Here is a 72,089-nt window from a genome sequence, read left to right on the forward strand (position 1 = left end):
CAGACTTCTTTTCCCGGGCTGCTTTCAGGATTTTCTCTTTGTTATTGAGACTTGTAAATTTTACTATTAGGTGACGGGGTGTGGGCCTATTCTTATTGATTTTGAGGGGCGTTCTCTGAACCTCCTGAATTTTGATGCTCGTTCCCTTTGCCATATTGGGGAAATTCTCCCCAATAATTCTCTCCAGTATACCTTCTGCTCCCCTCTCTCTTTCTTCTTCTTCTGGAATCCCAATTATTCTAATGTTGTTTCATCTTATGGTGTCACTTATCTCTCGGATTCTCCCCTCGTGGTCCAGTAGCTGTTTGTCCCTCTTTTGCTCAGCTTCTTTATTCTCTGTCATTTGGTCTTCTATATCACTAATTCTTTCTTCTGCCTCATTTATCCTAGCAGTGAGAGCCTCCATTTTTTATTGCACCTCATTAATAGCTTTTTTGTTTTCAACTTGGTTAGATTTTAGTTCTTTTATTTCTCCAGAAAGGGCTTTTATATGTCTCGAGAGGGTTTCTCTAATATCTTCCATGCCTTTTTCGAGCCAGGCTAGAACCTTGAGAATTGTCATTCTGAACTCTAGATCTGACATATTACCGATGTCTGTATTGATTAGGTCCCTAGCCTTCGGTACTGCTTCTTGTTCTTTTTTTTGTGTTGAATTTTTACGTCTTTTCATTTTGTCCAGATAAGAGTAAATGAAGGGGCAAGTAAAATACTAAAAGGGTGGCAACAACCCCAGGAAAATATGCTTTAACGAAATTAGAAGAGATCCAAAATCGTGAGTGGGGAGAATGGGGATAAAAAGAGGTTCAAAAAGGAAGAAAGAAAAAAAAAAAAAAAGAAAAGAAAAAAAAAAGAAAAAATTTTTAAAAAAAGAAAACACTTTTCAGAAAGCAGAATATATTTTTAAAAAATCATTTATAAGATGAAAATTTTCAACCTTGGACTATCAAAGAAATAACAGAGAACTCACAATAATAACTCAAGTTTACTTTATATCAATAAATATATTTAAGTGGCAAAAATTTCCTTGTGAAATAAGACATGTAAAATGTATCAAACGTAGATAATGAAACACTAAGCTAAACAGCATAAAATAGAATATTATTTGAATTTCTACCATATAAACACAGTAATTTTCAATATTTGATATGCATTTTTCAAACTCTGTTATGGATAAAGATATATTAATTCATTGCACAAATATATTTTAAATGTATTGAATGCCAGTGGGTAGATGTTGGTGATATAATTTTGAATAATTAAATCATTTATATATCATATTCTGGATACTATTTAAGTCTTTCACATGTACTAACTTATTTAATGTTTACTGTAAGTGCCAGAGGTGGATTTTTATATCATTATTTGCAAATTATAAATGAAGGCTATAGCAAACTCGGTGGTGTTTTATAACAGGCCCAAGATTACCCAGCTGGAGAATTAATTTAGACAGTATGGATAGATTCAGTATTCTACACAGCATCTACAATAAAAAGTAGACCAGTAAAAAGACAATTATAATTGAGTGTTATAAATGTTTTGAGGTGGTAATTACAATATGGGCATTGATTAATATGGAATAGCATTAATGTGTGTGTTTTCCTTAAAGAAATCCAGACAAAGTAACACATAAGCCTCAAGAATGTCTCAAGGAAGAATAATTCAGAAAGTGGTTATCTCTAGAGATGAGGGAAAATATAGAGCTTTTGAAGAGCTATTGTGGTATAAACTCTGAATGAGAAAGCAATATGAAAATGAGAGCAGCATAATATATACATACAGCATATATATGGATGTTTCTTGAACATACCCATTATAATTTACTTATTCATTTTATCTTGTTTTTTTTTTTTTAAGATTTTATCTATTTCAGAGAGCAAGAACACAAACAATGGGGAGGGGCAGACAGGGGCATGGAAAGCAGACTCCCCGCTGAGCAGGGAGCCTAATGCCGGACTCCATCTTGGGACACCAGGATCATGACCTGAATGGAAGGCAGATGCTTAACTGACTGAGCCACCCAGACACACATTTTATATATCCTAGGTATGTTTTATCATTTAAGTTTTTCTGCAAGCTGAGTATTATCCTATTATATGTAAAATAAATAGTCTCTACCCTTCTCAATGAATATCTCTTTCTTTTTTCTCCTTATTCAAAGCCTTTGAAAAATCTGCTATTTAAATAAAAATTTGGAGGAAGAAAACCAATTGAAACTACACTATGAGAAAAAAACTGCCTTTCATTATAGATATTTATTTATCATACAATAAATTGTAAGCTCCTGGGCCCCAGATTTGATTTGGTACCTTTGAACACCTCTTAATAATGCATATTCTGCTCAACATAAATATATTTCTCCTTGAATTGAATCATGAAGAGTGTGTATTTTGGTTACAGTATATTGTGATTATAAATGAATACTTATCAGCAAAACATCACCTTATATGCTATGGAGTCTATGTCAGATTCTCATATTATCAGAAAAATCCAAAATTGTTTTCTAATTTTTAATTTAATATTTTTTTAGTGGATTTCAGCAAAGTCTCCTTTAACTTCTATAAGTAACTCATGTTACAGAAGGAAACAAAGAAGACCTCAATTATTGACCATTATTTCTACTATACGAAATGGAAGTTTCATTGCCTTAATCTTACGTAGACAAATGATCCTATCAGTCTGATAATTCACAAGAAATCCAAAATTCCAAACTAATGTATGGAATTAGAACTATATATTTATGTTTTTAGGTCTTGGCAGGATATTTCTTTGTAAGTTAGACATTTTTTCCTGAAAATTTATTGAAAATTTCCACAGTAACAAATATTAACTGTACCATAAACATGAAGTGAAGTAACTCGAGGTCAGAGATTAATTATGATTTTATGAGTTTTCCTCATACAAGTTGGGATATTAACTTTTTCATAGCATGTACTCAAAAATTATCATATAAAATGTATAACTCTTCCATGCTTTTAATAATAAGAAGAGAAAATATATAAGCACAACTACCACTTACTAAAACCCTAGTATTCAGCTTGTGTTATAGGGTATTACAGGCATTTGATCTCTTCTTCATTTATTTTCTACAAGAACTCTGAGTTATAGGTGGTATTAACTTTATAGATAATTATGTTGAGACTTTGAGGATTCTAGTGTCAGGCACAATGCTAATTAAGTTATGATAGGCCATAGTTGTTGACATTTTTTTTTCATTTTGCCTAATAATTTCACAGAGAAGACAGTGTTTACTGTCTCATGAATTATGAAAGATCCTGAGAAATAGCACTCATTTTTTGCCCTAGAGGATTCACCAAATTTAACACATATTATTGAATATAGTCAACATTTTACAACTTGAGTGGCTTATGTAGGATCAGAGGAATAATACAAAGTATCTCTGAGAGATTTTTTTCTTAATTTCTAAAATTTTATACTTCCTTTTGTCACATTATCATTTTTGTGTGTTTAAATACCAATTGTCTGTAAATCATATCCTGTGATCTCACCTTTAAAAGGAGAATGAATTTTCCATCCTTCAAGTTTACTGTGGGAGTCTTTTCACATCTATTTATAGCACTTAGTTGGCCATGTTCTAATTATTTACATATTTCTATACTTCATTCTATATTATAAATGTCTTGAGGACAATACTATAATTTTGTAGATGAAGTCCAAATTAGTACTTTGCACATGACAGATACAGTGGTGATATTAGGGTGGGGACTTCTTACCCCTTGGTTTAGGGTTCCATATGGAGGACTGTCTTTAAGAAAACCATGCCTGATTTTAGATTATACCTTCTTACTACTCTCCAAGGAAAGAGAATGATTTACTTATTTGATAAATTTTTAGAGAAAACATTTAAAATGCTCAACTGAGTTTCTTCTTTTTTCTACTTTTACACTTCTTCTACTTGCAGATAACACACATGGTCAGCTCATTGGTATCAGAAAGTTAAGGACGGACTGCTTTGAAGAGACCTGTCATTATCAAGCTATTCTTATATGCATAGGTCTCCCTATATTAAGGATAAATTATTTGTAAGGCCATGTGCCCATATATAAAAGCCACATTCTCTAGTCAGTCTTTAGTAATAATAAAGCTGAGATTTTTACCCCACATGTCTGGACTCAGGGAGGGAAAAAGGATTATTATTTATTAGTCCTTGTCAATCATAGTGTCTAATGCATTAGCCATGAATACTAAAAATATGCAGAATAGAATTACAGAAATAAAATGTGGTGGTTGGATTGAAACTCAGGCTTAGAAAACATGTTATGTGGAATTGTGACATTTTTCAGGTCACTGTAAATTACAAAAGTTCGCAAAATTGAGTAACTATTTTTATACAAGAATACCAGCTTTGTGGGTTGTCAGTATGTTGGATGCTGTGCTTGATACTAAGTTTTATAAGCACATTCTTACCTAAGCACACATGGATATGGGAAAAAATGGGGCTCTAAGCAAAAATTAGTTTTCAATTTTCAGTGCAGACATGTGACAGATAAAATTCAATAGCAAAGATTTTCTGTTGGACTATATTTCTCGTTCAAGTATGTGAAATAGAGTCTGTGAATGATGTATTGTTTAAAATTTACTATGTTTCCAGCCACTGTTTTACTACTCTAATTACATAACCCATTAGCCCCATCATACATGGGAAACTACCTTAAGTTTTTAGGTCCTAAAGTAACCACAATAAAAGATTCAGGAATCATAGAAGTCACCTGTGTTTGACTTCTGTCTGGCTGAGGCCAAGCATAGTAAGAAACTGGAGAGAAAGAATTTTGAACTGGTTATGCCATGGATGATTAATACATAAGATAATTTACTTTTCACAAGAATTCCCTCGATCTTTATTTTGGAGTTTAACCTTCAAAGAAAATTTTATTTCATCTTTATTATTTCCTTAGGAACTTCATAAAGGGAGACACCAAGTTAAAACTTGGTGTATTCTAATGCTATTCATTCAATCTCATCCCAACCCCTATGATGAGTTTTATTCTACATATATGCTTGAACCAAACTTGGGACAAGAAATGAAACAGACTTGATTATAAAATGACTTTGAAATTAGTATATTAATGTCTTTATTGTTTAGCGGTGATATCATTTGAAAGCAAAATTCGTATTTCTTTTTATTTTTAAATTCGTATTTCTAATAGCAGTTCCAGAAGTAGCCACAGAAGAGTAGAGAAGAGTTTTTCTTTTCTTTCTTTCTTTCTTTTTTTTTTAAGATTTTATTTATTTATTTGACAGACAGAGATCACAAGTAGGCAGAGAGGCCGGCAGGGTTGGGGATAGCAGGCTCCCTGCTGAGCAGAAAGCCTGATGAGGAGCTCGATCCCAGGATCCTGGGATCATGACCTGAGCCAGAGGCAGAGGCTTTAATCCACTGAGCCACCCAGATATCCCCGAGTTTTTATTTTCTTAATGTTTTATCCAAATGGAAGTCAAATCTATTTAATTCAGGTGGAAATATTATTAAATAAATTATATCCACTTAATTGAAATTTTCCCTAAAAGTTATTTTTCATAAATAATAAATTTGGTATCTTATTTCTGTCAATTAGATTCCTTCCTCTTTTTCAGAAATTAGATTGGAAAAAATGGGAGATATGTCTTTTTTTTCTGTTTGAGACATGAACATTTGCCTCCTCTTAACTTTAAGGAAGTCACTGAATCACAAATTAAACATTTCAACATAGACTGAAAATTTCAAGACAAAATGTAGTTAATGAGAAGGTCATGAAAATGACTTTTAATGGCACTCATATTTTTGATGTTTGGAATTTGGAACTAGTTGGCTTTTCTAACCCTGTAAGTCTCGAAATTACTGGATCCCTCATCGATTTGATTGCAGGCCATATTCAGAGGATGCCCCTGTCAAGCACAGCTGTACTCCATCTTATCTCTAGTCTCAAACTGATTAATTCCTTCTTAAGGCTCTTCTTTGTTCTCTTTTGTGATAAACAAACATACGTTCTGACTTTTTCTAGTCTTTTTTGTTAGATCGTCAGATTGCTTTAAGCATATGATCTTCTTTCCAATCTACTGAAGATAAGAAATTTATCTTCTTTGCCATAGCATAACAAGCGTCATCAGATTTCAGATTCAATATTTATATCACAGTGTAAGGAGTCCAATCTGTAAAACAGATTATATCTCCAATGTTAATACCTCCAATATTAGATTATTGTTACATGAAGGCAACACAATTGTAACAAAGAGACCTTAAATATGACTTAAACAAAATAGAGATTTTTCTCTTGCATAAAATCCAGAGGAGAGAAATTCATAGATGACCCTACTGTTTTTATCATGTAGTGTTTATCTCTGTGTTTTAAGCATAAGCTCTAGGATACTTCACAGCATGTAGAAAATGAGAAAAAGAAAATGAGGTGTCTTATAGCATTTTTTTAGAGATCATGAAGAGACTTGGTGTAATTTCCAGTCATCAGCCTTTGGCCAGAACTTTGTCACATGGCCAAAACTAGCTATGAGCAATGCTTAGGCACTCTATTTATAGGTAGGCTGCCATCTTTCCAGAGAAAACTTGGGAAAAGACAGGTAAAATAGATGTTGATTGGACAATTGTCTGTCTCTTCATATACTGAAAAAATTTATTTTAAGTTTTCCTTTACAGTTCCTTATTCATAAAGATGATTTTATAACATCTTAAAAATCATAAAAGAGAATTTACATATGAATTAGAACTATTTATTATAAACAGAAATTCAGAGAAAACCACTTGAGTTGATAATTTTAAGTTATTTCTTAGAGCATGCTGATAATGTTAGCCTTTCCATAATTAACACAAGTTCATATTGCAATTTCTAATGGTTAAAAAATGTGGCTAACAAAGGTATTTAAAAATTTTCCCATAGATCAAGATTCTGGCCTCCTCATAGAACTTATTTTGTTTTCCCTGGGTACATAGTCACATACCTTTTATTTTTCTCAGTATCTTAGTTGACAAAATATTGTGACCATTTTTACTATTAGTACCTTTTTCCAATAGACTTTTTGAAGTTATCTAGCTCTTGACTATAAAGTATACCTTCTACTCTACTAGTTTCTAATATGATGCAACTTATCTGTTTCAGGGGACTCTCAGAATGCTATGATCAAGATGTCAGCCAAAGTGTCAATCATGTCAAAGCCCTTACAAAGAAGGATTCACTTCCCAACTAACTCAAATAGGTGTTGATAGAATTCAATTCCTTGTGAGTTATTAAATTAAAGTCATCAGTTCCTATTTGACTGATAGCTATAGGCCTCCCAGTTTTTTGCCATAATAGCTTCTTCAATATGGCAGTCTGCTTCATTAAAGCATTCAAGCCAAGAAAGAAAAGAAAACAGTCTATAAACGTAATGGAAGTCAATGGCTTTTGTAGCTTAATCACAGGAGGGACATCCTATTACTTTTGTTGTTTTCTATTTAAAAGTGAGTCCCTAGGGATGCCTTGGTGGCTCAGTCAGTTAAGCTAAGGTCTTGATCTCAGGGTCATGGGGTCACACCCTGTGTTGGGTTCCATGCTGGTCATGGATCCTACTTAAAATAAAAAGCAAAATAAAATAAAAAATAAAAATGAGTCCCTAGATCCAGCTCACACTCAGGCAGAAGGAATTACACAGTGTGTAAATATTGGAAGACAGGATTATTTGGTCCATTTTAAAGTCTGTCTACTATACAAACTATGCTTAAATCATATGGACTGAAGAAATGTGGCCCAGTGCATCAAACTATTTGCTACAGTTATCTGTAGGATCTTTAAAATGCCTTAATACAGTAGATTTATTAGAAGTTATATCATTCTACATGAACATGTAAGTGAAAAATAAAAGGATAATACATACTATTTTCAAAAGATTGTATTTATTTGAGAGAGAGAGAGAGAGCATGAATAATGGGGGAGGGGGAGAGAGAGAGAGAAACAGACGCCCCAGTCTGCAGGGAACCCATCATGGAATTTGATACTAGGACCCTGGGATCATGACCTGAGCCTAAGGCAGATGTTTAACTGACTGAGCCACACAGGCACCAGAGCATAATGCATATTAAAAAAGACTTTATATTCATTCATACATTTTTCGCCTCAAAAATGAAAAAAAAAAGAAGATAAAGGAAGTAATTATTGTCTATATATGTACAGTAGAAGACATTAAAAATTCAAGAATTGCCTGTGGTTTAAAAATTGAGTGGTTAACAGAACAGCATAAATGAGCATTCAAAGAGTTAAACTAAAAAAAATAATAAAGCAATTTTTCAATATCATTACTTGATTATAACCAAATTAATCATGACTAGCAAAAACACTAATCAAGCCATGTAAAACAAATTATATGCTTGAAAGATTTACAAATGAGTCAAACTTAATCTAGCTTTTCTGAATTGAAATCCTCATTAAAAGATCTTTAACCCACTGAATTTAAGTAAAAGGCAAGAAAGACAATAAGTGCTTCCTTTCTCTTAGAAAGAGTAGAGAGCTAATGGAGGATGGAAACTATAATTTATTCATTTTAACAATGTAGGCAAAAGTGAAAAGAAGGGCCACATGCACCCCAATACTCATAGCAGCAATGCCCAATATAGTCAAACTGTGGAAAGACCCAAGATACCCTCAACAGATGAATGGAAAGAAGGTATGATCCATATACACAATGGAATATTACTCAGCCATTAGAAAGGATGAATACCCAACTTTTGCATCAACATGGATGGGACTGGAGGAGATTATACTGAGTGAAATAAGTGAAGCAGAGAAAGTCAATTATCATATGGTTTCACTTATTTGTGGAACATAAGGAATAGCATGGAGGACATTAGGAGAAAGAAGGGAAAAATGAAGGGGGAAAATCAGAGGGGGAGATAGACCATGAGACTATGGACTCCAAGAAACAAACTGAGGGTTTTAGAGGGGAGGGGAGTGAGGGGATGGGTTCACCCAGTGATGGGTATTAAGGAGGGCACGTGTTGCATGAAGCACTGGGTGTTATATGTAAACAATGAATTGTGAAACACTACATCAAAAACTAATGATGTACTGTATGGTGACTAACTTAACATAAACAGAAAAAATGTAGGCAAATTAAGTGCTCACTTTTACTTTTGGGTAATAAACTCCTTTTTTATAATAAATTATTTTGACAAAAAATATGTTGTTTTTAAAACTTTCTGAAAATTTGTACATTTAAAGAGAAAAAGTAGGAAGAACTTAACCAAATATTTTTAGGTTATTGCTTAAGAGATTATAAATCATGTTAAGAACACATAGTCTAGGGACCTTGGGTGCCTCAGTCATTAAGTGTCTGCCTTTGGCGCAGGTCATGATCCCAGGGTGCTGGGATCCGGCTCCACATTGGGCTCCCTGCTTGGTGGGAAGCCTGCCTCTCCCTCTCCCACTCCCCCTGCCTGTATTCCCTCTGCTGCTCTCTCGCTCTCTCTCTGTGTCAAATAAATAAATAAAATTTAAAAAAAAAACACCTTAAAAAAATGAGTTTGACTCATTTCTGACTCTTTGTCAATATTTAGACAATATTAAACTTGGAAAAAATATTATGAAACAGTGAAAAAAATAGTCTACTACCTGTAGTTGAGTATTTAAAAAAACCTAATTTATTACTGTCATAAAATTGAAGCTATCTTTTAATGCTACTATTACTTTATGAAAAGATTTTATTTAATAACCTTAAATTAATTAAATGACTTTTGATATTTACTTAAATCATCACATTTTATCTTTCATTTATTATAATACATTAAATTACACTAACAGAGTTCATTTTATAGGACCAAACAACATGTATACAATCTTGTATACAGTATACAGTATAACTAAAATAAAATATTTCTAGATTTAGTATTCTTATATTTTATAAAATAAGTTGAAAAGCTAAAATAAGACTATTCTTCAATCTCTTCCTTCCACCTCATGCTCTATACTCCCTGCCTCACTCCAGGTTTTTTTTTTTTTTTTTTTTTAAGATTTTATTTTTAAGTAATCTGCACCTGCACCGACACGAGGTTCAAACTCACAACCCTGAGATCAAGAGTTGCATGCTCTACTGACTGAGCCAGCCAGATGCCCCCAGGTTCTTCATCACAGTTTGCTTTCAGTACTTTAATCTGTCATTGTCTCTATAGGAAACAGATGGTACTCTCAAATTAGAATAATTCAAGGAAACTTTAAAAAAGAAACTACTTAGAAAATTGTGGAGAGGGTATATAAGAAGCACAAGTTGTTAACATTTGAGAACTGAAGGGCGCCTGGGTGGTTCAGTGGGTTAAGCTGCTGCCTTTGGCTCAGGTCATGATCTCAGGGTCCTGGGATCAAGTCCCGCATCGGGCTCTCTGCTCAGCAGGGAGCCTGCTTCGCCCTCTCTCTCTCTCTGCCTGCCTCTCCATCTACTTGTGATTTCTCTCTGTCAAACAAATAAATAAATAAAATCTTTAAAAAAAAAAAAAAAAAAAAAACATTTGAGAACTGAAGATATTAGAGGAAAAAAGAGTTACCAGAAACCAAAGAGGCTCACCCATTCTTGACACAGGCAATCAAGAAAATTTCAGGAAGAAATTCAGGGGATTAAATATCCTGACTTTACTCTGATCCCTCCCCTCCATCGCATTCTGGGGCTACTACTTACTGACTGAAATCAACCACAAGCCAGGAAACAAGGAGCCAGAAGAATCAGTCCACATTGAACAGTTATGAGACAGAGAGGGTGAATCTAGAGGAGTAAATAGGAGACATTTGCCAGAACATCATATTAGATTTATAGAAATAATTGGAAGATTTGTCCCTGTGAGCAGGAGATATTTTTTGAGGGCTGGAGTGGGTGGGATCATAGGCTACCTGTGTTTGTTAATCAGCCTGTCCAAAAGAAGAGTAAACTTTCTCCAATCTTCAAGAGAAGGTGAGAGAGAGGTCAGGAGCCTACTAGTGGTAGGAGGGGGACTCTCTATGTTTAGTCAAACTGAGGGAAAGTTAGGCCATTTTAGTCAATGGTCAATTTCTCCATAGTTACTTTTATTTAAATTTAAGGAATTTGACATTTGGGCCCATTTTTTACTTTCTGTATTCAACCAGGTGTGAGTCAGTCACTGGGGGTATTTCTGATTTTTCCTGAGCAAGCTCAGCCTTATGCCTTTGCACAATCTTCCACACCACCAGAGATAAGTGGGATTTCAGCAAGGCCTCTGGCTTCTCTACTGCTGGATCTCCCTGTTAAATTTCTGGTTGGTCTGCCTTTGCAATGCTTGCCCCAACCAGTGCGGTGACTTCCAGCTAGCCCATGTTAGCCTTCTCTAATTATTTGCCAGAGAAATCTCTATTGTTTTTGACAGTGCCCTGGGCATGGATTTTTCCACACTACATTCCAAATAAAATTAGCCTATCTGGGAGTACAGCCAGGCTGCTGATGCTTAAGACCTGTACTTTATGTCGGAGGGGTAGAATACAGTCCCTAGCTGAAATGCCATAGACTCCTAATCTTACCCAGAGTTAGTGGGGTTTTTTGAATAAACAGTTCTTCTTAATTTATTAAATCTTCAAGTGGTTGTTCTGACACCTGTATGCAGTCCCTAGCACTGCTTTAGGGAAATAGATTATGATTAATCAAACTCCTCATTCTGCCATTCTGGAAGTCTTACCCCTTCCACATTCTACACTCTTTTACTCAGAATTTTCTTACCTCTAGATTTATATATAAGATTTTCCCTTTCAAGGTTAGAAAGGCCATTCCTGGAAGTGATTAAATAAAAGATCTTTCATTTGTTCCCTTTTTACACCATTTATATCAAATCAAAAATTGTCACCGATCTTATTGCTAAACATTATTAAATTAAGATTATAATATTGTGATATATAATAAGCATATATTTGGTCTTCTCCCAAATTTCTGACACAGAGCTACTAAAACACCTGCAATTTCCTAAGTGAAGAGACCTATAAAGGTGTCTTCTATTATGTTAAGGCGGTAACTTTTGTGTTAATGAGTACCCTAAGGTTGGGGGGCTGGTTGATGGGGAGCTAATCCAGAATAGAGGGTTGGAATTTTCAGTAGCATCCTCTGACTCCAGGGGAGGAAAGAGGGGCTACAGATTGAATCAATCATCAATGGCCAATTACTTAATCAATTGAGCCTGTGTTATAAAGCATCCATAAAATCCCCTAAAGATGGGATTCAGACAGCTATTTTCTCTCTTCCTCTGGCTATTGATTTGTATCCTTTGATATCTTTTGTAATAAATTAGTAATCTAGTGAGTTCTGTGAGCCATTCTAAAAAATTAATCCAACCCAAGCAAGGGCGTTGGGTCATGGGAACCTCTGATTTATAGCCAATGGATCAGAAGCACAGGCAACAACTTGGTTTGAGACTGGCATCTGATGAAGATATCTGTCTTGTGCAACAGAGCCCTCAATCCATGGAATTTACGCTATTTCCAGGTAGATAGTGTCAGAATCGAATTGAATTATGGGATATCCAGCTGACATCTAGAGAATTGCTTGCTTGGGGGTGGTATTGAAGAAGCCCACCTCCACACATTAGGACAGGGCGCAGAATCAAAATAAGGGCATTCCATTCCATTCCATACTGCCTTATTTTACGGGGGGAAAAAAATCCTCTCCTAAATGGTGTCCTGCTTGACCATCTTAAAACCAATGTTCCACTATGCACTATCATAGAATCTGACTATGAATCTGGTTGTGAGATACACATACTTGCTTAAATATTTGACAGGAGTGTTAATGCTTCTCTAAAGCTATAGTTTTCTGCCTTATCTAAGCCCTTCTTACCTCTGTGCTTCATCTTTACTACTCTACACTTGTACTTTATTTTTTAGTAAATGGATATGAGTGTAGTTCCTTGGCACATACCATATTTTCACATCCCAGTAATTTGTAATGTTTGAATTACAATGTATGGATTACCTTTCCCTGATATTTGTTTAATTACCATTTACGTATCCTTCAAGAGTATACAGGTCCATATTCTCAGAGCCCTCACCCTTGAGGGTAAGGTTAGCTCTTTAACTCTCTCTCAGACCTCTTTGTGCATATCTGTAATATTTTGCCCTAGGCTTGAAACCATTATCTACTTCTGAGACTTCTTCATCCACTTATATGTTTGATACTCAAAAATATATAATTTTTTTATTTGCAGTACTTAACATAGTGCCTGGCAAAGGGAATAAGTTTTATAAATATTTGTGAACAAAATCCAACTGATTCTAGCTGACAAAAACGCAAATTATAGCTTATTTTTCTCTACAAAAATTTGCATATATTCTTTAACATCAATCCAATATTTTCACATCAAATTCTATGAACATAAGCCTAATGGCTATGAACTTCGTTTGTAAAATGGCAAGGATGGACAGATGTACAGCTCCATGAGCCCAATTATCTTTTGCCTCTGAGGGGAAAGCAAGCTGTCAAAAGGGGCAATGGATGCCCCACTGTTGTTTGCACCGGGTTGGAGAAAATTACTAATTTCTTCATATGCAAGATCAAAACTGCATTATGTCATTGTGTCACCATGTCACTGTACCCATGTGCTTCTCTTAGCTTTTATCATTGCCCCCAAAATTCATTGCCTGGAGGCACTAATACAATGCACAGATGGTGCCTACTCTACATACTGTATGCTGGCCTATGTTCCTTTTGAGGATTATTGTTATGGTCATTTTGAAGAGGATTGATGACATTCTTTTTATTTATTTTTTTAAAGATTTTATTTATTTATCAGAGAGAGAGAGGGGGAGAGAGCGAGCACAGGCAGACAGAATGGCAGGCAGAGGCAGAGGGAGAAGCAGGCTCCCCGCTGAGCAAGGAGCCCGATGTGGGACTCGATCCCAGGATGCTGGGATCATGACCCGAGCCGAAGGCAGCTGCTCAACCAACTGAGCCACCCAGGCGTCCCAGCATTGATGACATTCTTATGAAGACAGAGCTTTTTTTTTTTTTTTTTTTAAAGAGATACCTAGAATGCAAAAATAGCACTTCATTTTATTATATTACTATATTATATTATACCTTCAAAACTAAAGAAGTTTTGGGAAATCAACATTAACTTTATTAGTGACATCATAGTGATATAATTTTTCAGTTTCTCTATCACTTTGTATTAATGATAAAAGAAGAAAAGAGCACCACTGCAAAATATACTTCAAGTCAGCTCTATATCACTTAGATTTGGTATCTGTGTTTCTGACTTCTTAAAAACCAAGAACCTGAATTAAGCATAGCAGAATGGATAAAATTATCAATTAATGAAAACCCTTAAGATTAGGAAACCAGATAAACTAATTCCACACAGAGAACATCACAGACATTCCTCTTAAATAAATTTGTCATTAAGAATATTTAGTTCACACTTCACCAGACTTATTTAGTCATTCAATACACATGTTTGAATATTCAAATATGGAACTAATATAGGCACTAAAAAGATATAGATTTTTCAAAATAAAAATTTTCATAAATCTGCATTCTAAGTAAGAGAGAGAGAATTCAAATTAACAGTGTGTACATATACCATTAAAGTAAAAATTAAGGATATACACTAACTGTAAAGATTGTATTAGAGATCCTATATAATGCAATAAGATAAGAAAAGAAATAAGTATAAATCAGATAAAAATAAGAGCTAAAACTCATTGTTTGTAATAGTATGGTTGTTTATACAGAAAGCCAGTTGAATTAATCCTCAATCAAGAAACACTTCTAATAAAAGAGTTTAGCAAATTTGACCTACTACAAGCTCCATATATTCAAAACAATAGCTTAAGCTTTCTACCTACTAGAAAAATATTTTTATGTTTGTAAAATATTCCAGGCCATTTTAAAACAAGAAATGTAAAAGATATACATGTAGGGTACATGTGTGTACATGTGTGCATTAATGGGTACCTTATCTATACTATTATTAAAATGAAATGTGAACACATATAAGAGATGACATATTTCGAACAGGAGAAAGAAATTCTTTTGTTATGCAGTAGGAGAATAAATAATCAATTGTATATTTGGTCACCTACTCTGAAAAAAAGTTAGGGAATATATCTATCAAAAACAAGCATACTTGAAAATTGGATATCAACATTTTCTTTTTTTTAAGATTTTATTTATTTATTTGACAGAGAAAGAGAGCACAAGTAGGCAGAGCCACAGGCAGAGGGAGAGGAAGAAGCAGGCTCTCTGCTGAGCAGGGAGCCCAGTGAGGGGCTCAGGGATGTTTGTACTTGGTCATGTCTGAGCTGAAAACAGACACTAATCCCACTGAGCCACTCAGGTGGCTCTGGATATCAATATTTTCTTATTCTTATTCTTATTCTTAGATTTTATTGAAAGATCATAATCCATTATCAGTAGCTTTTCAATTTGTAGCATGAGGACTAAGACTGTTTTTACATTATGATAAATAACCAGGGAGTTTTATTTGTTACACAAATCCATTTAACTTTTAAATAACTTTTTTTTTTTTTAAACAAATCTTATAAATGTTCACATTCCTAAGAATAGTCCTGGCACTTTTCACTAGCTCTTTGGATTTCAATCTCATGATGCTCTTTCCTCCAATGTCCATCTGTTAGAGCAGAGATCAGAATTACTGTTACCCTACCCACGTACAGAGACAATACAATGCTTGAACAGATTTCTTACATTGTTCATTATTTGTGTTTTATTACACTCCAGGAATATGGATTAGAATGAAAATCTAAGTTTGTATGACAAAAGATATTAATAAGAAGAAATCTTGTTGGGAATATTTCTTATATGATTCCTTTTTTCTTTTTGTCTTTTAGATGCTCACAAAATTGTCCATTTAAAGAAGTAGTGATTTTAGAAGTTGAATTGTCATTGGGAAAAAATGTTCCTGTCTAAGAAAGAGGGTAAGAGCTTAACATATTCAATTATTTCAAACTTGAAAACTGTTTGTACTTGGTCATGTCTGAAAAAAAAAAATAATAATTTTGAGTATGGCTTTCTTGTTTTAGGACTAATCACATACAATGAATAACAAAAACAAATAGAGTCTGATCTATGACATCATGTTCAATAACTTACTGGTATATACATATTTAAGAAGCAAAATAAATTCTTTCTTTCTTCAATTCATTAAATTTTAGTCGTTGTTAATATGTTCCTGTCATTTTGTTAGGAGCTGTGGAAACATGAAAGTCTCTGCCCATGAGTCTTTGTATTCTTTTCTTTTCTTTTTTTGACAGAGAGTAACGAAGTAAATAAATAAAATGTGCAATTAAAAGATTGTGATAGTAGTGCATGATAGGAAAGTGTAACAGACTATAAGAGATGGCTCTTAAATCATAGAGGACTCTGAGAACTGAGAAAGAGCCATTGGAGGAGGAGCCTGTTTCATGAAAGGAGAGCACATGCGAAAGGGCAGTGCCACAATATTAATAAAAAAGGAACTCTTAGGAGGGTTTTTGATGTTACTAAATATCACAAATTTTACAATTCCATGTTTTACAGGTGGGTATGAAATTTGTTATTCCTCCTGGAACATAATATGCCACTTTATTCCAGTACATTATAGTACAATTAATTGAGTTGAACAATAGTTTATTATGAGAATGACTAGGTTCTTTTTCTCTCGTTATTGAAAACAAACCTTAAATATCCCCAGATACTTTCCTAAACATGTAATACGACCAGTCTGCTACTAAAGGGTTTTTTTTTTCCATAAATAATTACATATGCTTTCACAGTTTAAACACAAATAGCCCATGGAAGACATGCCATGTGGGGATATGATATCCACACAAAGAATTTAAACTGAAACTCTAAAGAAAAAAGATTTTATCACATGGTAATATTGGGCTGAAAAGATGAAAAACTAAACTGAAACTCTAAAGAAAAAAGATTTTATCACATAGTGACGTTGGGTTGAAAAGATGAAGAATTAAGGTAAACATCCCAAATATAAATGAAATTATAAGGTATTTGTTTTTCTCTATTTGATTTATTTTACTTAGCATAAAACAATAATAAGAAAAACAAGAGAGAAACAAACTCCTAAATATAGAGAATAAACCAGTTGTTACAGAGGTGAGGGGGTAAGAAATAGGCAAAAGAGATAAGGAGGATTAATAGGTACAAACTTTTATTTATAAAATAAATTAAGTCGTGAGGATGAAACATATAGCATAGGTAACTTCAGAGAAAGATGTTTCTGTTTGAGTGAATATAAGATAACTTTTTATTTGCTTTAATAATTTTAAACATTATCTTATTAAAGGGCAGATCTGAGAAAATGAACAGGAAAATCTTGCTAAACAGAACACATTACCTTTATGTATATCAGAGGCGACCAGCTTACTCAATGGAAAACTAAGGCATCTGAGTTAATAAAGTGAAAATTTGAAACAGAATTGTCAGTAAATAGGAGTAAAAAAAAATAGAAGAATGGGAAAATCAGAGATAGGCTGGGTGTTCTCAGTTTCCATTTACAATTGATACATGTTCAATAGTTTTAGAGTATGTTTATTCAATTAAATAGATTTATAGTACTTTATATTAGAGTGTAAGAAATGGTGTGGATATTTTCCCAGCACATGAATTCTAGCTGGCACCAGAGTTAGAAGGAACCAGTGTAAAAAGGTTTTTCAGAATCCTCTTCCTTATCTAGCTCATATTAGCTGATCAGTTGAACATTCTAAACACCAGATTCTAGACACTTGTGTTTTTCTTTAAAGACCTACTACATTGCTGCAGTAGGCAAAGGCATAAGTAATAATACAAAATTGACATTTTCCCCAAACTTCCACACTTCATCTGAGGACAGGTCATTTTTTTGGTTTGGGTGTTCACCATGATGATGGAGACACCTCAGATGGCTAGTAATATGGGACTTCTCTTAGTCCATAGAGTGATCACTACTTGGAAATTCTCTTCATTTGCTTTTCCAAGGAGAAAAGAGTGTCGAGTCTGAATATGAAATGTTATTTTAACAAGCAGGATGTTCAGACTGACAGAACATGTGAGAGATGAAGAAAATCAACCAAGACAGTAATGGAATTAATATGGGAGCCAAGAAAGACAGCATGCTATACAATCAATATACAAAACCGAGAGTTCTCCATTCATCAGAAATAATGATATAGTAGGGTGCCTGGTGGCTCAGTAGGTTAAAGCCTCAAACTTTGGATCTCAGGGTTCTTGGATCAAGCCCCTCATCAGGCTCTGCTCAGCAGGAAGCCTGCTTCCCCCCTTTCTCTCTCTCTCTGCCTGCCTCTTTGCCTACTTGTGATCTCTGTCAAACAAATAAATAAAATCTTTTTAAAAAAGAAAGAATGGGGGTGCCTGGGTGGCTCAGTGGGTTAAAGCCTCTGCCTTCAGCTCAGATCATAATCCCAGGGTCCTGGGATCGAGCCCCGCATCGAGCTCTCTGCTCAGCAGGGAGCCTGCTTCCTCCTCTCTCTCTCTGCCTGCCTCTCTGTCTACCTGTGATCTCTGTCAAATAAATAAATTTTTAAGAATCTTCAAAAGAAAAAAAGGAAAGAATGACATAGCATGTCTCTTGAGTAAATATTTTGTCCATAGATAGCAAAAATAAATACTGCACGTAGGAAAAAAGTTATCAAGATATGTGCAAAAATCTGTATGAAGGAAGTGGTGACAGTTTAAGGAAAAATGTAAGCTCTAAAAATACGCACAGAAATGCCATGCTAATGAATGGAAAGACACAATTATCTTAAAGATTTCAGATCTCTAAATCTGATAATACAAGTATAAGTAATCACAATAATATTATTGGTAGAGTACAGAAAATAAAAATATAGTATCACAAAAAAGATTCATACATATGGTACCTCACTTAACATATAATGAAGTTATTTTAAATTAGTGGCTACAAGGTACATTTTAATGGTATTATGAAGAATATATATATATGTATATATGTTTATACTTAATGAAGAAATAAGAGAGGAAAGTATCAAAATTTTTGTGCCTTACACTTTCAAATTTTCATACATAAAATTTTAACCTGAGGGCTGCCTGCCTGGCTCAGTTAGTAGAACATGCAACTCTTAATCTTGGGGTTGTGAGTTCAAGCCCCACACTGGGTGCAGAGATTATGTAAAAATGAAATCTTTTGGAAAAAAAAAAGTTTACAGCATGAAAAGAAAAACAACATACTAGAAAACAATTGCCATATATATAACTACATATGTATATAAATATGCATATACATGAGTTAAAGCACACCAAAATTTAAGAAAATAAGGGCCACCACAGAGATTGCTTAGGCTGTACTTTGTATAAGGGTGCTTACTGGGTGGAAAAGGGGACTGAATTCCAATCTGCACTGTACTCATCAAACATCATGGGGTTGTACTTACTTGGAGGAAGACTTTATCTTCTATCTTCACTGCAGGTGCCCAGTGGCTTATGGTAGCCCTGATAAGGGCAAAGAATATAAACAGACAATTCACACACAAAAAATACAAAAGAATAGAATAATTAAATGATTTAAAATATCTTATGTTGGTGTGGGTAAAAGAAGTGAATACCCACCTTGCAATGTTAAAGTATGAGTAAGTGTAGAATTTTTTGGAAGATAGCTATCAATATAAAAAATATATAAGTATTAACTCAACAATTCCACTTCTAAATAACTGTTATACAGATGCAGATACATACAAAGATTCATGAACAAAGATTTTAGTTGCAGCCTGGCTTCTAAAATTAAAATAGCAAAATATCCAAGTTTTCATCAATGTAATGTTGGATAATCAATTGTTTTAAATTCATTTCATACAATAGTATGCAACAAAATTATAAATAAATACAAATAAATGTATCATGTAAATAAATGTCCTTAAAACTTTGTTTATGGATAGTGAAAATCTCCATGCATTTTGCTATGTAAAAACAAAAAACAAGTTTCACCTAGGAATAAAATGACTGAGTTACCAAAATAAATAAAACCTGTGAGGTTTACAGAGGTGAATGTACTGGAGAATTTGGTTGCAATTTAAATAGGGAGTACAGGGCAGACTTCATTGAGAAGTTGGAATTTGAACAAATACTTGAAGAAAAATGGAATTGGCCATATAGATAGCTGGTAAAAGACTTTCCTGCTGCTGGAAAGAATAATGGCATAAGCAATGAAGTGTGCATACTCCTATCTATGCAGAGGATGGAAAAATGATGTGGCTAAAACAGAGTGAGTAAAAAAAAAAAAAAAAAGTTTAGTGAGAGATAGGATCAGAATGGAAATAGAAACAAGAGTCTACAGGTTCACCAGAGTAGAGTGACAGCATAATTTATTGTCCAAAACTAGATATTTGTGAAATGAAAGGTGACCCCAAAAGAATGAAATTTTTAAATCTGTGAAATATTTATATATTGATAAGTCAGATTATAAAATGGTTTATTAAAAATTAAGGGAATACATTATGTCTTTGAATTGAATAAGACACTTTTAAATTATAGGTATTTTAGATTAAAATATAAATATACATTAAATGGGCAGCAATAATTATAGAGTTTTGATAAGAGGAATATCATGATATAATTAACTTTGATACTCTGTGTGGCTGGTGGATTGAGAATAGACACTAGAACCAAAAGCAGAAAGTAGGTGATCAGATAGGAGGCCATGGCAATTTTGCAGGATAGAGAAGATGGGGGCTTGTACCAAGATTTAGAATGATTATACTTTTTAGTTTTTTATAGTTTTATATAATTTTTTAGTTTTATAGTTTTTGATAGTTTTTAGAAATGAAAATAAATTAAAATAAATCTGGTTGAAAATTCTTAAAGCTGCAAAAGTTGACATGCAAAGGTATTAACAGACTTTGACTCTGGAGAAAAGAACAAAACATCAATTCAATACTAAGAATTTAAGAGTTTTCATTTGGATTTTATATTGAGGTTATTTTTAAAGATTTCATTTTTTTTAGAGTAGTTTTAGGTTCACAGCAAAATTGAAAGGACGGTAAAAGATTTCTCCTGTGACTCCTGTCCCCATACATGTATAGTCTACCCCATTATCAACATCTCTCAGTAGAGTGGTACATTTGTTAAAATTCTTGAACCTAATTCAACACATCAAAATCACGTGAATTCTACGGTTTACCTTGGGGTTCACTGTTGGTATTGCACTTTCTTTTGGGGATAAATGTAAAATGACATGTATCCATCATTATGATATCATCCAGAGTATTTTCACTTCCTTAAAAATCCTCTGTGCTCCAACTATTCATGCCTCACCCCCAACTTCTTACAACCACTGATTTTTTTGATGTCTTGTACTTTTACCTTTTACAGAATGTTATATAGTTAGAATCATACACTATGTAACCTTTTCAGATTGTAGCTTTCACTTAGTAATATGCATTTAAGTTTCCTTTCTGTCCTTACATGGCCTGATTGCTCATTTTTCAGTGTAAAATATTTCATTGTCTGGGTGAACCTCAGTTTATTCAAACCCCTACTAAAGAATGTCTTTTTTTTGGTCCAAGTTTGAGCAATTATAAATAAACATGCATATGCAGATTCCTCTGTGGACATGTTTTCAACTCCTTTGGATAAATTCCAAGGAAAATGATAGCTGGATAATATGGCAAGAGTATATGTAATTTCATAAGAAACTCCCACATCATCTTCCAAAGTGGCTATACCATTTTGCATTCCCACAAGCAAGTTCTTATTGAACTTGCCTATTGAAAGGGAGTTCCTATTGCCCCACATCCTTGTCAGCATGTGATGCTTTCAGTGTTCTGGATTTTGGCCACTCTAATACGTGGATAGTGGTACCTCATTGTTGTTTTAATCTGCACCTCACTGATAACAAACAATGTGGAATTATCATTTAATATGCTTGTTTGCCATCTGTATAACTTCTTCGGTGAGGTATCTCTTAAGGTCTTTGGAACATTTTTAAAATGAATCATTTGTTTTCTTATTGTTGAGTTTTTTGGATAATAGTTCTTTTTTTTTAATATAATTTTTTATTTTTTATAAACATATATTTTTATCCCCAGGGGTACAGGTCTGTGAATCACCAGGTTTACACACTTCACAGCACTCACCAAAACACACACCCTCCCCAATATCCATAATACCACCCCCTTCTCCCAAACCCCCTCCCCCCAGCAACCCTCAGTTTGTTTTGTGAGATTAAGAGTCACTTATGGTTTGTCTCCCTCCCAATCCCATCTTCTTTCATTTATTCTTCTCGTACCCACTTAAGCCCCCATGTTGCATCACCACTTCCTCATATCAGGGAGATCATATGATAGTTGTCTTTCTCTGCTTGACTTATTTCGCTAAGCATGACACGCTCTAGTTCCATCCATGTTGTCGCAAATGGCAAGATTTCATTTCTTTTGATGGCTTCATAGTATTCCATTGTGTATATATACCACATCTTCTTGATCCATTCATCTGTTGATGGACATCTAGGTTCTTTCCATAGTTTGGCTATTGTGGACATTGCTGCTATAAACATTCGAGTACACGTGCCCCTTTGGATCACTACGTTTGTATATTTAGGGTAAATGCCCAATAGTGCAATTGCTGGGTCATAGGGCAGTTCTATTTTCAACATTTTGAGGAACCTCCATGCTGTTTTCCAGAGTGCTTGCACCAGCTTGCATTCCCACCAACAGTGTAGGAGGGTTCCCCTTTCTCCGCATCCTTGCCAGCATCTGTCATTTCCTGACTTGTTGATTTTAGCCATTCTGACTGGTGTGAGGTGATATCGCATTGTGGTTTTGATTTGTATTTCCCTGATGCCGAGTGATATGGAGCACTTTTTCATGTGTCTGTTGGCCATCTGGATGTCTTCTTTGCAGAAATGTCTGCTCATGTCCTCTGCCCATTTCTTGATTGGATTATTTGTTCTTTGGGTGTTGAGTTTGCTAAGTTCTTTATAGATTCTGGACACTAGTCCTTTATCTGATATGTCGTTTGCAAATATCTTCTCCCATTCTGTCAGTTGTCTTTTGATTTTGTGAACTGTTTCCTTTGCTGTGCAAAAGCTTTTGATCTTGATGAAATCCCAATAGTTCATTTTTGCCCTTGCTTCCCTTGCCTTTGGCGTTGTTCCTAGGAAGATGTTGCTGCGGCTGAGGTCAAAGAGGTTGCTGCCTGAGTTCTCCTCAAGGATTTTGATGGATTCCTTTCGCACATTGAGGTCCTTCATCCATTTTGAGTCTATTTTTGTGTGTGGTGTAAGGAAATGGTCCAATTTCATTTTTCTGCATGTGGCTGTCCAATTTTCCCAGCACCATTTATTGAAGAGGCTGTCTTTTTTCCATTGGACATTCTTTCCTGCTTTGTCGAAGATTAGTTGACCATAGAGTTGAGAGTCTATTTCTGGGCTCTCTATTCTGTTCCATTGATCTATGGGTCTGTTTTTGTGCCAGTACCATGCTGTCTTGATGATGACAGCTTTGTAATAGAGCTTGAAGTCCGGGATTGTGATGCCACCAACGTTGGCTTTCTTTTTCAATATCCCTTTAGCTATTCGAGGTCTTTTCTGGTTCCATATAAATTTTAGAATTATTTGTTCCATTTCTTTGAAAAAGATGGATGGTACTTTGATAGGAATTGCATTAAATGTGTAGATTGCTTTAGGTAGCATAGACATTTTCACAATATTTATTCTTCCAATCCAGGAGCATGGAACATTTTTCCATTTCTTTGTATCTTCCTCAGTTTCTTTCATGAGTACTTTATAGTTTTCTGAGTATAGATTCTGTGTCTCTTTGGTTAGGTTTATTCCTAGGTATCTTATGGTTTTGGGTGTAATTGTAAATGGGATTGACTCCTTAATTTCCCTTTCTTCTGTCTTGCTGTTGGTGTAGAGAAATGCAACTGATTTCTGTGCATTGATTTTATATCCTGACACTTTACTGAATTCCTGTATAAGTTCTAGCAGTTTTGGAGTGGAGTCTTTAGGGTTTTCCACATATAGTATCATATCATCTGTGAAGAGTGATAATTTGACTTCTTCTTTGCCGATTTGGATGCCTTTAATTTCCTTTTGTTGTCTGATTGCTGAGGCTAGGACCTCTAGTACGATGTTGAATAGCAGTGGTGATAATGGACATGCCTGCCGTGTTCCTGACCTTAGCGGAAAAGCTTTCAGTTTTTCTCCATTGAGAATGATATTTGCGGTGGGTTTTTCATAGATGGCTTTGATGATATTGAGGTATGTGCCCTCTATCCCTACACTTTGAAGAGTTTTGATCAGGAAGGGATGCTGTATTTTGTCAAATGCTTTTTCAGCATCTATTGAGAGTATCATATGGTTCTTGTTCTTACTTTTATTGATGTGTTGTATCACATTGACTGATTTGTGGATGTTGAACCAACCTTGCAGCCCTGGAATAAATCCCACTTGGTCGTGGTGAATAATCTTTTTAATGTACTGTTGAATCCTATTGGCTAGTATTTTGTTGAGTATTTTCGCATCTGTGATCATCAAGGATATCGGTCTATAGCTCTCTTTTTTGGTGGGATCCTTGTCTGGTTTTGGGATCAAGGTGATGCTGGCTTCATAAAATGAGTTTGGAAGTTTTCCTTCCATTTCTATTTTTTGGAACAGTTTTAGGAGAATAGGAATTAGTTCTTCTTTAAATGTTTGGTAGAATTCCCCCGGGAAGTCGTCTGGCCCTGGGCTTTTGTTTGTTTGGAGATTTTTAATGACTGTTTCAATCTCCTTACTGGTTATGGGTCTGTTCAGGCTTTCTATTTCTTCCTGGTTCAGTTGTGGTAGTTTATATGTTTCTAGGAATGCATCCATTTCTTCCAGATTGTCAAATTTATTGCCGTAGAGTTGCTCATAGTATGTTCTTATAATAGTTTGTATTTCTTTGGTGTTAGTTGTGATCTCTCCTCTTTCATTCATGATTTTATTTATTTGGGTCCTTTCTCTTTTCTTTTTGATAGGTCGGGCGAGGGGTTTATCAATTTTATTAATTCCTTCAAAGAACCAGCTCCTACTTTCGTTGATTTGTTCTATTGGTTTTTTGGTTTCTATTTCATTGATTTCTGCTCTGATCTTTATGATTTCTCTTCTCCTGCTAGGCTTAGGGTTTCTTTCTTGTTCTTTCTCCAGCTCCTTTAGATGTAGGGTAGATTGTGTACCTGAGACCTTTCTTGTTTCTTGAGAAAGGCTTGTACCGCTATATATTTTCCTCTCAGGACTGCCTTTGTTGTGTCCCACAGATTTTGAACCGTTGTATTTTCATTATCATTTGTTTCCATGATTTTTTTCAATTCTTCTTTAATTTCCCGGTTGACCCATTCATTCTTTAGAAGGATACTGTTTAGTCTCCATGTATTTTGGTTCTTTTCAAACTTCCTTTTGTGGTTGAGCTCTAGCTTTAGAGCATTGTGGTCTGAAAATATGCAGGGAATCATCCCAATCTTTTGATACCGGTTGAGTCCTGATTTAGGACCGAGGATGTGATCTATTCTGGAGAATGTTCCATGTGCACTAGAGAAGAATGTGTATTCTGTTGCTTTGGGATGAAATGTTCTGAATATATCTGTGATGTCCATCTGGTCCAGTGTGTCGTTTAAGGCCTTTATTTCCTTGCTGATCTTTTGCTTGGATGATCTGTCCATTTCAGTGAGGGGAGTGTTAAAGTCCCCTACTATTATTGTATTATTGTTGATGTGTTTCTTTGATTTTGTTATTAATTGGTTTATATAGTTGGCTGCTCCCACGTTGGGGGCATAGATATTTAAAATTGTTAAATCTTCTTGTTGGACACACCCTTTGAGTATGATATAGTGTCCTTCCTCATCTCTTATTATAGTCTTTGGCTTAAAATCTAATTGATCTGATATAAGGATTGCCACTCCTGCTTTCTTCTGATGTCCATTAGCATGGTAAATTCTTTTCCACCCCCTCACTTTAAATCTGGAGGTGTCTTCGGGCTTAAAATGAGTTTCTTGGAGGCAACATATAGATGGGTTTTGTTTTTTATCCATTCTGATACCCTGTGTCTTTTGACAGGGGCATTTAGCCCATTCACATTCAGGGTAACTATTGAGAGATATGAATTTAGTGCCATTGTTTTGCCTGTAAGGTGACTGTTACTGTATATGGTCTCTGTTCCTTCTGATCTACCACTTGTAGGCTCTCTCTTTGCTTAGAGGACCCCTTTCAAGATTTCCTGTAGAGCTGGTTTGGTGTTTGCAAATTCTTTCAGTTGTTTGTCCTGAAAGCTTTTAATCTCTCCTTCTATTTTCAATGATAGCCTAGCTGGATATCGTATTCTGGGCTGCAGGTTTTTCTCATTTAGTGCTCTGAAAATATCATGCCAGCTCTTTCTGGCCTGCCAGGTCTCTGTGGATAAGTCAGCTACCAATCTAATATTTTTACCATTGTATGTTACAGACTTCTTTTCCCGGGCTGCTTTCAGGATTTTCTCTTTGTCACTGAGACTTGTAAATTTTACTATTAGGTGACGGGGTGTGGGCCTATTCTTATTGATTTTGAGGGGCGTTCTCTGAACCTCCTGAATTCTGATGCTCGTTCCCTTTGCCATATTGGGGAAATTCTCCCCAATAATTCTCTCTAGTATACCTTCTGCTCCCCTCTCTCTTTCTTCTTCTTCTGGAATCCCAATTATTCTAATGTTGTTTCATCTTATGGTGTCACTTATCTCTCGGATTCTCCCCTCGTGGTCCAGTAGCTGTTTGTCCCTCTTTTGCTCAGCTTCTTTATTCTCTGTCATTTGGTCTTCTATATCACTAATTCTTTCTTCTGCCTCATTTATCCTAGCAGTGAGAGCCTCCATTTTTTATTGCACCTCATTAATAGCTTTTTTGTTTTCAACTTGGTTAGATTTTAGTTCTTTTATTTCTCCAGAAAGGGCTTTTATATCTCTTGAGAGGGTTTCTCTAATATCTTCCATGCCTTTTTCGAGCCCGGCTAGAACCTTGAGAATTGTCATTCTGAATTCTAGATCTGACATATTACCAATGTCTGTATTGATTAGGTCCCTAGCCTTCGGTACTGCCTCTTGTTCTTTTTTTTGCGTTGAATTTTTCCGTCTTGTCATTTTGTCCAGAGAAGAGTATATGAGGGGGCAAGTAACATACTAAAAGGGTGGCAACAACCCCAGGAAAATATGCTTTAACCAAATTAGAAGAGATCCCAAATCGTGAGGGGGGAGAAAGGGGATAAAAAGAGGTTCAAAAAGGAAGAAAGAAAAAAAAGAAAAAAAAAAGAAAAAAGAAAGAAAAAAAAAGAAAAGAATTTTAAAAAAAGAAAACACCTCAGAAAAATATAAAAAAGAAAAAATATATGTATTAGATAAACTAGTAAAAAATCGTTAAAAAAGAAAAAGGTAACAGTTAAAAAAAAATTTTACCCGAAGGCGAGAAAAAAAAACAAAAAATGAAAAAGAAAAAAATTAAATTAACCGCAAGACTAAAAAAAATCACAGGGCAAAATCCATGAGTTCTGTGCTTTGCTTTCTCCTCCTCTAGAATTCTGCTGCTCTCCTTGGTATTGAAACCGCACTCTTTGGTAGGTGAACTTGGTCTTGGCTGGATTTCTTGTTGATCTTCTGGGGGAGGGGCATGTTGTAGTGATTCTCAAGTGTCTTTGCCCCAGGCGGAATTGCACCGCCCTTACCCGGGGCCGGGGTGAGTAATCTGCTTGGGTTTGCTTTCAGGAGCTTTTGTTCCCTAAGCGCTTTCTGCAGAGTTCCGGAGGACGGGAATACAAATGGCGGCCTCCTGGTCTCCGGCCTGGAGGAGCCGAGAGCCCAGGGCCGCACTCCTCAGTGCGCGCTCAGAGAACCGCGCCCAGTTACTCCCGTCTGCCTGACCTCCGGCCGCGCTCCGAGCTCACCGAGCTTGCGACCGGTTCTAGGTCACCCCGAGCTGCGAGCTTACTGTCGGCTCTGTCTCTGTAGCTGGCTTTCCCGTTCCAATACCCGCAAGCTCTGCGACACTCAGACACCCCCGATCCTTCTGTGACCCTGCGGGACCTGAGGCCACGCTGACCCCGTGTGGGCTTTGCCCCGGGTAGCCTCTGGAGCGATGTCCCTCAGCGGAACAGACTTTTAAAAGTCCTGATTTTGTGCGCGGTTGCTCCGCCGCTTGCCGGGAGCCGGCCCCTCCCCCCGGGGTCTATCTTCCCGTCGCTTTGGATTCACTTCTCCGCCGGTCCTACCTTTCAGAAAGTGGTTATTTTCTGTTTCCAGAATTGCTGTTCTTCTTCTCTTCGATCTGCCGATGGATTTTCAGGTGTTTGCAATCTTTAGATAAGCTCTCTAGCTGATCTCCGGCTAGCTGAAGTAGTCTCGGCCTGCTACTTCTCCGCCATCTTGACTCCTCCCCCTCATAGTTCTTTATCATATATTTCACAAATATTTCCTCCCAGTCTGTAGCTTGTCTTCTCATCCTCCTGATATTATATTTTGCAAAGCAGGAGTTTTTAATTTTAATGAAGTTCAGTTTATCAATTATTTTTACATGGATCATGTCTTTGTTGTTATATCTTAAAAAAAAAAAAAAAGTCTCCATACTGAAGGTCATCTTTTTTTTTTCCTGTAATCTCCTGGAAGTTTTATAATTCTGTGTTTTATACCTAGTTATACAATCCATTTTGAGTAAATTTTTGTGAAGAGTGTAAGCTCTGTTGCTAGACTGTTTATTATTATTATTTTTTTTATGTTGTCTCACTACTATTTGTTGAGGAGAATTTCTTTGTGTTTCATTGTATTGTTTTTGCTCCTTTGTGAAAGATCAATTGATTATATTTATAGGAGTCTATTTCTAGACTCTATATTCTGTTCCATTAATAAATATATTTATTCTGTTTTTAATACTATGCTTTCTTGCTTACTACAGCTCTATAGTGAGTCTTGTTAGGGTAGTGTCAGTCCTCCAACATTTTTATTCTCCAACATCATGCTAGTTATTCTAGGTCTTTTGCCTCTACATATAAATTTTATAATCAGTTTGTCATTATGCACAAAATAATATACTAGATAAAATTTGGAATGCATGGACTAGATTTTGGTTGGTATTTCACTGAATCTATAGATAAAGATGAGAAGAACTGGCATTTGATAGTATTGAGTTTTCCTTTCCATGAACAAAATTTCTGTCATTTATTCAGGGTTTTTTAAATTTAATTTAGAAAAGTTTTATAGTTTTCCTCATATGGATCTTGAACAAATTTCATTAGATTTCTACATAAGTATTTCCTTTCCTTGGGTGCTAATGTAAATTATATTTTTATAATTGGTATATAAGAAAGCAATCAACTTTGTATATTACCCTCTGTATTTTTTTAACATTGTTGTGATGCTTTTCAGTTCCAGAAGATGTTTTGTTAATTCTTATGAATTTTCTATGTAGATAATGATGCCATCTATGAACAAACATAGCCTTTTTTCTTTCTTTCCAATTTGTAGACATTTTCATTCCTTTCCTTGTATTTTTGTATTAACAAGGACTTCCAAAAGAATGTTGAAAAGGAGTGTTGGGGGGCACCTGGGTGGCTCATTCGGTTAAACATCTGTCTCAGCTCAGGTCGTGAACCCAGGGTCCTGGGTTAAGCCCCGTGTAGGGCTCCCCACTCAGTGAATAGTCTGCTTCTCTCTCTATTACTCTTCCTGCTTGTGCTTTCTCTCTATTTCAAATAAATAAATAAAATCTTTTGGGAAAAGAAAGGGAAAAGGTGGTTGAGAGAGGACATTCTTGCCTTTTATTTGATGAGGGAAAGAATTGAGTTTCTCTATTAAGTTTTCATCTATTCCTATTTACTAACAGTTTTTATCATGAATGGATTCTATACTGAGTTTTATGAAGGAGAAACCAATACATGTAATGAAGATAGAAGTATGTGGTGATTATATTTGATCCCAACTCTTTACTCGCTACCCACTGCTATGTCTTGTATAGGATGAATACACTTTCCCATCCTATTTTGGAATGGGAAAGTGTATTCAATTGTTTAATGTAATGTGAATGGGCATTATGTGTGCCATCACCAGGCACAGTTTTTGAAAGTGCATGATTTGGCTCTGACTCTTGTTCCTTATCATGTCCTAGAAATAGAAGTCACTCCTTCGCCCTCAACTGTGGATAAGAACCTTACATGGAGACGAAACCCATAGCACCACCTAAAATTTGAAACAAAGTCTTATCCTAGAAGAGAGTCTACTGAGTTTATTGCTCTTGTTCCTGAATCTCTTGACAAAGAGCTAATAGCAGATCATAGACTTCTTAAATTGAGAAAAGAAAAATGAGGTAAGGCAAGGAGTGATTACTGGTGATTCTGATGACCTATTTATATTAGGAGTGTTAGAATCATCTCCCCTTTTATGGAGATAATCCGATACTTAATTTAACAGCATAAAATTTATCCTGGCTGTATGTATAGAAAATCTAGGAACGTGGAAATGTTCCTCTCCATTTTATAAAAAAATAAAAATGGTCTTTACAAGAACATGAAAAGACAATTTTCATAGATCCATTTCTCAAATATGTAAGATTAAAAAGCAAATAAAGGATATGAAAATGTTAGCTCTTAGATTACTTTCAAAACGTACATATTTTGCCAAATTCAATTCCTTTTTAAAAGGTCACCTATCCCAGTTCTTAATAAATTGATTCTTTATTTGCTTTTGCCTATTTTAGATAATAAAAATACCTAGTTGTTAATTAGGGTATGTCAGCTATTATTAAGGGAGAAAGACATAGATTAATTTCCTTTACCTTATAAAGCAAATAGAAGAAGGTATTTCTCTTACCAAAGCTGCATAAATATATAAATTACTTTATTGATTTATTGATTTCCTCCAGTTATTATTTTCAGAGAACGTTATTAAATGAGTCTTCTACTGAAAACATAAAAGAAATTTTTCCAGAACTTAAATATCAGAAAAGCAGAGATCAATATAAGAAATAAATTCATTTTAAAAATCAGACATGAATGTGAGATACAAGCTCTAAAGCAAATTAAATTCCCTAGAGCTGCCCATCAGCCAGCGACGACAGGTTTGAAGGTCATTGTTGCTGGCTATTTGGCTAAATTTCAACTCAATTTGGGCTCTGATCAGTGATTCAAAACTGACCCACACAGATGGGCAACCATGTGGTGCCCTCGTGCATATTAATCAGAAGATTCCCCTACTCCAAAAAGGAAGAGATCAGATGTTTAAAAATAAACTGTGTGAGGACAAAATGTAGAAGGCTTGAATGATGTGCCAAACAATTCTAAGACACTTTGCATATTGACTCTTCACTCCGTGGTGCCTTTTTGCCTGTAGGGAACCTAGATCCTACTACGTAAGTCATTTTTCCATGTGTGAAAGGAAGCAGTCAAGGAATAAACATTTGGTTCAAATGATTTATGGACATTTTAGATTTATAGAATACAAGACATGCTAACGTTCTATTTTACTGGTCTTTATAGTAAAATATGGTTAGCTTTAATTACACATTAATTTTGTGCCTCTTCTTTGGTTCTTGATTCCTTGGTGTATGATGTATGATGAACTGGAAGTGTAATCAAAGTATGAATTAGTACATGGCTTTGAGAATTCTATTTCACTTTGAATTCAGATTTAAGGAACTAATGCCCCTTCTACTATCTAATTACAAATATGTGAAAATAGTTTCTGTTTTCTTAATGAACTTTGGTAAAAATAACTATATGCAGACCAAAGAAAAGATAGAGATGACAAAATATACAAATGTTATTTGAATATTTTCTATTCCTACACATTCTTTATTTCCTTAATAGATGCATTTTTAAGAAAAGATATAATTGGAATAATTTTATGATGAGCTCAAATTCCCCAATAAAGCAAAATAAAAAAATAGATTGTCATGTTTTCACAGTATGAATAGCAAATACAATAAAAGAAATGTTTAGTTATTGATGTGAAAAACTTAACAAAGGTTATCTGATACTTAGATTCTGACAGTCTTTTGTATTTAATCAAAACTTCCGTTAAAAGTGTCTTATTTTGATAATTTAAATGAACTCTACAGACCTTCAATTTTCTTTATATAACCAAGTGAATCTTGTCAAATCTTTGCCTCCTTTTTAATCATTGTTTTGCAATGATTAAAAGATACAGATAGCATTCTTTTATGGCTATTTTTAATTTCTCTATTATTGATACATAATGGACTATTATTTGTATCCCTGTTAAAATAATAATTTTCTTTCTCTCATCTTTGTATCCCTCATTTTATAAAGTGAGATTTAAAAAATTATATTCTCAAATTAAATATAAATATCCAGAGCTTCTTTTATCTTTGAAAGCTTTCCTCTTGTGTATCATTTGAATTGGTATTCTATGGTTTCATCCAACTAGAAATTGCTCAAACATTTTCAGGCACAGTCCTGTCATATTTATCTCTAAAGCACAAAAATAACAATAACCACTGATAGTTCTGAATGGGCTTGGAATTTTACTCCAAACCTTACTTGTGTTACCTTTTATTTAATACTCACAAGAATCCTGTTGTATGTTATGATGGCATCCTCTATTTCCCTTTTCTTGTCTTCATTATGTTTGGAAGTATATATTTAGGGATTTTTTTTCCCACTTAATTTGTAAGCTTCATGTTAAAACCCTCTTGACATCTATCTGTTTTTTTTAATGAGAAAATCCGTAATAATAAACAAATTAATGATTAGAAGAGGAAGATATTGTAATTGTTAAAAATGAGAATATAAGGCTAAATTTAGTAACTTGATTGCCATCACATAGCTAATGAGAGCTCAGAATCTACTAAGATCCATGTATATCTCTATTCTACATGAATCTCAATAAAAAGCTCCTAGTCTTACCATCATAGTAACACATGCAGATATAGACCTTCTTTCATAACCAGTGGCTTACCTTTGTCATAACTATCTTCTCAATTATCAATCTTCTTTCTTTGTTTTTTGTTTTTGCAATTATTTTTCATCTTAATTTCTCCTTTTCCATGTCCATTTATCCAACAGTTACTTTATCTCAAAAATAGGGTAATTGATTTTTTTTCTGCATTATTTTTCTCTCTGTCAATATAGCCAAACACAAGCACTGGTTTTAATTTCCTAAAATATTTTCCTTTTTTTTTTTTTTAAGTTTATTTATTCATTTGAGAGAGAGAGACAAAGACAGAGATAGTACAAGCAGGGGGAGAGACAAAGAGAGAGTGGGAGAAGCAGACTCCCCTCTGGGTGGGGAACCTGACTTGGGGGTCCATCCGAGGACCTGCAGACCATGACCTGAGCCAAAGGCAGACACTGAGCCATCCAGACGTCCTTATTTTCTTTTATAACACAATTTTGGCATAAAGTGTCACTGTACAGAAGTTTCTAATTGAATTCCATCTATGTCTAATTGTTTTCTTGGGATGTGGGGAGGATTAAGGCCCCAGAAAGCTGAGTTACAACACCTGCATCTTCCAATTTAGACAGAATAGATCTGCTTTTGTCAGTTTTATATATCGGTTTTTCCTCTATATTTTAATGTGAAGAAAGGATTCTGTTATTATCAGTAACACAATAGTAGTAGTCATAGTAAAAATATTTTACTTTATTCACCTGAGTAGTTAATAATTCAAACTTTGAGCCAAAGACCACAAAATAATATCCTTAATCTATATTACACTCCTATTTTTAAACACTTTATTTTTTGTCCTGGGTGCCTGTCCTCTAGCCTGTTCTATAAACCATATTATTAATGAGTTCCAATACCCTCAAAAATGAATAGCTATTGCAAGAATATCCAGGAGTTTGAAATGTCAGAGTACATCAGCATTTGAATCATATACATACTTGGGATTTTAGGATCACTAAATCTGAACAGATGGCATTAAAAACTACCATTGAGTATAGCTCAAAAGGAAGAATCCCAGGGAATTCAACTTCCTCTACTCACCTAACTTGTGTTCTTCCTGAACTGAAGGTTTAGATTGTGTTGTTTCAGTGGTAGATGATGTTAAAATGGTTTCTCCAAGTCCTCAATGCTCTTTCATGCCCATATGTAAAACTCTGATAAACTTGAAGAATTATTTCGATGGTCTCCTATCCACCTCTTCCTTTTTTGGCCCTTTGAAATGCAAAATATAGAGGGGTTAATATTTAGATTTTCTAAAGGTGATGATAGTTGTTGTTTTTTAATAATTAAAATATCTCCTTAAGAGACTTTAGTTTGCATTTATTTCTTTTAATGGACATTAATTATTTAGGTTATCATTGAAGTGTGATGTTTTTAATCTAATAGTCAATAACCAACTTAAGTAAAGAAAGAAATTGCCAGTAGCTTGTATTTTTTTCTCAGTAAGATAAGAATGTCTGGTCTTGTATTTCTATTTTATTATCAAACTATTTTATAATATCAAGGTAGAACATTAACTCATTAATTAGTTATTAATTGTTTGATTAATCATTTATTTATAATTAATAAAATTATTTATATAATTAAGATAATTAATTATTAATTGTTAATTATTAAATTAACCATTAATTAAAATGTTAATCAGTTAGCATCATACTGGGAACATTGTATCACCCTGGGTTTCCCACCATTCTGGGATGAAATGCTCAAAATCAGAAGCTTTCTATGACTAAATCAGATGTATAAAGTCATTGTTTTTTTGTTCATTTATCAACCTCAAGACCTTTTCCCAAATATACATTAGAAATGTCTAAGAAAAATATTTTATTTTATCTATTCTCACTTCATTAGAAATCCCCTCACAGATGAAGTATTTGAGGACCCATTCTGACAGGACAGAGCACAAAGACTATTTTTGTTATTGAATTAATTTGTCTCTATCTTCTTAGTTACTGAGAATCTAATATGAAACTTAGTCTTCCAAAAAATAACATGAATAAAACAAAAACATTGATTTTGGAATTCTGTGACTCTTTCAGTGATCTCTGGAAAATTCCCATCACATTGAGCACCTTTCACTTGTTATTGAGTAGGGTTTAAATTGCTCATCAATTTAAGTCTAAGTCAGAACCATAGAGATGTTGTATAAATCAAGCTTCTTGGATCTAGTGAGAGATTCTAGAAATTGTTATGTATGTAATATATAGATCTAAGGCTAATTTGTTCTCCATTTTAATGTTATTTTGGAAATGTTAGATATGTGAAATCACGCAACACATAATCTTTCCAGATTGCCTTCAGCATAATTTCCTTAAGATTCACTGAAGTTGTTATGTGTTTTATATATATATATATATATATATATATATATATATATATAGTCTATTTCTTTTCACAGCTGAGTAGTATTTTATGTTATGGATGCACCATGGCTTATTTAACCATACTACTGAAGGATTTTGGATGCATTTCCAGTTTTGGCTTATTACAAATAAAGCATTTATAAATATTCATGAATAGTTTTTTGTGTGTGCAGAATAGATTTTTATTTTCCTGACTCTGTATGCCCAAGAGTGCAATTGATGGGTCATTTGGTAAATCTGTTTTCAATTTTCATCCATTTTCTAGATATCTGTACTTATATGAGACTTTACAAAAAAATAGAAAACTTTAGGAATTTGGACCTGATGAAGACTCAATACCAAAGGAAAGACCAAATCAAAGGAAAAAATACATAAATTATTCTTCATCACAATTAAAAATCTGGGAGATGTTTTCTAATAATATCTCTGATAAAGAACTTATACTTAAAATATGTAAAAAAATTTCTTAAAACTTAGCATTAAAAATGTTTTTTTTTAACTCTTTGAAGTATACAAGAGCTTCACTTTTAGGAGGAGTGATGAGAAGAAGCCTAGAGGTTCCCCAGATGGTACAGAATATGAAGAGTACATGATACCATATTATCATAACATTGAGCTACCCTCTATTGAGTTTATCAGTGAACTTATCCATTTCCTTATTAAGGTGTTATCTGATTGAAGGCAAAAAAATCTTCTAAAACTTAGCAAATAAAGCAAAGCAGAGTGAAAACAGAACAGATGCAGAATGAATAAATTTTAAATTTATTGGATCCTATTTTGCATAAGATACAATGAAAAGCATCAGTGGAGGACAAGTTTATTTTTTGAGTTTTAAATTATCAAAAAGCATATATACATCTATATAGATAGATAGATATAGATATAGATATGTTATTAGGACTAAACTTGGATCAATGAAAAAAAGAGATATTATCATAGTGTTAAGAGACTACTTGTATGCCCTCTAGTTATAACCTGTAGAAAACTTACTCCTTTCTGTCTAAGGAAGCTACCTAATACCACAAACTAAGACACAGATTACTTATGACAATGAAAAATCTAAGCAGAAATATTAAATGAAGAATTGGAAACGAGAATCTGATTTCAGATATGTAGAATAGATTAGAGATAAAAAGAAATGATGTTAGCGTCAGACGCATAGAAAAGCTGAAAAGATCTAAAGAGAGATTAGATCAAGATAGGAGAAGCATTTCAAAAAATTTGGAGATTTTGGGTAGGAGAAGAATCAATGAAACAAGATGGGATTGGGAGGGAGACAAACCATAAGTGACTTTTAATCTCACAAAACAAACTGAGGGTTGCTAGGGGGAGGGGGGTTGGGAGAAGGGGGGTGGGGTTATGGACATTGGGGAGGGTATGTGCTTTGGTGAGTGCTGTGAAGTGTGTAAACCTGGCGATTCACAGACCTGTACCCCTGGGGATAAAAATATATATTTATAAAAAATAAAAAATTTAAAAATAAAAAAAATATGGAGATTTTAGCAAAAATCAAGAAGAACAAAAATCAGTCATCAAGACTAAAAAGAATGACATAGAAAGTCGCAAACCATTGTGTATGTGGACAACCAAATAATATTCTTCCTCATAAGGCCAGAATCCCAAAGAAATAAGTGATTTTTAGGGCTTTATGTCAAATTATCCTACTAAGATAAAATTACTAACACAAATCACTAACAGAAAATGAAACAGCATGAACTAAGACTCTTTGTAAAAGTTATAAATGGTATGTTTTATTCATCTGTGTATAACTCCCACAAATTGATCTTTCCAAAGTGACTTTCCATTTTCAATATTTTATTATCCCATTTTCATTGAATTTTATTACAGTATTCTTACTGTGTAAGGAAATTCTCTACTTTCCTTTGACTAATTCCTTGGGTTCTAAAAAAAACTCCATAAAAACTACAATTTTCACCATATTAAAATGATCCTAAGCAAATATTCCAATCATATTTTCACTCTAGCTTTTGTAGGAGACTTGAATTGTAGAGAGTTAAAAATATCACACAGTGATACAGATATCAGTTTTCTCCCACTCAATGACTTTTTGTGTATTCATCTATAATTTATTTAAAGAATTTCATTCTGGCATAGAAATGACTCATCTGTTCTCTTCTTAGCAGTGGCTGAAGATACTCAATAAAAGAAACAAATTGAGATTATTTTCCAAATAATGAATTTTAAAATGCTATAAAGAAATCTATAACAGAGATAGTACGACTTATTTGATGATAATCTAATTTTTCATAAATGTGCTTATACTTCACAATTGTTTCACAGTTAATATTGACTTAATAATAAATCACTGAATGATTAAATTCTTCCAAAACATTACTGAAGAAACTGAAAAGGATAAATCAATGTATAGGTTTAGTAAGTTTGAAATAAGTAAAACCCTTATGTTTAATGAAATACTTTCTAATATTCAGAAAATAATAAATTACTTTCAAATCTAGATTGAAAGAAAACATCACAGTTGCCCCTGAAAGGAGAGTTGAATTTGTATCCACAATTGATACATATATAAAATGTTCAGATTTCATAAAAAAAAACCTTCTAAGACATGAAAAGACATGTGGGTGTGACCCACATTCTGGAAAAAGACACTTAACAGAACCACAGATGCTGGGCTTTGTAAACAAAGACTTTTAAGACAGCTATTATAACAATGGTCAAAGAATAAAAGAACACCATGCTTAAAGAACTCAAGGAAGGTGTGTTAACACTGACTTATCAAATGCAGAATATTAATACAGAGATGGAAATTATTAAAAGGACAAAATTGAAGAAAACAACAACAAAAATAAAAATTTGTGACTTGAGCTGTTAGAAAATTTGATTTGAACTGTTAGAAGAAAGAATCAATGAGTGCATGAGAGTCAGTAGTGATTATTTAGCTAGAAAAGCAAAGGGGAAATAAATGAAAAACAAAACAAAAACAAAAACACAGCTTATGAGAAATGTTTGAGACAATTAAGTAAACCAACATGTGAAATCATCCTTCACAAATAAAGTGAAATAAACATACTCCCAGATCAACAAAATCTAAGAATTCACAATGAGCAGATCCAGCTTAAAAGAAGGAAAGAATGTTCTTGAGCCTAAAAGTAAATGATGCCAGAAAATAATTCAATTCCCCCTTGGAAACATGAAGAATGTTTATAGTATGCTGAATTGTGTGCCTCTCAAAAATTCTTGTAAGTATGACTGAGCATAAAAATAAAAAGTAAAAAGAGATAAGGCAATGGTGCAATATTAAAGAGAAACTCATGTAAGATTCTTGGGAAAGCAATACAACTTTGGCATGTTAGAGGAGGACTCAGGAGATAACACAAAGACATTAACAATGACACAATGAGCACCATATATATCAGCAATACTGGGGCCCCCACCCTAAATGACCTCAGAGGCAACCACAAGACAAAGGAGACTAAGGCCATCAACATGATTGAAGTGGAGGAGGAAGAAGGAATATTTTCCTATGACTCAAAAGCACTAAGCAAGGAAGATTTTAATAGAATCTAAGGTCATACGAAAGCTGATGAATCAAGAGGCAAAAAATCTAGGTTGATACTATTAATGTGACACTGTACACTCTAAAAAAGATCATGGAAACTTGGATGTTTAAGTTTACTAATTAGCTATTATTGTATAACAAACCATACAAATGCTAATACATTCGAACCACAATTTATACAGCTGACACATCTGTGGGTTAGTTGTAGAGTTCTCTGTCTCAGCCAACTTAAATGACCTCTGCTATGCTCTCTCATTACTTAGTATGCAGCTTGTACATTGGCTAGTGCCTGGATGACCTAACGTGTACATTTGGTGTTTGGCTTGATGACTACTTTATGAAGAACTTGGATTCTCTTCTAATTGGCATTTCTTCAACTGTCAGGCTAGCTCTGAGTGTTTTACTTGATTTCTGGTTTCTGAGAGCAGCAAGAAACACCAAAAATTTAATATGCAAGCATTTGTCAAGCTTCTTCTTGCATCACATTTGGTAATGTCTCATTAATCACCCTGCTTTAAAAATTTGAGTTTGCTTACCATTTATCTTGATGCCGTTTTGCTACTCAAACTATAGTTTACAGACAATACCAAAGATACTGCTCTGTATGTTAGAATTGCATTACTTCAGATACCACACAGTTATAATGTCTGAATCTGCATTTTTACAAGATTTGTATATTACAGTTTGAGAGGAACTATTTAAACTTACTTAACAGAAAAGTGCTCTTCTACTTAAAGCTCTTTGATTTGTAGTTATTATAAGGACTAATTGCTATTGCCTTTATCTTATAAGGATAGATATAAATGTGTAAGACACAAATTGGCAAAAACTTGGTGGCATAAATTTTACAGCATAATCATTAAAAATTTTAAATTGTAATATATAATATTGCTATCTTTAATGTATAATTAGCATTTGCTAAATATTGATATTGGGTTAATTAACTTAATACCCAAAATATATAATCAGAAAAACACTCTGTAAATCTCTTTCACCACATTATAAATTTTAATTTATAATTAATGTGTAATTAATTAAACACATTTGATTAATAAAGTATTTCTCTATTATTTTTCTTAATTCCATAGCTTTCTTTTCACAACAATTTTTGTTACTACTCACATAAATATTTTGATTACGTCTATTCAATTTTTCCATATCTGGATTCAACTTCAAAACCATAATCAGCTGCCTTTCTCAATCTCTGAACAGTTTCTGTGAGATGACTTGGTTTTTACATTCCTCTAAATGGCTACCCCTCCAAAATTTATAATCCTATTCAGACTGCTTCCTTAAGATGCAACATCACATCCTACTGCATTTTTCACATTTATATTTAATCAAGTAATTCATTACCAAATCTATTTCCCCCCACTGATAAGATGACAATAAATTATCTCAGTCTTCATTTGGTTTAAAGTTGGTTCTTCTTTCACTTTAACAACATATTTTTGTACAATGTAGAATTCTGGGTTGATAACTTTTTTTTTTTTTTTTTTTTTGGTATTTTGAAGAAGTCACCCATTGTCTTCTGATTTACACAGTTTCAAAATATAAGCCTGCTGTTTATTCTTTATGTTTCTTTGTATGTAAGGAGTCTTTTTGTATGGGTATTTCCAATACTTTCTCTATATCTTTGATTTTCAGCAGTTTAATTATGAAATGTCTAGGTGGTATGTGTTTGTGTGTGTTGTCCATAATTTTTGGGGTCCACTGTGATTGTTGGGCCTAAATTTTGGTGAATTTTTTATTATTTTTGGAAAATTTTCAGCCATTATCAATTTAAATATTTCTTTCCTATTTTCTCTCTTTTCTTCTGCGATTCCAGAAATTCACATTTTTTGAATGCTCACTTCTATTTCTTTCTTATAATTCTTCTGTATGTAGTATGGTTAATTTCAAATGACCTATTTTCAATTTTCCTGATTCTTTAGTCAACTATGATGAGTCCACTTATGAGTCTTTCAAAAAAATTCATCTTTGTTACCATAGCTTCAATTTCAGCATTTCTATTTGACTTTTTTTATTCCCATTACCTTCTGAAATTCTCCATAATTATGCATATTTTGCATTTCCCCTAAAAAATTTAATGTGATTACACACTATATATTATACAATATAATAGTTATTTAAAATTTTCTGTATTTTAGTTCTGACATATGGATTCATCTCTGAGTCTGGTTTTGTTACTTGCTTTGTCTCTTGAAAGTGTGCTGACTTTTTTTTTTTTTTTTTTCTTTTTTTTTGTCTGTTTCTTATTGAGTATTTGTCACTGAATTCTGGGCATAGAACAGCAGAGACTTTCATTCCTGGAAAAGAGCACAAGTAATTTCTGCTTGATGGATATTGTGGGGATTTAGTCAGTCAAGTCCAGAGTTGAGATTTTTTGTTTTGTTTTGTTTTGTTTTGTTCCATTTTACTTCTTTACTATGGTTACTGTCAACACATCACTGGCATAAAATTTCTCTAGAGCTATCTAGTGCAGTTAGGATTATTAAAGATTTTTTTCAACTTAATGTTCTTGCTTCACCCTCGATCTTTAGTCTTCCATTTATACCTTTATCCCAGAGTGGGTCTCTATTTATATTTGTGACACTCTCCCTTGATTAGAGTGCTATTGCTTGTGATTTTTCTTGATAACTTATTGATGAGATGTAGCTGGATTTTCTCTTGGTCAATTTTCATCCTCCATTTTAGGGATGGTTGGTTTCCCTGCCCAAATGATTATCCAAGATCAAATTCAAATACAGTATCTCCACCACGCAGATCTTTTTTTTCTATCTTCAGTGGAATATCTACTATCTGTTTTCTGAATCCCAAAGAACAGGATTTATTCTTTTTGTTTGATTTCTACATTTTATTTTGTGATACATAAATGCTATTTATGAGGTCTGGAGATTTTAAGTCTTTATAATGTTATATTTATAATTTTTAAATTTGGGACCCCTGGTTAAGTGTCTGCTTTCAGCTCTGGTCATGATCCCAGGATCCTGGGATGAAGTCCAGCATGGAGATCTCTGCTCAGCAGGGAGCCTGCTTCTCCCTCTGCCTGCTACTCCCTCTGCCTGCCACTCCCCCTGCTTGTGCTCACTTGCTCTCTCTCTCTGACAAATAAATAAATAAAATCTTTTAAAAAAATTGAAATTCCTAAAGTGGGTATAATGCAGTTTATAATAAAAACTCTAAGAATAAAATCAGCCTTTGATATAACCCAATGTGTAATAAATACTTGGAGGTTAGACATGAAGAGCTCAGTATCGACACCTTATAGCTTAAAATAATCATTCAAAAATGAACATTTTCATGTATAACAATAAGAATGTTAGGTGGAAACGGTATGAATATTGAACAATAGACGTCCTTCCTAAGTTGTTGGCTTTATGTTGTAGGCTAATGACTTCATTAAATTAAAACTTCTGGGTCATTCAAAATGGGAAAAGGATCTAATTTTTTAAAAGGTATAGCCTCACAAAGTTTTGCTGATTCTGCAAAGCTAACATATTTTATTTCTTTACAACATCTTATTCATGGAAAAGAAAGATGATATAGTGGAATATTGGATTGATATTGAAGGGGCACAAGAACTCTCATAATATTATAAGTTGAGCACTTTCATTATGGCGTATTGCCAGGATTCCACATAATATATTAGAAATTGTGACTACTCTCAGCTCCTTTCCATTAGCATTCATATGCTATTCCATTATTCATCATAAAAAAATCCTTCATTTTTAATTGACAGTGAAGGAATATTTAGAATACGCAAAAGCTGCTTTGACTTCTTTCACAATCAACTTTACCAGTCTGCATTATTACACTAGGTACATTCCCTATGCCTTAGGATACTCTGATGGTTTGAAAATTGCTAAATATAGTTTCTGTGTGTGGAAACTGATAGAGAAGTTACAAAACTTAGGTCATTTTCACAATCAAAACATGAGATGGTTATAAAGTTATATAATAACCAAAATATTTAAAGTAATCAATTAATTTATAGAATATTTTCACACTTATTTTTTGTGAAAATCAATGTATTCATGTGAAAGAAAATGAATGGCTCTAAAAGAAGGTTTGTATACAAACTGTTTGTGATAAAAGTTGAACTAATTCCTGATTCCTAAGAAGACACATGGAAAGACCAACAATCTTTTGAGTGAATTCATTAGATATCATTAGAAGAATTACAAAATAAATGGTAAATTACACACAGATTATATTAATTTATGTAACTTTTTATCTAACTGAAAACAAGTGGAGTGATTTATTTCCTATAAGTTCTTGATATGAAAACTCAAACATTCTATTTTCCTGATGAAATGCACACACAGGTCCATACATTTTCTTTTCCTTTCTCATTATTAGAAAATTTATTATAATTAGTGAAATTGTCTCATGTGAAAAAAGTATCAACATTGTATTACAATGACAACGTCACTTCAATGTTATTACATATATATAAACTTACTTATAATATCTCCTGGACTTGTTTGTCTGGATTTGTGTTTCACAAATTATTCTTGACTGTTCCTTTCAGTTCAAGATTGATATGTAAATTATATTAACATCTTAGATAACCTCAAATGTCTCCATCATGCCTCTTTTTAGGGCCTACATCAGGAAGATTAGACAGCATCAATATTGGTGACAACAACACAGTAGTGCATGTGAGTTTTCTATAGATGTAGCAGCAGGTGGTGAAATATATAATCTGCTCTTTTGTAGTTATTATTCCTTGGCATTTTTGCCCTGATGAAATGGTCCAACTAATTTATGAATAGGCAGTTTGCCACTCAGACAGATGGCCTTGACTGCAGCTCAGAGACTGTGTATAGTCCAAAAATGCCAATGTTGACAGGATTTTCAGACATAAAAAACTAAATGTCTGTCAGTCTCTTCTAAAGATGTGTCAGCACTAATCCACTATTTATTCGATTATGCTCTTTTTTCATTTCCATAAGGAGTGATTATAAAAAGAAGTATTTTAGTGGAAAACTCAGAGTTGGGTTTCCCATTCCAAACAAAAAGGCAACACTTTATCTTCAAAGAGTAATAAGCTCAAAAATAAAGTATAATTCTATTCCACGACTTGTATACCACTGGGTCAAATCTGATTATGTCAAAAAAATGAATAGATTTATTGCTTTAAAGATAAAAATTGCATCATAATCTCAATAGTTATTTGGTCTGATTTTATGTGAATATAAAATTTGGTAAGTTAAATTACATTACTTTCTAGTAATATGAATTTTGATATATAATAAATCCTAAGTTTAATATACTCTAAAATGAATACATTTTTCTCAGTTATTTGCAACATATAGTAACCAGAGAGGTAGACAACAACAGAACTACTAATTTTACCTTCTGAGAGATGATAGATCTTTAGTTGAAACTAAAGCATATATAGCACACATTGATACTATTATCAAAAAGTATTTATAGTAAGTCTTATTGATTTAAATGTCTATTTTACTGGTGTATATAGACATTGATCTTATCGGCTATGTTGTCTTGATATGACAGGGGACCATTTTTCTAAAAATAATCTCTGTTGTGATGTTTGATAAGGGCAAGAGCATTGGGCACAAAACTGTTTTGTCAAAGAGGTTTAAAAAATTTTTGTTGTGTGATATTCTACTGAATAAATATTATTTATTTCTAATGATAGTCTACTGACTAAAACAGCAAATAACTGTTTTATAGTACAGAGAATGTTATTCCATCTAAATACTATCCCACCTAAATCCCAGACTCACCTGTGAAGTCATTTGGGACTTTTTAAGTAGTCACTTCTTTTTGGACTAGAAAAGACACTCTCTTAAAAGCTTTCTTGAAGACTAAAAAGGGTTAAATGAAAAAAAGATATAATTTATTTACTATATATATATTAAAGTAGACATTTGCAGTTTTCATACTAGTTAAATAAAATAATTAGAACTGAATACTAGCAAATTTTGAAGTCATATGGTAGAGTTATCAGCGTTTACAGACTTGCACCCTTAGAACAAACACACCGACAGACAACAGTTATAAATCAAGACTCTGTTTAAGTAATCACAATTTGCAGTCTTCTCTAAGAAGCCAAATTGCCAATAGGAACAAGCTTGGAACTTTTATAGTAAGAGTTCTAACATAAAGATAGATGGCTAGCTGGTTAATGATCTACAGATACATTTACATCATCGCTGTGTGCAGAACCCCATGTGAGAGGAAAATGATAAAAAATGATCTTATTCTTTAGAAGTTCAATATATGATTTGTGAGACAGAACATATATCCAAATGTAGATATACCTAGAATCAAATAAGTAAAAGAGACATAATGTAAAGAGTTTTATAAGTGATATGCCAAAATAATAGATTGATTAGTACTAAGTTATAAAAAAGGAAAGTCAAATATCCAACCAAAAAAAAATGACATTAAGAGATAATTTTTTCAGAATTGGCAGTTTCCAGTCAGTTATTTAATGTCAGATTGATAAAATTCTTAATTACATAAGTGAGATTTCTCAAAATGTCCTTGACACTTCCTTTTCATTCCTCATAATATCATGTTACTATTACCTTCTTAATTATAAAATGTTTCAGTCATACAGCAGAATATAATCATGCAACTTAGATTTACATATTAACTAATATTATAAAAAGCCTGCAAATGCAAGGTCAAGAAGTAATCATGCAATAGCCTTAGAGAGCAATCTAGATGAAAATGCCATGTAGTGGTGGATCTCAGAAAACTACCAGCCATCAGGAAATATACTTACTAATAAAGTGTGCATTATCTAAGATAGAAAGATACAAAACTTCTTTGTGTCCGTTAACTTTGAAAGTAGGGTGAATAAGGCTGTGCCAGCACTCCACAGACTTGCTACTATTCGAATTAATACAGGAAACAAGGATACATGAGAATGTAGACAAACCATATTTACAGAAAATAGTAAAAACTATGGCTTCAGATAACTGATGCTTTGCTTTGTAAAGCCAATCATAATGTTGTATGATACTCCTTTCCTAAACTGGTTTAGAAAAATCCAAGGAATTCAGTAAAAGGTAATGATAAAAGGATCTAGCATAGCATAATGACAAGATTCAATTTAAAAAAGTGAGTTAGAGTATCAAAGATTATTAATAGATAAAGAATATTTACCAGAGAAAATACATTTAACAGATGAATATTATAATCAAATATTTCTTATAAATTCAAAGTAACCAATGGAGGCACCTGGGTGGCTCAGTCAGTTAAGTGTTGGACTCTTGATTTCAGCTCAGATCATGGTCTCGGGGTCCTGAAATCAAGCCCTACATTAGGCTCCATACTGGGCATGGAGCCTGTTTAAGATTTTCTCTCTCTCCCTATCCCTTTGCCCTTTCCTTCCCCACACTCTCTCTCTGTGTCTGTAAAAACATTATCATCATCATCATTAATCATCAATGGAATTATACTTCCATATAGGTTGGTAAGTACTAGATACACTTTATTGCATATAGAACTCTAAAAAGCAATTGATAAATTACTAAAACAGTAACAACAAATAAAATATAAAAACAATAAACAAATTTGAAACAAAACTTCCCACCTATTTGAAGGCATTAGAGAACAACCTAGAAAGTCAAGAGCTGAGAAGTCAAATTAATTAACAAAAGAAAAATCACACGGAAATGTACTGGATCTTTTCACAACCTTCCTTTCCTTTCCCCCAGAGACTGTTCCCCTTCGTGAGGCATAGAGGTTAAGAGAAAATAGATGAGGGCTTTAAGCAATCTCCCTAGACTACAGAGAAAAAAATAATTACATGGCAAAGTAATGATGTATGTATTGTTACCATCTCTACTCTTCCCTCCCTATGATAAGTTCTCTGTGATTCCTTTTGTTATTTCAGGCAAAAACCTTTGTTTACTTGTTTCTTTCTCTTTGTTTTTTCAATCTCGCTTGGATCCTGTCTCCTTTTCTTAGGTTTTTGTTCTATTTTACTTTTAAACTCACATTGTAATAATTTTCTAATGATTCACTTTCCAACTCGCATTTTAGAATGGCATTTGATAGGTTAACCCTAAAGGCTTAAAAAACAAAACAAAACAAAAACAAGGAAATTGTCAGAAAATCAAGAAGGGGACATGTGCTTAGGAAGATTTATCTTCCAGGAATCCTCAATTTACATCACTTTAATCACTCTGGACTTGTACTGTGATCTCCACTGATATTTATATCTATTCTCAAAAGAATGACCCAGAAAAATGTGAGGGGGGAAGTAAGACTTTTTATCTACAAGATTAGAAGAGTAGGTAGAGGAATCCAGGAGGCCTTAACAACTTTCCCATGGTGAAGGCTGCGGTGTTTTCCCAGGTTTGAACCATCAGTGATGCCTTCTCCAGCCTTTTACTCCATCCTTAATATCTCATGTGAGGTCCTAGTACATCTGGGTGAAATGACTGCAAAAGGGTGATATTGCCATGGATTATATAAATGCATTTTTCAAGCCAATTTAAAAAATACAACACAGTAGGAAAATCAGGAAATAGATGAAAAAAATGCTCAGAAAAAAAAAAAGAAAAGGATATCTAAATATGCATCTGACCAGGTGATAATGTGAGGTGATAAAGGTTAGCTAACACTACAGTGGTAACCATATTGAAATATACAAATGTATCAAATAACACATTATACACCTTGAATTTACCCAATGTTACATGGCAATTATATCTCAATAAACAAAATTATGCCTATTACAAAAAAAAAAAAAAACAAGCATTGACTAAGATGTGGAGAAAGGGCAACCTTTGTACATTGTTGGTTGGAACATAAGAGGGTAAGATTGCAGCTATCTATCTATCTATTTATTTATTTAAATTCAATTAGCCAACATATAGTACAAGATTAGTTTCAGAAGTAGAGTTCAGTAATTCATCAGTTGCATATGACACCCAGTACTCATCGCATCATGTGTCTTCCTTAATGCCCATCACCCAATTACCCCCTCCCTCCACCTATCTCCCCTCCAGCAACCCTCTGTTTCCTATAGTTAAGAGCCTCTCATGGTTTTTCTCCCTCTCTGATGACTTCCCACTCAGTTTTCCCTCCTTATGATCCTCTGCACTGTTTCCTATATTCCATATGAGTGAAACCACATTGTAATTGTCTTTCTCTGACTGATGTATCTCACTCTGATGGCTGTGTGTGTGTGTGTGTGTGCGCGCACGCGCACGCATATACGTGCACACACATACATACATACTACATCTTCTTTATCCATTCAAGTCTCAATGAACATCTTGGCTCTTTCCACAGTTTGGCTACTGTGGGCACTGGGTGCAGGAACTATTTGAAAAGTAAGAAGAGTCCTCATAAAGATAAAAATAGAACCATTATCTTATCCAACAATTCTACTTCTGGATATCCAAAAGAATTAAAAGCAAGATACCTAAGACATATCTGCACTCTTATGCTTATTGTGGTATTATTCATAATAGCCAAGATATGGAAGCAACATTAACATCTATCAAAATATGAATAAGAAACTGCAGTATTTACATATAACAGAATATCATTCAGTCTCTAAGGAGAGGGAAATCTTGCCTTTTGTGACAACATGACCAAACCTAGGAGACATTACGCTAAGAAAGAGAAGTTAATCTTATCTCAGGAAATGGGTTTTTACTAGGGGAAAAAAAGGCATGTACTTACAACAAGGAACATCTTTAAGCTATATATTAATTACTAGAAAGGTAATAAAGAAAACTGTATATAGCATATCACTATTTATATGTCAAAATATGAAAAATTCTACATAAGGATAAACCCCTTGTAAAAAAGACAGAAGGAGGTTAATGGGTATTATAGACAATGACAATTTTTATTGCATGTTGGTTTCATAATGATCTTAAACCATAAAAATATATTACTATGCCCAAACCCAAATAATCTTAAAGATAATATTAGCTCAAATATTAAGATTAATCATTTGAAATTTAAGTTTTGAGATTTTTTTTCTTGTGGTCCTGTGCTTTCATAATGTGAAATATTTCAGTATATGCCAGTTAAAAGAAATAAAATCGATACTTGTTCGAGCTGAACTCCTAAAGGACACTCAAATTTGAAATCTTAGGTTTAGACCAATAATTTGTATATAGTATGCATGCTCATGTTGCATAATTCTAAACTGGCAACTGTAGGCAACATCTCTCTAGGTATGAAATTTTACCCTCTTCACTCTCCTGATGCCCACAAGTCCTCTATTCTTCCTTGCATTACTTCAAGCCAGACTTTTTTTAAAAAAACCTCACTTCAATTAAAAACATCAAATCTTGTGTCTTTCTCCCAGGTTTTGTTTGTTTTCTGCTCTAACCTTTGCAACTTGGTTTGTAAGTTTTTTCATAGTTCTAAAATAGTAAGAATTGATGAAATCCAGAAAATCAAGGTTGAGACATGTTTCTGGGTAGATCCATCACTTAATTCAAATCACCCTATTTAGCTGGTAGTGCCACCTGCACTGACAGTTGTATTAATTCCCAAAAGAATGTTCAAGCAATTGTGAGGAGGAAATAATGCAACTAGCTTTTAGCTATTTTTCTCTTTGTTTAAAATCTTTTAAAAATTCTCCCTAATCAGGAAAGGCAAATTTTGTCATTGTGAGGTTCAGTTTTGCGTTAAGGAATTTAGGCAATTTAATAGTTTAATTCAAACAGTGACATCAAAATGTTGAAGGACAACCAAACACATAATAGTACATTAACTTAGATGTGTTGATAGACAGTAGAAGATATTTTTATACTTTAGCACTTAATTTTACTATAATTAATGATGACTTCTTTTGTGTTGCTTGTGAATGTTCTAATTTCTTCAATTATGCCACTCAATTTCTTATATTCAGAATTGTGTCAAAAACACAAAAAGACTGATTACTACCAGTGGATAATCAGTGTCTTCCTGTTCCAATGTGAATTTTGAGAAGATGATTTGGAGTTTATTGGAAAGCTCTACTAGCAAAGTGCCATTATCACAAAAAGTAAATCTGTCTACTTGCATCATTGTTTTAATGCCTTTGAAAACAAAAATGTCTTTGGATGGTAAAGAAGTCAATTGACCAAAGTTCCTATAGTTCTGAATATGGTTTAAGATATATTTCCCAACTCCAATAGCAGAAAGAATCCTTGGGCTTTTTATATGTACCCTTAGGTTTTCATCAATTAGTTTATTATACCATATTATATCTTGTTTTAAATTTGTGTAAGTTTCTGGTGCTTTTGTGGATATGACCTCACTCATATTTTCAGCAGTGCAGAAAGGAAACTGATTGAAATTTCTCTTTCACGCTGAGACATCCTCAGTAAAAGTTACACATACCTTATACATGTTTCCTGCCCCTAACACATTATGTTTGTAGAACATTTCTAACGTTCTAAAGTAAGTCAATTCTTTATTAAAAATATTTTATTTATTTATTTTATAGAAAGAGAGAGATCACAAGCAGGCAGAGAGGCAGACAGAGGGAGAGGGAGAAGCAGCCTTCCTGCTGAGCAGAGAGCCCAATGCAAGCCTTGATTCCAGATCCCTGAGATCATGATCCCAGCCAAAGGCAGAGGCTTAACCCGCTGAGCCACCCAGGCGCCCCTAAAGTAAGTCATTTCTATTGGTACATGTGTCCTACTGCAATGCAGTAGTATTGAGATTCTATTGCTTTTGTAATTTATTTTTTACTTAGGCCATTCTGGTAATTGATATTCTCTTACTCTTTTTCAATTTCTCACAGAGACAAAATGTTTAGAAAAATGTTATTTTGGGAGCACCTGGGTGACTCAGTGGGTTAAAGCCTCTGCCTTTGAATTGGGTCATGATCCTGGAGTGCTGGGATCAAGCCCCGTGTTGGGCTTTCCGTTCAGCAGGGAGCTTGCTTCCCCCTCTCTCTCTGCCTGCCTCTCTACCTACTTGTGATCTCTGTCTGTCAAATAAATAAATAAAATAAAATAAAAAAGAAAAATGTTATTTTGTCTGAGCTATTAACTGCAATGATGTAAAAAGAGAGGGCTTCTGATTTTGAAACTAAAACTCTCATGTCTTTTTTTTTAAGTTTTTATTTAAATTCCAGTTAGTTAATATACAATATAATATTAGTTTCAGGTGTACTGAATATATTATTATATATTATAATATTTTATTATTTCAGTACACCTGAAACTAATCTATACAGCACCTGGTGCCCATGTCAAGTATACTCTTTAATCCCCATCCCTGTTATGCCAGTCCCCCCACACCTCTCCTCTAGTAACCATCAGGTTTAAAACTGTCATATCTTGACTTTCAATAAAGCTATAAAGGGTTTAAAGTAAACTGTGTTTAAATTCTTTTTAATATGGCTTCACATTTTCTTTCAAAAATGGAAATCAAGATAACACATTTCAAATATTTATCAGAGGTAGGCATTTTATTATGATTCTTTAATAATGTCAATAGTACCATGTTTGAACTAATGTAACATCATGTGAAAGGTAACGTTAAATGTGGATCTATATTCAGATTAACTCTCCATCAACTTTAATTATGTTTTCAGGATTCTAAAAAGTTTACATAATATTTTTTACACTGAACTATAACTCAGATTTTAAAAATAACTCTATATATGATGATATTCAAATACATTAGGTGAAAGGAAGACCCTTCAAACTTATCTAGAGAAGTTATGGGAGTTTTAAAATATATGGAAACACCAATTTATTACATTTCAGTAGGTGTTTTAGTCAAGGATTTCACTGTAATGTATTTTAGAAATATTATGATGGCTAATGTTATTTTACTAATATCCTTAAGCATATGCCATTGTATTATTTTAAAATATAGCTAAATGTTTTCAGACAGACACATATATGAACAGCTCATTAAACTCATACAAATAAGCCCAAAGTATCACTAGTTCTGTTGAACAAAAAGTCATTCATATATTTTCATGTATTAAAATGACATTGTTTAATATTTTCACCATATTATAACTAAAAATAGAAACTTTTAAAAAATCTGAAAAGAACATGATATACAAGAAACGATATTGGAAAGTAAACTAAAATTTGTTCAGTCTAACTGATGAAAAATGTTTAAAAAGCAATAATTTGGAAATAAAAATTCTAGATGGTCTCAAAATGAAAATGAATAGAGGAAAGGGAGAAATATATTTCTAAAAAGGTTGATTAGCTTTACACACACACAAACACACATACATATTACTCAAAACCTATTAAAAACTTATAAAATGACTTAGTTAACATAAAAACCTATTCAATGTAAAGCCTACTATTTCTATTGTAAAATATAGTCATTGATACCCACTGAAAGAATTATCATGGTTAATAAATTAAGTACTAGAATGTTGCACTAAGTGGTATACTTATCAACAGTTGGTAGATTTTAACTTTTTTCTTTTCTCTTTTTTTTAAGGATTTATTTATTGGTTTTAGAGAGAGTGGTAGAGAGCACAAGTGGAAGGGGCAGAGGGAGCTGGAGAGACAATTTCAAACAGACTTCACTGAGCAAGGTGCCCACCATGTGGCTCAATCATAGCATGATTGAGATAATGACCTGAGCTGAAACCAAGAGTCTACCAAGAGAAACCAAGAGTGGTTTAATCCACTGAGCCACCCAGGTGCCTCTTATTTCAAATATATATGTAAATTATATATGTTGATTAACTATTATATAAGCCATGATCTATGGCTGAGATAAGAGAACTGAGATAAGAGAGCTTTGTTTCTGTGGAAAATGAGTTGAACGTTTTGGAAAGAGTCAATTTCTCATTCATTTTTTAAAAGGTGTTGAATAGGTTTGGCCAACAAGAAGAATAAATGAAACAAGATGGGATTGGGAGGGAGACAAACCATAAGTGACTCTTAATCTCACAAAACAAACTGAGGGTTGCTGGGGGGAGGGGGTTTGGGAAAAGGGGGTGGGATTATGGACATTGGGGAGGGTATGTGCTTTGGTGAGTGCTGTGAAGTGTGTAAACCTGGTGATTCACAGACCTGTACCCCTGGGGATAAAAATATATGTTATAAAAAATAAAAAATTAAAAGTCAAAAAAAAAAGTATTGTGGAAAATTTACAGTAAAATTGTAAATATTCAAATTATTCTAAAGCCAGGATTGCTTCAAACATATATTCAAGTTTTAAGTGAACTGAAGAAGAACATAACTAAAACTTGTAGATAATATAGTTGTAATATTTTTATGGAAGGTTAAAGAAAAGCAAATTATGATCAAGTTCAGGTAAGTGCCTAGACCAAAATTAAAATATTGGTGAATGATACATGGTTATCATAAAATTTCTGTAAAAATTACAATTTCTGTAAAAAATAGACATGACAAGTGATGTATATAATGCATTTCTATGATTTTCTAGTTTAAATTATTTTTAAGTTAACTAACAAAACATATCATGTTTAATAAGGCTATTTTTATTTTAGTAATACTCATTGCAGAAAACAATGTAAATGGTTCCTGAATATTTGTATGATTGCTGATGGGAAGCACATGAGTGGAATATATATGGAAATCAATTTACTAATACATACTCGGAAGGTTTATGAAGTAATGCCTTTTGTTTTAATGTCTATCCTTCTTAGAATATATTCTTAGGAAAATATTATAAAATTTAAACAAAAATTTCAGGAGCAAAGAGATAAAACATTAAAAAAAAACTTCCATAATTTGGCAAATAACTAAATAAATTATATTTGGTGAGTATTAAGGAGGGCATGTATTGCATGGAGCACTTGGTGTAGTGCATAAACAGTGAATCTTGAAACACAGAAAAATAAAATAAAAAATTATATTTGGTAAAGTATGATGCAGATAAATTCAGTATATTTATTTATATACATTCATGATGTAATTATGTAATTAAAAAAAAAAGAGTGTATAGTAGGAATTGGCAAACATTTTCTGTAAAGGGTGAGATAGTAAATATTTTGTGCTTTGTGGGCCTTAAATTGTCTTTTACAATTATTCAACTCTGCTGCAAAAGTAGCCCAAAACAATACATAAACAAATGGTATGGCTCAGTTCCAATAAAACTTATATATTAACAGAAAAAAATCAGTCACTGGATTTGGCTCCAGTTCATAGTTTTCTAGCCTCTAATAGAGATTACTATTTATACTATAAAACATTTGCAGAAAAAACACCAAACATTAATTATGGTATATGTGACTGCTCTGAGCTGGGAAGTTAGTATTGAATATTTAAACATTTTACTGCCATGTAATACACATTTTAAAATGTGCACTTATGGGAAGTACATAGCTTAATAAATTCACAAACTGAATATATCCGTTCAACCATCACTCAAATTAAAGAACAAGATAGATTAATATTTGTTTCTTTATATTTGCAGAACTTTCCAAAATTCATATTTGTGCACATATTGTATATGCATGATGCAAAATAAAATATGAAAAATAAATATGCCTTAAAATATCCCTACTGAGTTATGTAACATTTCTATTATTCATCCCCTCAACCTTCTTTTTTTAAGATTGGAAAATATTCCAATGGGCACTAACAACAAATTGGTTCAGAAGATATATTAGTAAAATATATTAGTAAAATACATTAGTAAAATAAAATCCATCCCAAGATGGATTTGGGTGACCACAAAATCAAATATTTTCTCTTTCATTTGGCTATCTATTAACCTGCCTATATCAAGCCCATCTTGCCATCTCCCATAATGGCAATAACTTCATGTTTATCTCCTTTAATTTTTTTTTTTTCATGGCTTGTCAGAAACTTAAATTAACACTATCTCTTACTCCTCTTGAATATTCAAAATCTCTTTCAATGGATCTTTCTCATTGGCTCTTAAACATGATTATCTCCTGAATTAAGTAAAATATTTATCTTGATCCAGTCTTTAATCCCAAATTACCTTATGGATATCATACCTTATTTCTTGTTTTCTATTAAAAAACTTTTCCTACAGTTTTCTCAAAGAGGCATAACTAACTAGTTCATTCACTTATTCAGATTTAGGAATTGGGCTATTCTTTATTTTTAGAGCTGACTTTTAATCTTTGACTCTGAGTCCCCAGTCTGTCTAATGACAGATAACTTAACTGCTTTCAGTTAAATTTAATCCAATCCAGTGACTAATGAATCAATTTGTGATGTATAAATTAGTCACAGTCTAGTTAAAATTTTCTGTTTTTATTCTTTGCCTCAGGTTCCAGGTTTTATACTCACAAGTGAGGGAAGAGAGTAGTAAGGGAAGTCATGGGCCCACAGAACACAGCAGAATACAGGCAGCGTGTCTGGGAAGTGTCAGCCCTTCCCTTGTTAAATGCTGTGACCTACTATCCATGTCACCCTCTTCCAAAAATAGAAAAGGCTCTGAGGCAGTCTGGAGGATGTCAGATAAGAGTCCCATGCAGACTTCTGGCCGAGGCCATCTCACCCACATGTGAACCATTCCCTGTCCTCACCTGCTAACCTTGTTATAAAACCTTTGATGTAGAAGGGAATGGGGGGGGGAGCCATGAGAGACCATGGACTATGGAAAAAACTGAGGGTTTCAGAAGGGAGGTGGGGGGGGGGGATGGGTTAGCCTGGTGATGGGTATTAAGGAGGGTGTGTATTGCATGAAGCACTGGGTGTTATATGTAAACAACGAATCATGGAACACTACATCAAAAACTAATGATGTACTGTATGGTGACTAACATAATAAAGAATATACAAATACACCATCCCAATATCTCTCTTGCAGTCCTTACGTCCATTGATACATTATGTATGTAATAGTTACCATTTTCTAACTACAACCTGAAAAATGGTGGTGGTCACAAGGTTCCTTTTTCTTTTTCTTTTTCTTTTTTTTTTTTAGATATCTTAAACACTGGTAAGCAGGTGTGTGAAAAAATCAAACGGACCTTCTGTTTATCTTCTTCTAAAATTGTGTTCCACTACCCCCAGCCAGAAAGTAGGTAATGAGGATAAAAATGAAATCCATTCTTCTGGCTAAACATAAGATATCCAGTCTTACCATCTATCTCTTAATTTATTAACAGCTGACTCTGAACTCTCAAAGTCGTCTTTATTTTCTGGTTTTAGGCAACTATACATGTTACCTCATGCACTGGGTGAATATAAGTCTTGTGCTCTGCATGGATATTGGTTGCAGGAATAAAAGCATTTTAAGGCACATTTCGAAAGTGCTGTGTTACCTCATTTATCTACCTCATATTTCTGTTTGTTTTCTTTACCACTCACATCTTACTAACTTTAATTCAGCCTCTATTATATAACTCTGATAAAATGACATGAAATACAGAGCATATATTTCAGTGTCCCAAATATATTTCAGTGGAACATTCATCACTGTCTCCTCCATATTTTCAACTTTTATTATAGAAAATTTCCAACATATACAGATATAGAGTATAATAAATTTTCATGCCTTTATTACCCAGCTTCAACAATTACCAACTCATGATTACTCTAGTTTCATATATATCTTCACATGTTATCTCCCCTTACTGTCTTATTTTAAAACAAATTGCAGACATCATATTTTATCAGTAAATAAATATAATGCATCTCTAAAGCAAAAAATATACTTTTATATACATAACTATAAATTTCTTTCATACATTTTTTAAGATTTCTTTTAAATCAGAATCCATTAAAGAACATAATTTTCAATTTGTTGATTCATCTTTTAAATTGTTATTAATCTATATATTCTCTCTTCATATCTTTGTTATTTCCCTGCAGCTTATTTATTTGAAGAAACCAGTCACATTCCTCCACCTTCAAGCAGTATTTTTCCTCAGATTTCTGATGCATTACTCTTTTGGGTTTCCTCCTATTATATGGCCACTCCTCCTTCTTGCAATCTTAGTATATTTCCACATAAGCTTAGAAGGCATTACTCTTCATAGTTAAAGGGGTTACAATACTACCCAGGATCTAGATAACAAAAAGTTAAATATAGATATAGAGGAGGCTATACACACACACACACACACACACACACACACACACACACACATATGTGTGTATATATATATACATATAGGCTACTTAGCAACCATGAGTCCAGGAACAAAAATTTTCACAGACTAATCGTAGTATTTTTTGTCAAAGAATATCTATACATATCCTTCTTTTCACATGTGGGTGACAAAATAGAGAAATATGTATGCACTTCATAACGTTTATATTTCTTTATCCATGAAAAATCTTTTTAAAGTAAAAATGTGTAGCATGTTGATAAATGTTATAAAGAAAAAATCAGGAAAAATAGAGGAATGTTAGGGAGGAGGTCTCACTGAGAAGCTAACATTTGAGCAGAGACCTAGACATAGGTGAAACAGCAAGACAGTGTAAATCCACATAAAGTGTGTTTCAGCCGGAAGGTAAGAATATACTGGAAATGTTAAAAGAATAGAAACCCAGACAACCTGATAGAAAAACAATAAAGATAAGGATAGGATAAGAGAACCAAGAGATAATGACTAGAGCAGATTTTAGGGAGGAAGAGTAGGTGCTAACTTTGATATTAAGTTCAAGATGCCTATTAATCATCCACGTGAGGAAATCATATATGCAGCCAGATTGTCGAATGTAAATGTGGAAGATGTCAGCATATAGATGTTGTTTAGACCTAAAAAGCTGCACAGATTCACATAAGGGGGCTGGTGGGAGAAAAGAGAAGAGCCTAATGACTTATTCTTAGAGTAGTGCAGAGCTTAAGGTCTGAAATGAAGGAAAACCAGAGAAAACTAAGAAAAATTAAATAAGAAGCAAAGTTAAAAATTGCTTTGTTCTGGAAGCAGAGAGAAAGAGAGAGAGAGAGAGAAAATGATCAATCATGTCAAATGCTGTTGTGAGTTTTACTGACTAGAGTAATGAGAATTGATTATTGGGTTTAGCAATAGGGAGATATTTTTATGACATTAAGAACAATTTCTGCAGCTTCATGACTGTGACTGGTTATTTAGAGTTGGTTCAGGTGACAATAGAAAAGGAAATGAAAAGTGTGAACACAGAAAATTTGTTTGAAGGATCTTTTCTACAAACAAAATTGAGAAATAGAGTAGTAATCATAGAAGCTGGTGGGGTCAAGTGGATTTCCACTTTAAATATGGGAGTTTTTTGCATGAAAGCTCTGGAGGAGAGGGAAAAGTTGACAATTCAAGAGAGTGATCATGAAAATTTTGTTCTAGTCTTTGAGTGAATGATAAAGAATGATTTCTAGTAACCTAGTAAAAGTTCTGGCATTCATTTTAAACACAGAGACTTCATCCAAAATAATAGAAGAGAAAGCAGAACTTACTACAGGTGGATTGTTAGACTTGGTAGAGAAAGCTATTCAAAGTTCTTTTCTGATGGTTTTATCTTCAGAGTGGAATAAGTCAAGAGGTAAGCAGAGGTTTGAGGAAGTTTGGAGAACATATGTAATAGTTACCCAAGAGAGTGGGAAAATAAATGGACTAGAGGAATAGAGTATCATTGTCATAAAAATCATAAAAAAGTCATCTGTAATTAGTGATCACATAATAATGTGTGAACAGTTTGCATGACTATATGGTTTTCTTCAGGTTGGTCAGCTTATGTAGTTCAAGCGTAGGTACAGGCAGAGATGGATACTTGTAATTGTGGTTTTATCAAGAGAATATGGAAAGCAAAGAAGCAATACATGGGCATAAGGAAGTTGAGACCACACTCAGTATGTGAGAATAACTGACTATAATGCTTAAACTGGGAAAGAAAGAAAACGATGGCATGCGGAAAGTGGGAGATTTATAAAAGCGAGACTAATGAACTGTAGTTCCCCCCAAAATGAAAAGATTGTTGATTACTACAGCAAGAGCTCATTGGGAAAGTTGATTGGTATTGAAAATATAGAGCAATTACAATGTTAAATTTTAGGCCAAATTTGTTGAAAAGAACTTTCTCTGGGGATGGAAATGCTCTACATCTATTCTTGCTAATACATTAAACATTAGCCATATATGGCTATTGAAAACTGAAATATGCAGTATCAATTGCTAAAATTAAATCTAGGAATTGCATTTGGCCCCTTCTTCAGTGGCTTCACACATGACTGTTTCTAAAACAGCTTTCCTTCCTGTCTGCATACTTCTAGGGTAAGCTGCAAGCTTTAGAAGAGACACAATGTCTCTTTCTCCTGTTCTTTCTGTAACTGAGTTATCAGCCTTTCTGGTGTGCTCTCAGGGCAACTGTCAAATGCACTATATTTTACTGATAAATAGAGGTTCTATTTTAATCACCATAACCATAGCACCTATTATGATGCCTAGTACCAAGGAAGATTTTGGTATTTGTGGAAGAAAGATAAGAAAGGAAAATTAAAGAAGAAAGAATGAAAGGAAGGAGACAGAAGGGAAGGGATATAGGGAGGGAGGGAGGGAGAAAAAAAGGAAAGAAAATGTTCGTGATGGGGGGGGGGAGAAAAAAATGAGAGAGAAACTACAAAAAACGCATTACAAAAAAAATCTCCCTAGAATCAAAATGTGTCAATACACAGACTAGACTGTTCTGTAAAGGAGTAGTTTATCATTGATGACAGTATTTAAAAAGAAGGGGTATGAGTGACTTTGATAGCTTTACACTAAGTGACAGGATTCACTGAATAAATTCCAAGGTCCTGGAAGCCTTAGTATTTCATAACTGTTTCTTGAAAGTTGCCCAGTTTGAATGAGAGGGTATGATACAAATTAAGATATTCTTTAAAAATCTTATATTTGCTCTTTTGTACTTGCCCACTCATGAAGGTACCTATGTCCCGTATATTCTTGTTACCAATAACCAAGAATTATTGGTTATTATAACTGTTAATTGACTAATTTGAATATGAAATTTAAGCTTCACTGGTATACATTTTAATAAATGACATGAAGTATTAGAAAAATAACTGCATGAAAGTTTTCTGGGTATGAAATACTAAAAATATTTTTAAAATATATCTATAAAATAGATTTTCTACCATTAGAATTTTACTAATTTCTGACATTAGGTTTCTTATGACTCACAAATAAATGGCTCTACATAGCTACTGTCAGTCAAACATTGAAGTCATTAGAAATTTTTGAATAGAATGCCAAGGAAAAGGAATTTTTTGTAAAGGTTGATGATTACACTAATTTTAACATCAGAATGACAGGCATTGGAACATTTGCACTCATAAAATAACTGAAATATCAAAAAAACATAAGTGCATGGCAACAACAGAAGGATTGGGTAGGAGAAACAGCTCTAGATGAAACAGAACTTCTAAAGAATGGGGTAACCTCTATTCAAATCTTACTAACTTCATACATTTTTAACAAAAATACTCTCTTTCATATCGTGGGAAGTTGAAAAAAGTACTTACTGAAAACTATTTAACATGATAGTTTTCCATTAATTATTTAATTTGATGTTATTGACCTATTCTTGATGAAGATCATAATTCCTTCTTGAATGGATGGAATGGAATTGTCCAAAGCACTCTACACTCCCTCATTGATTCTTTTTATAATTATTGGAATAAGTTTGTGACAGATTTAGAAAAGGGAAAAGTGCCATATAGTGGAACAGAAAGAGAAGGTCGATTAAACACATTAGCAATGATAATTTCTCACCAGTGTGCATTCTTTTGGGGGGGTATAAGGAGTGGGGAGGACAGCCCTCTATAATCTTGTGCTTAAACAATATTTTTTAAATGGGGCTGTGCTCCTTGGCAGTGACCTTCACAGATGCTTTTTAGTCTTTCTCCCCCTCCCCTTAGATAGGACAATATGCTGCAGGCTCTGGTGTCAGGAAAATGCTCTTCCTTCAGGTGAGATAAGGCCCTGGTAAAGTTTTCTTTTTGTTTTTTCTTCCTCACCACCCCTGGAAAATTAGCTATTTTATGGAGAATATTCTGGCTTTATTTCAATTACATTTCTTCATCATGCATTATAGTTAAAAGGGGATTTTTTAGCCATTTACTGTGAGAACCTGATGTGTTTCCTGAATATAAAACCCACCAAAGTGTCCACATGGCCTATTTCCCGTCTACCTTTGCACACCATAAGATTGCAACCTCAGCAATTTCTCACTCCTGTGCCAGTCCATACTTAGCCTCCCACAATTTGTTGTAATTTACATGCAATGTGGTTTTTAATTTTTTTTTAAGATTTATTCATTTATTTTAGAGAGGAGGGGAAGGACAGAGGGAAAGGAAGAGAATCTCAAGCAGACTCCCCTCTGAGTGTAGAGCCTAATTTTTGGAGTGGGGGTGCTTGATCCCACAACTCTGAAATTCTGACCTGAGCCAAAACCAATAGATAGGTAACCAAGTGAGCCACCCAGGTGCCTCACAATGGTTGTTGTTGTTGTTGTTGTTGTTGTTTTCAAAGACTTTATCTTTTTAAGTAATCTCCATACCCAAAGTGGAGCTCAATCTTAAAATGCAGAGATCAAGAGTCACATGCTCTACCAAGTGAGCCAGACAGGTGCCTATAAGCATGCAATGTTTTTATCAGATTATGGCTTTAGCAGGTTCTGCTACATGTTAAGTATATAGCATAGGATTCAAGAGTGACATGTATCTACTGATTTCAGAGAGGTGCTCTGTTCTGCAACCTCAATTATCTGAGGTATCCAAGAAAAGTTGTTCATTTTCAGTCTGTTCAGCTTATTTTCTCATTCCGAGGTTGGAAGTGATGAGTTTCAAGATCTTTATATGTCAGAACTGAATCCAGAAGTATGAAAACTATTTCATCCAGCATTTCCAAATCCAAGAATTTATCTTTAGAACATCAGTGTAGAGGTATACAGAGGAGCAGGTAAACAATTTTTATTGTAGCATTGTTTAAAATAGAGATGAATGGGAAATTATCTAAATACCAAGAGATGGTTGTGAAGCAATTCCAGTACAACAAAATGCAGACATACTATACATCTGTTAATATCAAAAATGTGTGATGTTTTATTATACATTGTGTTTGTTCTAAAAAAGCATTTTAAAAACAATATGTTTAATATAACATCATTTGCTTTAAAAAAAAAAAAGAAGAAGAAGAAAACAAGAAAGACATTTAAAAGTGTTACCACTGAAGATTTTTTTGTCTTTTACTCTTTTGTAGTCTACTAATTTGTTTAGTGTTAAACCTGATTTTTTTTTTCTAAATTCAGAAACTAGCATGATTATATTGCATTAGTGTGACACTCTGGCAAATTATCTTACATTTCATTTAAGCTATATATTTATGGCTTTTCTTTCCAGAGTCATACTTCTATAATAACTTACAGCTCCTAATGTAGGTGTCCTTTTATCTTATTGGATATAAGTCATGAATCAAATGATTGGTAAAGAGTATGCAGAATATACAATAACTATTTATTATTTCTAAAGATATAATGAGTTGAAGCCTTTAAAATGAATGGTAAAAAATTTTCACTTAAGCCAGTTTTGAAACCAAACATCATTAAATTTTCTAATCAATCTTTCTCCATTGATATGGCTTAGAAGATTTAACCTAAGGCTTTACAGATATTTTCACCATAATTTTCACAGCTATGAAATGATATGTGAATATTTCAATGTCTGAGGGAAATTATTCATGACCTTATTGTTATTCTTCAAATTATTATGACTGTCATCATAAACATTTGTATTTTATTTTTTAAAATCAAGACATTTAATGAAATAGAACAATTTCCCCAAATAGTATGTACATAGTTTATATCAAAAGGATATTAGTAAAAGAATTATTCACCATAGTAACCATTTAATGCATTACAAAAGATGTTATTTTTAAAACTGTCACAATAATTGAAAGAGTTAGATTTCTTTTTTTAATTGATAAATATTGAATACCTCGGCTTTTTTGTTTTTCTTTCTTGTCTTTTTGTATTCATACATAACACAGATAAAATAGGGTACTGAAATATTTCAAATATCAAATTTCATAAGAGTTCCTTAAATATTTTCTGAAAACCCTCTAGTTAAAAATCTGTGTTTGTATGTTCTATGGAAATATTTATGAAAACCTTTGCAAGCACAAGCATTAGAAAATAATTTACTGTTACTGCACTTTTGGTGAGGTGTATTACAAATCACTGTTTTTATTTTTAGGCATTATTATAAGACTGATTTAACTAAAGAAATTTTTTCTAGTGGTCTGAAGGAATAGAAGGTTAACAGCATAATGAATTCTTACAAAATAAACAGTAAGATTTTTATCATCTTTCAACAAGGTGGTGGTAAATTAGCAGGTAATAATGCTTGCATATAATGTATTCAAATATCAATAAGCCATATAAAAATTACTTTAACTGACAGCATGCATTAATTAAACTAAATATTTTCAATGCTATGATCCAAGCAAAAGAATATTGAACATGCAAGAATTGAACAAGCTATACAACAACTCTCTGCATAGCTATTTCATGACACAGGCTTGTATTTCATACCATGTGAAGTGAAGTTGAGAATATGTGATGAAGTCATGGGAGGAGAGGGAACCTGAGGTTAAGAAAGAGAGATCCAGACATCAATAGGGTGTTAACCCAAGACTCATTCTGATGAGACTGCAGGCTCAAACATCAGCATGCTTGTACTTGAACTTAAAAGCATAAAAAACGCTACAGGATACAGGAAAGACTACAATCTAAGGTTTTAAGGTTTAGCCAGGGAGGCAAGATGTTGAGATATATATAGAAATTTGTAGCCCTTAAGGGTATAGTGGTTGAATTAAGACTTTTGGAAGGTTTGGAGAAAGATATATTAGTAAAAGTTCTTATGTATGCTTTTTTAAGGCAGCTCTACCAAAAGTATTTCCATAGTTGTATTAATAACAACTAATCAATAATTAATTATAATTAATAACAACTTTTGAATCTGAAGGATTCTGAATGATCAAGAATCAGTAACCTATAAGGCCATTGTTAAACTCTGTGTTAAATGGCAAGCATATAGAAAAGATTTGGATAAACTGGAGAAATGATGGGTTTTGGATGGGATGGGGTAGGATGCCTAGATTAAATCCAAGAGCATTAGTAAGGAGCAATACCATATTTGTTTCTGATAAAAGATTTCCTATGGGTTCTTATTGTAAGTGAACTTTTGTCACCAAAGATCAAACCCAAAGGTAAATCTCAATATTGATACATAAAGTAAAATTGATTAATTTAACATATGGTATAATAATTTCTATAGGAGAAAATTTTGTTTTGCTTATAATGCTAGCCCACTCTTTTTGACTGTTTAAGTAGATGCTTATGCATAGAATATTACTAATTAATATTTAATAGGAAGACAAGTGTAAGTCATGAGGATTTTGAAAATATTTAGGAATCTGGAATACAGTGTCTTCAGAGAAGAAAGTTGTGAAAAGATTGTATATGAAAAGAAGCAATTTCCTTTTTAAATTTAAATATATTAGATTGTATTTGATGTAAGAAGAAAACCATAGAAATAAACAAAAAAATACTTCTCTTATTCATTTTTCTGCTTCTAAGGAGAAATCTTGACTATAAGTAAAATAATTAGGAAAGAATGAAGAACCTGTATGGAACGGGTCTCAACTTCTGATGATAAAAGAGAGAGCAAACATTACACACAGACTGATTCATAGTTGCACAATCTGGTCACCATCTTGCTTGCTCAGATGGTGCTTCAAGACCCGGCTTTACTCTGTTTCCTTCTGTATTCCAAACTCACAGGAAAGCTCTTCTATAGTGTACACACCACTGTCTATCTCTATCTAGAGACAGGATACATAAGCTGGAAGATATTCAAGGTTAAGATCATGGGATGTACATTAGGGGGAGTACACAGTTGCTGTCTTTACTTTATCCTGTATGCTATGTACTCTCAATATATTAAACTCTGTCTTAACAGCCTGTATTTTCAGTGTACTTTATTTGATGAGCCCATACGGATGACCAAAAAAGTGAGATAAACTTCATTTCCCAAACTTTATATCTAGCCTAGTCAATGGCCATCCATGCATAATTCATATTTAGTCTACTCAACAGTTCTATAAGGTAGGTACAAGAACTAGTTTTCTTTCTATAAAGACACTGAGGATTAGAGAACTTTAGGAACTTGTCCATGTTTCAGCTAGCTAATGGGAGATCTGGGACTTGAAGTCAGCTGTGTGCCTCTGTGCTCCTAATATCTGGTTTATTTCCCATATAGCAATACATCTCTCACTTATAAAGATAATCTGAAAGCCTGTCAAAAATATGACAGAAAACATTATTCAAGACACAAAATGAACCAGAAATAAACATATTCTAGAGTCATTGAGGATAAATTCAAACCATCAAATGAAATGAGAAGACAGAAAAAAAAAAATGGCACCCTTTCTTCCATGTTGTTACAAACTGATTTAGAATTTCTTAATAGAGATTAATAATCAAAATGCTAGTTAATTTAAGTAATAAGTAGTCAATTACTCAAAAGATACTAAGGTTATTTTCTTGAAAACAAGGTGGCAATGATATACCTTGTCTTTTAGTGCTACAAAATTGAAAAATAATTAGTTCCTAGAAATACAAAATGATGACACATTTTTCTAAAATTAAGTCAAATTAGTGTACAAAAAATCCTCTATTAGTATTATTTTCTTATATTGCTGGAAGTGAACAATTACATTGGTGTCTAATATTTGTGTTTGCCAAAAGGATTATATATATAAAAGTGCCTGGGAAATCATTGTGCCCAGTCTCTGACACAATGCAAGAGTAACTTCTACACCACCCCAGAAGTATGTCTTTGTGAGAATGTGGCGAGATTAGGGTTGAGGAGAGGAGCTGTCATTCCATTCCTTCTTAACAATAGAAACTTGAATGCTTCAAATGAAAACCAATTAAAATCTGTCATAAAATTGCCAAAAAAGTTTTTTCTCATAATAAACAAAGAAGTGTTTTATAAAACTTATAACCATTGGCCCTAATTCTGCCCTTTGGAGTTAAAAAACAATCTAATACTTCTTCCACCGGGTTCTAATAAAGGTATTTATAAAAAGATGGGAAATTTTTATTTTCTTGTACTGTGAGGGAATAGAAAGAAGAGCCCAAGAGAATTCTCTTCTGTTATTTGCCTGCATGCCAACACAAACTGCTTTAAAACAAAAGCAAAAAAACAAAAACAAAAAACTGTGCTGTAACATGGTCAGGGATCAGCGTAATGAATACAGCTGCTATAAAAATGACTGGTACACAGGAAACACAAAATAAACTGCAGGGGAAATTATCTGGGGAATTCAAACTAAAAGGAATTCTGGCTGGTGAAGAAAATGTAGGATTTCTTCAGGGGATTCATACAAAATTTCTCTTACATTTTTCAGATACAGAAAATCAGGGAAAGTTGAAGAGTAAAATTTATCAGAGTACTTTTTTTTAAAAAAATCACAGAAACAAAATAATATTGAAAATGTTGACAACTTTGAGTGTAGATATATATTACCTGATTGAAAATAATGTCTTTCATATATTTTTTGAAGTATCACAAACTTATAGAAAAAGTATACGAAACCAAAAAATAAGATAATAATATACTAGTATAAAATATCTAACATGTTTTCATATTTGCTTTGTATTAGTTTATGTTAAAGAGCATAATATTATAAATACAGTTTACATTAGTTTATATTAAAGAGTATAATATTATGAATACAGTTTATTACCCATGGTAATTTGTCATCATCCTACTTCACTTTCTTCCCCCAAAAGTGATGAAAACTATTTTTAAAATTGTTATGTATTATTCTGAATCATATTACTATATCTGTTATTTGTGTATTTATATACACATAAAAGTACATAGTACTTTTGGTCTTTGAACGGTAATAGTCACTACCTTTCTTCAGTATTCTCTTTACATGATTTGTAAATATCAATACATTTTGCTCTAGTTCATTTTGTACACTATTATAGATAATTATAATAAAGAGATTTCTTTATCCATTTTCTTATTCGTGGACAGTTGTTTCCAAAATACTACCACTGTAGATAAGGCTGCAGTAAAACTTTTCTAGATTTTTACATTAATCCACAAATTTCTCTGTATGTAATCTCTTCACAAAATATTTTTTATAATTTTTAACATGATTTAGGTAGTATTATTATAAAAACTATAGTTACACATTTACTTGGACGGAAATAGTTATCACCTAATACTTTTCTGAAATACTGTAAACAGTTATGGAAATTTCTTTTAAGAAAGATTAACCTTTAAAAGCCTTAATTGTCCTAGTTTTGTGGTTATGGAATTGTGACATATTATTATACTCTCACATGCTTTTTCCATGGAGTTTTCTACATTTCTGTGAATACTAGATTATCAGCTTCATTCTATACTGCTTGTTAATTCTAGACCTTGAGCAGAGAACTGAATGGATTTACTGTAACAGAAAACAAAAGCAGCATGATTTGAGAAATGTTCATCCCCTTTCTGTGTGGTTTCTGGCCTTGAACCTCTGCATCTGGCACAATCTGGGACACGAACCAGGCAAATCTACTTGGAATGGCTTGCAGGCCAGGGCTCAATAGGTTCCCTGGATTGATAAAAATAGCTTGAAGTGAACTAGAGGGAAGACCAATCTTGTAATTGGTGGAGCAGATGGTGCAGCATAGTCTTTGAAAAAGTTAGTTATTTTCCTGTTCATATTATGGCCCCAGCAATTACTAGTTGTATGACCTTGAGTAAATTATTTAACTTCAAACCTCTAGTTTCCTTATCTGTGAAATGGAGATAATAATTTCAAGTTTAGCCCATTGGCAAATAATGATGGATAATTGAATGTTGCTTTGTTCCAGGCAGTACAGTATTTATTTAATGCTTCCATAAAACAATTGTTTCTAAAGTCCCCATTAAACAAATAAAGAAATGCAAGTACATACAAACAAAATAAATTGCAGAAAGTTATAAAGCTGCTTTATGGTGTGATAATGACCCAAATCATTATGGATCCATGGCCATTGCTATAAATCCACTGAGAAATTGTGTCTCTTAACTTGTACTTATCTTTAATTCCCTATATTGAAATGGATTGTTTCTGGCTGCTATCTGCAGAAACCATATAAGTAGAGGTCCACAAAATATTTTTTAGCCATTCAAGTAATAATGGGAAAAATACTACCTCGGGAGTCCTAAACCAAGTGTTAGACTCAGAACTACTCTAATTCACAGAAGACCTTGAGAATTTTCTTAGCCTTTGTGTGCTTCAGATTTCCCCATTTATAGAAAGCAGAAGATGATGGGATCAGGGGGGAGACAAACCACAAGAGATTCTTAATCTCAAGAAACAAACTGAGAGTTGCTGAGGGGTTGGGGGGGTAGGGATAAGGTTGCAGGGTTATGGACATTGGGGAGGTTATGTGCTATGGTGAGTGCTGTGAAATGTGAAATGATGATTCACAGACCTGCATTCCTGGGGTAAATAACACACTATATGTGGATAAAATATATATTAAAAAAAAAAAAAGAGTAACTAACAGTTAACAAAAGGTAACGAGGGGGAAAAAGCAGAAGCTGAGAGTTCTACTTTCAAACTAGCTTGAAAATGATTTTTGTAAGAACATATACTCAATATATGCTTTTTGTGTTGTGTTTTTAAAAATTGATTTATTTAAGAGAGTGAGAGTGCACACATGTGAGTGAGGGAAGGAGTAGAGGGAGAGGGATAATATTAAGGAAACACTGTGCTCAGCACAGAGCATGACGTGGGGCTCCATCTCATAATCCTGAGATCATGACCTGAGCTGAAATTATGAGTCAGAAGCTCAGCCAACTGAGCCACCCAAGAACCTCTCGCTTTGCTTTCTAAAAATCCCTAATTTACAAATATACAGGCAGCACAATCCAACATTTTTATATATTTTTTGAAAATTGTCTTACAAGACTTATATGGCACATATGAAATGTTATTCAATTCCTTTCTCAATACAATCATTTGTCTTATGTGGACAAGTTCCGCTTATACCAAGATGGTTTTTAAAAATGCTTTTTTAAAAAAGTATGTAGGTGAAGAATGTGAGATCAGTTGCAGATGTTCCATATTATGCTGCTTATTATGAAGGATTTCATTCACCTCTTTACTGCTCCTGATTTCACAAAGTCATTGACACTGAGCTACAGATACTCAAAAAGGATAACAACCTCAGCATTATTGGCCTGAAGTTCTACTCTAAGACATACATACTTGATGCTCATCTATGGTCTTTTGGATGCCCACACATGAATACCATCTGTTAAGTTGATAACATATTAAACAAAATGAATTTATATTTTGGCAATTTGCACAGCACCAGGAGAAACATTTTGAAACCGGCTTTAAGTGTTCTGTGGTACCAAAGCCGTATTTTCTTTAATTCTATGACATCTACAGATTCTAAAGAAAATGATGCCTTACAGTTGAGGAAAAAGGAAGATGTAATTTCAGAGATGATTCAGTTACCAGAAAACAGATTATGCTTATGTATAGAATTATTAAAGTTGCATAGAATGTCAAATGAACAAGAGCATGATAATTCAAATTAAAAAAAAAAAAAAAAAAAAACTAGACCTGTGTGGGACCCAAAACTTAGAAGTCCTAACTAAATTTTATATATATATATATATATATGCAAAATAAAATGAAGTAAAATAATAAAATATATTTTTTTAAGATTTCATTTATTTATTTGACAAAGAGAAACAGTGAGAGAGAGAACACAGCAGGGGCAGTAGGAGAGGGGGAAGCAGGCTTCCTGCTGAGCAGGGAGCCCCATGTGGGACTCAATCCTGTATTAGCTACATGTATAGCTACACATGAATCAATCCTGACAGTAATCAAGAAACTAATAGACTTACTCTACACTTTGAGTAATGTATCAAACAGGTAAGAAAGACAGATACATTATAAACCACACCCTCCAACACAGTGTCTTAAAATTGGGGACGGGGAAGCAGAAAACCCTGAAGGCAAGGGCTATATCACACATCTAGCACCCTAAATCTTTTTTTTAAGATTTTATTTATTTATTTATTTATTTATTTATTTATTTGTCAGAGAGAGAGAGAGAGTGAGCACAGGTAGGCAGAGTGGCAGCGGAGGCAGAGGGAGAAGCAGGCTCCCTGCTGAGCAAGGAGCCTGATGCGGGACTCGATCCAAGGACGCTGGGATCATGACCTGAGCCGAAGGCAGCCGTTTAACCAACTGAGCCACCCAGGCGTCCCTAGCACCCTAAATTTAAGGCTACAATATGAAGAGGCAGTTCCCCAAATCATCTAGTTTTGAAAATCATCAGGGCTCAGCCACAGGACCACAATAAAGAAAGAAGCATTTTCTAAGCAGATGTGCAAGCATTTCTCATAGCTCTCCCCTGCAGGTTCATACTTACCAATAATCACTTTTTAAATAAATGGACTAAATTTTCTAATCAAAAGACATAAAATGGCTGCACAAACTAAAATTTTTCAAAAAGGAAAGAAGACCCAATTCTATGCTGCTTACAAGAGACTCATACCAGCTACCTTTAAGAAGGGTCATACAAGCTGAATGTGAAGGGTCATACAAGCTACTTCATGATTTCCAAGTAGAAAACAGTAAGGAGTTTAAGGCAGGAATCAAATCTTGTCAAAAAATAAAATCCCACAAAGAGATGACTTTACTGGTGAATTCTACCAAACATTTAAAAAATTAATAACAATAATTCTCAAATTCTTCTACATAACTCAAGAAAGGAAGCACAGTTCCAGGCTCATTTTACGAAGCCAGCATCACCCTGATACCAAAACCAGACAAGGACACTATAGAAAAGAGAACTACAGGGAAAGATGCTTGACTAACAATGATGCAAAAATCCTCAACAAAATATCCACAGCAAAAAATCAACAACACTAAAAAGGTCATACACTATAGGGGAACCTGGGTGGTTCATTTGCTTAAGCATCCAACTCTTGATCTCAGCTCAGGTCTTGATCTCAGGGTCATGAGTTTAAATCTTAAAAATAAAAAAATTATACACCATAATCAAGTGGGACTTAATCTGGAATACAAGGATAGTTCAACCTACAAATCTATAAATTTGGTATCACTTTAACAGAATGAATGATAAAAATCATATGGTCATCTCAACAGAGAAATAACATTTGAAAAAATTCAACATTTTTTTATGATTAAAACTCAACTTTATTATTCTGGAAGGTTTAGCCAGAAAAATTAGTCAAGGACAAAAACAAACAAACAAACAAATGAACAAAAAGGCATCCAAGTCACAAAGGAAAAAAGTAATATGTCTCTGTTAGCAGATGGCATGATCTTATACATAGAAAATCCTAAAGACTCCATGAAAAAACTATTAGAAATAAGTGAATTCAATAAATTTTTATGATTAAAAATCAACATATAAAAGTTAGTTGTTTTTCTATATAGTAAAAAGAAAAATTAAGAAAACAATACAACTTACAGTAGCATAAGAAAGAATAATATGCTTATAATAAGTATAAATAAAAATAAATTTAACCAAGGAGAATAAAGATCTATAGAGTTGACTCTTGAATAACATGAGAATTAAGGGTGCTAACTCCCCACCACATAGTTGAAAATCTGCATATAACTTTGGACTCCGCCCAAATTTGGGCACTACTCATAGTGTACTGTTGATCAGAAGTCTTACTGATAACATAGTTGATTAACACATATTCTGTATATTGCATGTATTATATACTGTATTCTTCGTAAAGTAAGCCAGAGCAGAAAAAATGTTATTAAGAAAAACATGAGTCTTTCTCCACTACCCCAGGAGTCCGTACAGTGTTGTTCTGCATTCCTGTCATAACTTAAAGGGAAATTTCACAATGTCTGGAACCCTTGATGTCTTGCAAATGAAGAAAGAGGATGGCCTCAAATTCCTTGTAGCAGGAACCTGCTTGGCTGGCATCAACCTTGACTTCAAGTGGAGCAATACGTCCACAGAGTCATAGTATCTATATCCTAAAATCTGAAGAGAACCTATGAGAAACCTCTCCTGGCAGCTCGTGTCATGATTACCATTAATATCTGGCTGATGTCAGTGTCATATCATCCAGGAATACTGGACAAACTCATAGAAACAGAGAATAAAATCATGAGTTGCCAGAGGCAGTAAGGGAGAAAAGGAGATAATATAAAAAGATACAAAGTTTCAGTTATAAATGAATAATCTTATAATTCAATTATAAAATAAATCATCTGAAGGTGTAATGTATAATATGGTGACTATAATTTATAATACTGTATTGTATAATTGAAATCTGCTCAGAGTTTATATATTGAGTGTTCTCACACACAAAAATGTTAACTATGTGAGGTGATGAGTGTAT

The 72,089-nt window shown here is 33.5% G+C and overlaps 1 long non-coding RNA gene across 1 annotated transcript; it reads right to left on the bottom strand.

Annotated features, from left to right (window-relative positions):
- Positions 1-13,737: 13,737 nt before the first annotated feature.
- On the bottom strand, positions 13,738-55,066 carry LOC131827003 (uncharacterized). The gene is made up of 6 exons (XR_009351848.1): positions 54,986-55,066; positions 44,522-44,602; positions 33,906-34,076; positions 32,877-33,037; positions 19,371-19,428; positions 13,738-13,987 (listed from the first exon to the last, which is right to left on the bottom strand). It is a non-coding gene; the product is annotated as an uncharacterized LOC131827003 (long non-coding RNA).
- Between the last annotated feature and the right edge of the window lie 17,023 nt (positions 55,067-72,089).

This window comes from Mustela lutreola, chromosome 3 (genome assembly GCF_030435805.1).
Source record: "Mustela lutreola isolate mMusLut2 chromosome 3, mMusLut2.pri, whole genome shotgun sequence".
Taxonomy (NCBI): domain Eukaryota; kingdom Metazoa; phylum Chordata; class Mammalia; order Carnivora; family Mustelidae; genus Mustela; species Mustela lutreola.